General features: G+C 28.1%; 2 protein-coding genes across 4 annotated transcripts in view; one reads left to right on the forward strand and one right to left on the reverse strand.

Moving 5' to 3' along the window:
• Nucleotides 1-10,944: 10,944 nt before the first annotated feature.
• LOC100570440 (GRIP and coiled-coil domain-containing protein PFC0235w) lies at nt 10,945-35,166 on the reverse strand. Of its 3 annotated transcripts, XM_008185407.3 has the most exons (21): nt 34,790-35,166; nt 33,981-34,175; nt 33,614-33,715; nt 33,345-33,449; nt 32,182-32,280; nt 32,013-32,048; nt 31,897-31,932; nt 31,748-31,786; nt 29,114-29,263; nt 27,774-28,046; nt 26,446-26,526; nt 23,411-23,491; nt 22,176-22,256; nt 21,875-21,955; nt 16,241-16,309; nt 14,843-14,926; nt 14,533-14,646; nt 14,163-14,472; nt 13,917-14,092; nt 13,163-13,704; nt 10,945-11,405 (listed from the first exon to the last, which is right to left on the reverse strand). In XM_008185407.3, exons 1-21 carry the CDS (start codon nt 34,807-34,809, stop codon nt 11,389-11,391), a joined length of 2,691 nt encoding a protein of 896 aa, XP_008183629.1. In that variant the 5' UTR covers nt 34,810-35,166; the 3' UTR covers nt 10,945-11,388. The 3 variants fall into 3 exon arrangements, with proteins under 3 accessions (XP_008183629.1, XP_016662883.1, XP_016662904.1); XM_016807394.2 differs by lacking the exon at nt 16,241-16,309; XM_016807415.2 differs by lacking the exons at nt 21,875-21,955; nt 22,176-22,256 and having other exon boundaries at nt 34,790-35,165.
• Nucleotides 35,167-41,488: 6,322 nt separating this feature from the next.
• The window catches only part of LOC100165198 (MAM and LDL-receptor class A domain-containing protein 1), a 23,913-nt gene continuing 1,867 nt past the window's right edge, over nt 41,489-63,534 (forward strand). Inside the window, exons 1-15 of the mRNA XM_001944566.5 lie at nt 41,489-41,788; nt 53,486-53,584; nt 54,882-54,912; nt 54,997-55,152; nt 55,222-55,366; nt 55,612-55,780; nt 55,863-56,039; nt 56,483-56,639; nt 57,169-57,438; nt 57,525-57,695; nt 58,948-59,056; nt 59,208-59,388; nt 59,451-59,463; nt 59,612-59,686; nt 59,766-59,924. Coding sequence (XP_001944601.2) covers nt 53,492-53,584; nt 54,882-54,912; nt 54,997-55,152; nt 55,222-55,366; nt 55,612-55,780; nt 55,863-56,039; nt 56,483-56,639; nt 57,169-57,438; nt 57,525-57,695; nt 58,948-59,056; nt 59,208-59,388; nt 59,451-59,463; nt 59,612-59,686; nt 59,766-59,924 — 1,906 coding nt within the window. The 5' untranslated portion in view covers nt 41,489-41,788; nt 53,486-53,491. The remainder of the gene's footprint in view (nt 41,789-53,485; nt 53,585-54,881; nt 54,913-54,996; nt 55,153-55,221; nt 55,367-55,611; nt 55,781-55,862; nt 56,040-56,482; nt 56,640-57,168; nt 57,439-57,524; nt 57,696-58,947; nt 59,057-59,207; nt 59,389-59,450; nt 59,464-59,611; nt 59,687-59,765; nt 59,925-63,534) is intronic.

The raw sequence follows: 63,534 nt of genomic DNA on the forward strand, positions 1-63,534 counted from the left end.
TTAATTTCGAATTTATTACAGGTACCTATTATAGGTCAATTTTTATTTAATACCAATAGATATAAGTAGGGCTCGGAAGTTGTAGGAAATGCATATTTTTCTGTTTGCTGCTTCCTGGAAAACAAATACTCTACACAACATTTATATTGTATTTTTCAGTAAGCTGTGGACATTTTTAAAAATATTTGGTACTAAAAACAAATTCATAGGTAGTTTTTCCTTAACGCTGAAAGGCTAAAAACGCTCCCCTAAACAATATATTGAGGAACAAATTCACTTTTGCTAGGTTTTTTTCTTGAAACATACGTATTTCAACAAATTAAGAACGAAGGTGAAAAAAATAATTGGCGGGAATCATTATTTTGGAAGTATTATATCCTTGAGTCCTTCCACAGTTGGCGATTTTCCGTTTATATGCATGTGCACAACACTGTACTTTAGGTACTGCCGCGCGCAGGGCTTTAAACAAATTTTGATTTTTTTTAACGTTTCTATGTAGTTAAGCATGCGAAAACGATGGTGAAGTCAGCATTTTGCGGTCAGACTTAGTTATACCTAATAATTTAAATGTATACTATTTTCATATACACCCGGCGGCGGCGTGGTTACTTGTTCGCTGTGGTCACTCGGACAATTAAAATCGAAAAATCCCTCAACTTATTATGTAAAACCACCATGAATGACTTCAAATAGCTAAAACTTCAGAACTAAGTTCAACCGGAAAATTCTGACTTCACTATCGTTTTCATCATGCTTAAATCAAACAAATTGAAAATGTCCGGTGAAATATAAATATACTACTGATTTCACTATCATTTTTAACTTGTTAAAATGCGTAAAAAAAATTCAAAATTCTTTATAGGCCCAGCGACAGTAAAGTACGATGTTGTGCGTATGCATATAAATATGTAAAATCCCCAACTTTGGAAGAATATAACATCCAAAATAATTGTTTCCACAATTTATTTTTGCACCATCGTTCTTAACTCGTCGAAATACGTATATTTCAAAAAAAAAAAAAACGCAGGGCGTAGCAAAAGTGAATTTATAGGTACCATATTAAATAGTGTTGTTTTTAAAGTTGAAATATTAGGCACATTCATTTTGAGGACTAAAAAAAAGTCTTGCCATCAGTATATATGGAGTATACATAATACCTGAATATGAGACCTTAACTTTAGCACCCCCCATAAAAAAATCCTTGATCCGCAACTGTGTACAGTAGGTTAAAAGTGGGTCACTGTTTAATAGATGGTATTAAATTTGAATTCAATGATATTATATCATTGTATAAGAAAAACGATTCTGAGCGGAGACGGTATGTCAGTCTAGGTATAAGACATAATATATATAGTCTATGGTATTAAAAAAAAAAATTGACCTATTTTTATAATAATTTTAAGTTCAAATTTGTTAGGTTAGGTTAGGTTAGAAATTACATATTAAAAATCCTAGAATAACTATTTTAGTTATTTTGTTGTGATTGTATAATATTATTCGTGGGTACTTGAAACTCTAAAGTATACTATTATATATCTATGATAGTACCATGGTTTGTTGTTGATGTATATTGTATAACGCATTATAAGTCCCTAATGGATATTGTGATATGATTAATTTCGAATTTATTACAGGTACCTATTATAGGTCAATTTTTATTTAATACCAATAGATATAAGTAGGGCTCGGAAGTTGTAGGAATTGCATATTTTTCTGTATGATCACAATTTATAGCAGACCTAGCTAGAAATTTGAAGTATACAATTGCGAGTTAAAAAATTGAAAATTGAAAATGCATATTTTGCATATTTTACCAATTTTAGCTAAAAAAGTGCATATTTCATTAATTTTATACGCATATTATGCATATTTTATATTTTTCTAAAAAAATTGACTTTTTTCTTTTTACGCTGTATATTTCAACTAATATTGAATATAAAACTTAAAATTATCAACGAAGGTATTTATTGTCATCGCCATAGTCAATTACGGAGTTAATAACAGTGATATTGTGACACGCATTTAGTCTATCATAATGTATGCCGAAATACTTATTTGTAGGGCTCGGAAGTTGTAGGAATTGCATATTTTTCTGTATGATCTCAATTTATAGCAGACCTAGCTAATTAGATAGAAATAGAAATTTGAAGTAGGTATACAATTGCGAGTTAAAAAAATTGAAAATTGAAAATGCATATATTTCACCAATTTTAGTTAAAAAAGTGCATATTTCATTGATTTTATACCCATATTTTTCGCATATTTAACATTTTTAATGCATATTTTGCAATTTTTGCGTGCATATTTTACATTTTTTAGCTCCTACAACTTCCGAGCCCTAGATATAAGTATGTATATGATACAGGGATATTATATTATTGAATTAAATTTAATACCATCCATTATACAGTGACCCACTTTTTAATATTGGTATACATATTAAATTATTCATTTTGTATCGCATCTAACTATCTAAGGTGATTGTAATGAGCGTTATTTCGATGATAAAAGTTGCTAAAAACGACGCACGGCGTTTGTCACTCAGTTGGCTACATTGTAACATTGTAAGCGATGATATTTTCTGTAATGTATCACAATGTAACAGGGGCGTATGCTATGTTCGTAATGGCTGTCGAGCGAGTAGCTACTAGCTACTGCTGCCGCGCGTCGTTGAAACGGTCGCCGAGCCGCCGCCGAAACTGAAGAAAAGTAACGATTAGACCATGAATTCCTGGTACTCCGAAAACTTATTTTTCGGTTTAGTTCATCTGTTTTAGTCGCGTTTTTATCCGTTCAACCTTGATCACAGACTATATTATTATTATTATTATTGTTGTTGTTGTTCCGTTGAATATGAGCCTGCTGCCGCCGCGTCGTCGTGGCATTTCTAATATACTTTAGACGTATCTGTATTTTTTTCTATTAAAGTTTATGCTTGGTTAAGCAACTTGCAAATATAAATCAAGATTCTTCATATAAGCTGTACTTTCATAGCAATTTAAAAATACAAATATGCACAATATTTTTTATAGACATTTCAAGGACGAGGTTTGACAGAATTGGATATTTAAATGAAAAATAGAAATTTGGAGTGGTTTGAAACTTAGCGCGATTATGTGGTTATATTATTATGTACCTATACACTATAATATTTACTATACAATAGTGACATTTTAGAATTATTACTATTCATCACTGTAACTTACTCTTTTTTATTTAATTAAGTAGGTTAGGTAGATCAGTATGGCAGTACCTATTATGCACTATTATATTATAAATTATATAAATAAAGTTTATAACAATATAATCCTGGGCCCCACTTATATGAGTATTTATCCATAAGAAGTTAGATTAAAATTATTAAATATCTGTTCTTGTATTTGATGAACAATAACCGTGATGATTGCTGAGCATATCAGTCTGCATAAAGGCAACTATATATATTATTATTAATATTATCATTACTATATAATATATTAATATGCCATTGTGACATAGACTTTTTAAATCTGTGATGCGAAAACGGACCAATGAAATGCACGCATAATAAATGCTTCAGTCAGCAGTACTAAGTAGTCAGTATACGCACAAGTGCCCAACCAGTGCCGCAATTAGCGAGGGTGCTGGGGGCGCACCTCACCCCTAAAAGGGCCCCATAGGCGTAAACTGGGGGGGGGGGGCAAGGGGGGCCATTGTCCCCCTAAAATAAATTAGGAGGGGCAGTGCCCCCTCTGACATTTAACATACCTTGTTTTAAAATAAGTACAAAACAGCTGGTTATAGCTACTACTATACAGTTTTTTTTTAAATCTTAATATTCAATTTTAGCTAACATTCACTAAAAACACTATTGGTCAAGAGAGATTAACTAACATAGCTATTTTAAATATAGAAAAGTTGTACCCAATAAATCTTGATAAAATTATTGATAAATTCAATGCAAAATCAACCCTAAAAGGCAGAAGACTACAGTTAATATAAATTTGTTATTATTTTAAGTATAAAGTTAATACTTAATTGTATATAATATCATTAATATCTACTTGCAGTTTTTAGAATTATGATGCATTTTGTTTAGAAGTTATAAAATATTAAAAATTTCAATGTTTTTAATGTATTTAAGTTTGTATATTTATTTCATTACTTAGTAATATTGAGCACCTTATACTAATATACAACTACATTCTACAACAAAAGGTAATGTTAACATATATTTACAAATAAATTATGTAAGGTTAACTATATAGACTAGTTGATATGTAGGTATATATATATATATATAATAAATTAAGGTATATATATATAAAAAAAAATAATATATATATATATTATATATTTGCCCCCCCTAATATATTTCCAAGTTACGCCCATGAAGGGCCCCATCATCATATTTAGGGGACCCTTTTCAGACATAAAGGATTTTAGATTTTAAACTAATATTAACTTTTTTCCAATTTACAACACATGATGAAAATTGAAATTTTTCGATAAATAACTATTGCAGAGAAAATCGGAAAATGGCCTCTCTAAAGTACCATCTTGATCCAATTTGCTAAAAGATAAAGTACTATAATTTGTTAAAATCGAAGCACTCCTTCTGGTAGAAATTTCGTATACAGGATATAAAAAAAAAAATAAATAAACACCATTGTAAAACCAATAGCTTCCTCGCTCCGCTCAGAATATAAAATTTAAACTGAAATTATCCGTAAACAGCTCAAAACGAGTCAAAATATTTTAAAAATTTTATCAATTATAAGAATTGATAAAATCAACATTTAATGAAATTTTCTTGTATCTACAGTTATTCATTTTTAAATTCCAAAAAAATCTTAGATTTAAAAAGACAATTTTTATGAATTTTTAACACAAATTTATCTAAACATTTACGTGATTTTTACGCATGTTGTCAATATTTTAACTTTAAATGTTTATAAAAATAATTGTGAATAAAGATAATATTTTTCATCTGTCTTTGAAACAATATATGTCACAAAGGTATCTACGTCATTTGCTTTAGAGTTACACCAAAACCCAAAATCGATTTGTCGAAAACCGATTTTGAGTAAAAATTCCTCGTGGCCTCTGAGTTTATTGTTTTTAAGGAAATATATAAAACCTAACTTAACTTGCAGTACCTAGCACAATTAATCCAAAAAAGCCTCCTCCTATTTATTATTTAAAACTTGTACCTACTATTATAATTTATAGTATCCTGCTCACGCTATAATAATAGGCAAGCATCTGGGCCCTGAAATGCAAAATTGTGTGCGGTTAAATATATCGATAAATACTTTACGGGGTCCTTACTCCCTACATAGACCAAGCACGCGCCAAGCAAATAAAAAAAAAAACGGCTAAATGGATTTCACACGGCTGTACATTAGATTACAAGTGGGTCAATGAATAATGGATTGTACCTATTAAACTTGTACAAGACCCTAAAAAATTGAAGGAGCCCCGGCCGCGTTCGCGGCCCAGCGGCCATGGCCAGGCCGACACTGATAGTTGTGGATAATCAAGTGAATCAGGTAAACGCAAATACAGTCAACTCGCGATATAACGAATATCGATATAACGAAAATCTTGATATAACGAATAAAACTACCGGTCCCTTGAAAATATCGCGGTATAATATAATTTCGATGTAACAAACTTTCGATTTAACGAATTTTTTTCTCGGTCCCTTGAAATTCGTTATATCGCGAGTTGACTGTACATATTATAGGTCATTTTGTTGGATTTCGTCATTGATTAAAGTATTAACGTACTTATAAGTTATAAGTACTTACAGCAATTAATTTTATAGGTAATCCATAAATTCATTAACGCAAATAGATGGGGGCTTGGGGGGGGACTTGGTCCCCCCACATATCTGCCAAGTCCCGCCAGTTCAAAAGTCAGTAATTAGTACCGAGCATATATAATTTTTAGAAAATATTAAAGGAGGGGCTTTAGTCCCCCCAAAATAATTTGTCTATTTGCACCTATGCATGTATTTATTAAAAAGGTGAGACCTCTTATTAAATTACTATTTTATTTGATATCTTTTAAAAAAAGGTATAATTTTTAATTTTATATGAAAAAAGTAACGGATTTTAACTAAGTTAAGTTACAACTTACATTTATTTTCTAGCCAGTTTGTAACTTTCACAAGGTTTAAAAAAAAGTAACTTTTAACTTCAAACTTGATATTTTAGATTTTGAGTGGAGCCTAAATGTATTGATTTTACAACGAGTGTTGTTTTTTCTGTTATCGCCTTTTGCTTTTTGAGACAGTGTAAATGCTTCGATTTTTTCAGCAGCATCTTTTCTGGTAGGAAGGTGAATCTTTTTGGTATTTTTGGGGATCATAAGTATGAAATTCCCAATAGTTTTCAAAAGCAACAGAAAAAACAATTAAAATATTAAGAAAAACTAAGATATTTACGCAAAAAAAGCTTTTGAAAAAAGTCAATTGTTTTTTATTATAACTCTATGAAAAAATAACCGTAGATGTATGATATTTTCACAGAATGTTATTATTAGCAATTTCTATGCACAATACATTTTTTGAAATATTGCAATATTTTTTCTGAACTATTTTTTGGCATATAAAAATTTTAGTTTTTTTTGTATTATTATTTTAGATTCTGAGTGGAACGATGAATGTATTGATTTTACAATGATGTGTGTTTTATTTTTTATTTTTTTTGTGTCTGTGTACACGATAAGTATAGTCTAAATAATGCTTCGATTTTCAACTTCAGTATCTTGTTCGATTGGAAAGTGAATATCGTATTCCCAGTAATTTTCAAAAGCGCCAAGAAAAACCAAAGAAAAATTAAGGAAAAACGGGAATTTTTACGCAAAATTGAATTTGGTTTTTGGTGTAACTTTAAAAAAAATGACCGTAGATACATGAAATTTTGACTGAATGTTTATATTAGCATTTTCTATACACCATAACATTTTCAAAATATTTTGACTTATTTTGAGCTCTTTACGGACATTGTAGTCAGTTTTCATTTTTTTTTAGTTTTTTTTCTAAAAATATCAATAAAATTTTATTTGTTGATTAAAAAAGCTTGAAAATTTAATAAAAGGCTCCTAGTATATTGTTTCAAAAGCAGATGAAAAATATTAAAAATCCTTAGTCACAGTTTTTTTTATAAGCATTTAAAATTCAAAAATTGACAAAATATGGAAAAATCACGAAAATTAGCAAATTATTTTGAGTTAAGAATTCGTAAAAATTTTTATTTTTAAATCTAAGATTTTAAAATGTAATACAAGATCCCTTATAAGATTATCTACCTTTATCAAACAAAAAATATCTATAAGAAAGTCAAATTAAATTTTTATGATCGTTTGAAATTCATATTTTTACAACATTTGATATTTACTTGATTTCTCATATAAAGATTTTCTTATTTTGTTGTAATTAAAAAACGAATGACTGTACCTAGATACTTGAAAATTTCACTGAATGTTTATATTAGTATTTTCTATATACAATGAAATTCTGAAAATAATATGACACTTTTTGAGCTGTTTACGGACATGGTCAGTTTTCAATTTTTTTAGTTTTTTTTTCTATAAATATCAATAAAGTTGTATCTATTGGGCCAAAAAGTGTAAACAATTAATACAAAGCTCCTGATATATTGTTACAATAGCAGTTGAAAAATATTAAAAATACATAGGCACAATTTTTTTTTATAATCATTTAAAGATCGAATTTTGACAAAATTTATCAAATTTAAAATTTAATAATTATTTCGTAGTTAAAAATTTATAAAATGTTCAATTTTTATATCTAATGATGAAAAATGTAAAACAAGATTCCACCTAAGTAGTTAATTCTGTTACCAAAAAATCTAAAAAATACATAAGCACAATTTATTTTTATAGTCATTTTAAGCTCAAATTTGGACGAAATCACATATTAAAAAACCTGGAATAACTATTTTAGTTATTTTGTTGTGATTGTATATTATTGAAACTTCTAAAGTACCTATACTATTATATATCTATGATAGTACCACGATTTGTTGTTGATGTATAACTCTTTATAAGTACCTAATGGATATTGTGATATGATTAATTTGGAATTTATTATACCTATTATTGGTTAATTTTTTTTTTAATACCATAGATAAGTATATAAGATACCTTATACCTAGACTGACATACCGTCTCCGCTCAGAATCGTTTTTCTTATACAGTAATATTATATCATTGAATTCAAATTTAATACTATCCATTATACAGTGACCCACTTGTAACCTACTGTACAGTAGAGCGACATCCACTTACCCACCTTTTTTTTTTTTATAATAATAATAACAATTTATTTATTGTAACCAAACATACTATATACATTATACATATTAATTAAATAAAAGTTACTAGTTCCCTATAAGCTATAGCTTGTAGTGGGGAACAGTGTTCTACTATTTTACATAATAATAATAATCAGTACATATATTAAATCATATAAGAAATTATAAAATATAAATTAATAAATAAAGATACTATTTAATAATATAATAGTATATGAATAACATAAGTATACTATAGTTGTTTAAATGAAGTAGGTAATATATAAGATAGTAGTAAATTTGTAGAAATATTTCAAACTAAAAAAAAAGTAATTGTTGATAAAAAAAATTTTGCTCGGTCAAAAATCTTGAAAATATATTACAACAGTCCTCAAAAGTTGTTGTTAGGGGAAATTCAAAAAAATGTTGAGCGTAAGATGTGATTAAAACGTCAATACCTATAGTGCAATATTTAAGAAAAATAGTTACCTAGGCACCTAGCACTTTTATAAAGCCACTATTCAGTTTCTACTTTGTGTAATTGTTTTTTATTTTAAAATACACTGTAAGAAATTTAGAACAAGAGTTTTAATATTATAACTAGGGTTCGGATTTGAAGGCAAATGCCGTTTTTTATAATAATAATAGAAAAATAATTTTAAATAAAAATGTGTCCCATTTAATAACTAAAATAATGGATGCACTTTTTGAATTTTTTTACTTATAAATGCCTTTTTTGTGTTTAATATTTGAAGCCCATACCGCCAAACCGCTTATCTAAGTACCATACATAAATACATAGTAGTGAATATTTTAATACAACTAGTTAAATCAATTGAAATCTATATTCAATTTTTTAGTAAATTTTGTAATTGCTTTTTTAACATTTTAAATGCCTTTTTTTATTGATTATATTGCCTTCAAATTCGAACCCTAATAATAATTTATAAGTAAAAAGTATTTATTAATTTTGTGAATAATTATTCATATACTTACTTTTAGTTGACAAATACTAAATTATAATTTATAACACAGTTAGTATTCTCTGAAGTCTGAACGGTATATGGCCTTCGGTAAACAAATTAATAATATATACACAGCTACCTACACAAGTTACACATAGGTACGCAATGTTTTGATTGTTAACTTAACTTGCTCACTATTCAGTCCTTCAATGTTTTCAATTAAATAACGAATAACCATTGAGTATTGACGATAAATATAACACAGTATAAATTATATAAACAAAACAATATTGGTCGATGCTCGGTCGTTGGTCAACTACATGAATTTCGTTATTTCTAATTACAACTCATGATTTCTTATAATAATATTATAGTGGGGTGCGTCGCGTGGGTCAGGGAAAATTATTTTCATTACATGCTGATAAGCTATGTAAAAATATTCGTGCCTCAGGGTTGTGTATTTGTGTGTTATTATCTATTATTGTTAATTAAGTAACCGAATATAAAATTAAAATATAATATATTTTTATTAAAAGTGCACCATAACGAAGAAGCCTCTCACGACAGCGGCCCTGGTGGATTTCTCCCACTCTCCACCTGGACCAGTCTGCCACTGGGTTTAATGAAACTTAATATTATATTTTATACATACAATACAATTTTGAAATGTAATTTTTTTTTGTAAAAATGAATTTAACCTACTGATGTACTAATGCCTAATTGTAAAACAAATTACTTACAGGCCGTCTTGACTCAGAATCGTTTTATTGTATACAATGATTTAATATCATTGAATTCAAATTTAACACCATCCATTAAAGTGAACCACTTGTAACCTACTGTACAGCAGAACAACACCCACTTACCCATTTTTCTATATCAACTTAACAAGTTAAAAAAAAGTTAACTTGCCCAGTCTTGTTGGTACTTATCAACTGGTGTATCAATTATATTATTAATATTATGAGCCCAGCCTACCTATTTAAATATGTATTTAAACTTTGATGACACCTATAACATTTTTTGTGAAAATCTATTTGCACATGATTTACTACAGTTATGTCAGGGGCGAATCTAGGGGGGGGGGGGTTAAGGAGGTCAGCTAACCCACAGTTAATATTTTCTGATCAAATTGGCCTCTTCTCAGATCTTGGTTCCTAAGTGGTCGCACGCTTTGATCCTCAAATAAACACACATACAGTATAAATACATTTTTTTTGTTTTATATACCTAGTACACAAGTATAGATTTCTAATCTAGTTTTAATAAGTGGCCCCTTGAAATGTCCTGGCCCACGGTTTTCTAACTCTTGATCCGCCCCTGTTTATAGTTGAGAAACAACACAATAAATTAACAATTTATATACATTATTAATATAGGACGATAGTCTGTTTCCACTCATAAATCACAATGACATTTTTTTTCCAGACCAATTTCATTGCAATAAAAAAAGTTCTGGTTTCATTTTCTTATTACTGTAGTAAAATTCCAATGGAGTTACTTATTGGTAAATATTGTTCATTAACAATCTGGACAATATATTAAACTTGATTTCTTAACTACTGCCAGAATTCCAATAAATTGTATTTAATTGAGTGTCCAATTAAAATAAAATAAACCTTTTACAAAAAAAAATCAAATATAGTAGGTACATAAAGAAATGATAACAATAATACTTTATGCTATATACTTTGTGTATTTACATCATAACAATATTTTAATTTTTAAAACTACTAATATTCATAAGCTAAGGGTTACAATTAGAAATATTGAACTGAAAAAAAAAAATTTTAACCAATATTTAAAAACAACTCGAGAGAAAATGTAAACATAAATCAGATAAACCGAAAAATAACAACAATTTTGATATCAATAAAAAAAAATATATATATATAATTTTTAAAAATGTAACGAATTAATGATTTACCTTCAGGGAAAACACTAAAAACGATAAATTGTTGAATTGTTTTAAAAGTTTTTTCTCTTATATATATATTGTGAAACAACATATCATACTTTTAATTAATTTAATACTCAGAAGAGTAATATCAGTAAAAATAAATTAATATAACAAAATATTAATTGTTAATAAAATGGATAAAATAATATGTATAAAATGATCAGTTATCCCAATTTTCTGAAACAAAAAATAATAGTGATAAGTTATTTAAAAGTATTAATAAATACAACTGTAAATTTATTTCTTAAAATTTAAATTGGATGATCGATATTTACCATCTAATGAATGCACCAAATAATTAGTAGGTACATCAAATAATATGTTATCTAATCATTCTTTCTGATAGGGAACTAGTACATCTGAATTTCTCTACATTTGTTAGTTAAAAATGTTATATTATAATTATAATGCGGATATGGTCTAAGATGTTGGTAACACTAATTTGTCTACTCAATTACAAAAATGTGCCATTTTACAAATTAAAAATGGTTTCTAGAACTTAAAAATAGGTATTTATTTACTTTCTGTGAATTTTACATTTGCCAGAAATGGTTTTTACTTTTTAGCTCATAATACTTTTTTCTTTGACTACCCTTTTTCTAGCAGAAAAATATTTAACAGCCATGAAGATGATCTTTGAGGGAGGTTTCTGGTATCTAGCAAATTCTATATATATCAGGTTCTGAGCATTTCTATGCAATACCTTACCACAATGGAACTATGTCTTGAAGTAGCAATATAGCTAGGTATCGCGCAGGAAAGTGCGAAACAATCAATTTGTATTAAGCAACCGTGTGTTTCATGCTATACAGATATATTTTGTACTTAGTGAAATATTTGGGAAAAACAAAAAGAATATATGAATATTTGTTAACATTTTAATATTATTATTAAAATAATGCTATGACAAAGTGTACAATTTTATCACAACTACAAAAGTGCGTGCAGACCTTCTTATGATATTATTATCACTCGTTATTGTTTATGTTTAATTAATTAAAAAACATGTAATATTGACAAATAACAAAATGATGTCTAGGTATTATATTATTATCTACAACAACTAGTCAGTTAACAGTTGTGGTTGTTGTGAATCATGATTCATAATTATTAGTGTAATATTAATATTTATCTATAGTCTATTCAAAATGAGATCGGGACACGGCGGCAGCTACTGCGCATGGGCGTGGTTTTGTTCCGTGGCAGCGCTCGACGCGCGTCGCCGTAGTGGGGACGGCGTCTGACCAATGACCATATCGTCCCCGTTCATGGAAAACACACCAAGTCCAAAAACATGAATCAGCTTTTGCAATTTTTTCAAACTTTAAATGTATACCATATGTAACCAAATTTTTTTCTTTCTTTTTTTAATTGAGTTTCCCTTAAGGGAAGTAGCTGTTTATGAGTAGTAGTAAATAATATGACACTGTGAAATTTATAGTTCTTATTATTGTTAAAATACAAATTTCTAAGTCGATTTTTGGACTTAGTGTACTTTGCATGAACGGGGACGATATGTCTGACCGCCGCCCGACGAAAACTGGTCACCGCTGTGTACCGAACTTATTTTGAACAGACTATACTTATAATTATTAATTGTATATCATTTTTACATAATTATCTAATTTATTTGTTTATTTAAATATTTATAATTTTAATACATTTTATGCTTTTGTTACTATAATGCATTAAAAAGACTTAGGTATGCTTCTTAAAAATCTCAAATTTGAATAAAAATACCTAAATAGCATTCATAGAATCAAAAGTTGCATTACTTATAAAAATACATATTATACCCAATTGTGTAATTCTAGCTAACGTGCCAGTACTAATCCCCCTATAACATCTACAAATATAGCCACAAACACAGAAAATATGACCAAATTATATTATAAGCGGCCTAAAACTTAATGTATGGTCAATATTAACATTACCTGTTTTGTAATTATCGACAGATATTTGTTCTTGGTTTAGATATGTAACAGAGTTTACATCTGATATGTTGTTACTGTAATGTTTTTCTGATAAATCATGTCTACTGTTATTACCATGTCTCTTTTTTTCTGGTCTATTTTTAGACTTAGTATTTGTTTTTGAATTTCGTTTTGGATTCGGCTCAATAGCATCGTTAACAATTTTTTTATATTGTTGATAATGATGTGCTTTATGTTGTTCAGTATCACCGCAAATCCAAATTTCAGCATTTTGATTACTAAAAACTGATTTTAGTATAGCCAAACAACGTGATAAAGTGAGTTGATTAGGCTTATAAGTATATGGCTCTTGTTGAACTCCCAAATATCTATAACCAGTTAAATGTGATTTCATCTCTTGAAAAGCTTTTTCAAGACATCTAAAGTACGCTGAATATTGATCAAAAGGTTTAATGAATACACAAAACAATATTTCAGTGTCAATTTTGTACATCAGAAAATCACCATGAGCCATTGGTTTAATATTAATATCTTTTAATAATCTGAAATCATAAATGTTCAAATAGTAATCATTAGCATGAGGGATTATTAAGTTTTGAGGTTAATTTAAATTTAATTTCTTTATAAAACTAACTTTATTGAGCATTCATTACTTTTATAAAATTATATATTTTTAAAGGTTAGAGTGTTAGACTTAAATATATTTTTTTAAAGAATAAAAATATTTAATATTCATTAACAAATTATAAATTACCTCTCTTTAAATGGGTATTTAGTATTGATACGTTCAACAACTTCGTCATACCAATTCTCTGAATACACTGTTTTCATATTTATAAATATTATTATATCGGTTTGTTTCTCCATCTCCCACAATTGTTTAAATGTATAATTTACTTTCGGAGGAATAAAATGTTCTATTTCAAATTTCTATAGATTTAAATATAATTTAAATTAATAAAACAAACAAAATAATAATATAATAATAGTAATAACTTACTGATGAAGCCAGACATATAGTGACTTCAATATCGGATAATGTAAATATTTTTGAAATCACTTCCTTCACATCTACTATATTGAATGAGTCTAATCCATATTTTGGGATTGCCAATTTTGTTAATTTAAGGTCATTCATTTTATTACGTAAATTACACAATGCTATTTCTAAGGTAGATAATAATGGTCTTTGATTCATTTTTCTTTTTATGACTATATAAAATACATGTTGCTCATTATGTATAATATGACCAACGTCGCTCACACGTAACTGTTGATCCATTAATGCACCAATTTTACCAAATTTGTATCTAAAAATTTAACTCATTAATCAAAAATAACATTTAAAAATGTATGTATGTTTATCATACTTAAATTCAGCTGTCATGCCCATAGAACTATGAAAATCTTCACAAACACAATGTGCTAGAGAAAATTTAGAAGGCAAACCAAAGATGTCATCCTTCACTTCAAATATATTTAAGCTAAACAAAAAATATATTCAGAAAATTGCTTAATGATTTTTAAAAAATCTAGTTAATAGTAAACAATGCAATTGCAAAAAAATTATTTTAAAGATTTCAAATTAGAATAAATATAGGTATTTACAACAATTACAGCTGAAAAGGATATTTAGTTCTGCAATCTATTGTTTTAATTATTAACTGTTAGGCTACTTACATCTTCTTTTCAGTCTTCGTAATAGGTTTTTTGTATTCATGACTATTGTTATTTTCCCAGCGTTCAGTATTATTTTTGGTGGTCCTAAAAATGGGTTTATTAAGAAGTCTTATATATTATATTTAAAAGTAAAAATAAGTAAATTATACAAAAAAGTGAATAAACATTTTTTAAGGATTTATGATACAATAAATGCACACAAAATAAAATAATCTTATTGGGGGAAAAAAAATTGGTTTTGAGATACTGTTCTAAATATTAATTAATTTTAATTTATATTTTATTTTACACATTTTCAGTCTTTATAATCAGTTTTGCGTTTCCACAACCATCATTATTATCCCGATGTCAAACTTTATTTTTTGTTATCCTAAAAATTGTTTTATTAAGAATAACGTAAAGAAAAACTTCATTATCAACTAAATATAGATAAAAAAAAACTATCTGAGGCAATAGGGTTAAGAGGTTGTCAGTACAAATTGTTTTCTCTCTCTGACCTAAGAGCAACATAATAACAAATTTAAGTTCAGTAGAACCAGCTCTAGTATAAGACTGAATTAAATCAAATTTAAAGCTAGGTATATTATCTGTGTTCTTATGATACCACTTCAAAATTTAAATATTGAAAAAAAAATCAATGTAAGAATATGGATAATATTCATAAAATTAAGTTTCATAATTGGCCAATTCATTCTAATTCTAAAATTAACATAAGGTAGGTTCTACTGAACTCAAATTTGATTGTTGCAACATAGCAACATGCTCCAGCCGGGAGAGATAAGACAAATAGTGCTAAAATCCTCTTAAATATTTTATTTCAAGACAAACATTATTTTTTTTAAATATATTTTTCTAATGGGATGAACTTGGATCAACTACAACTGTCTATAATTATTAAAAGATATTTAAATGACATTGAATAGTGAATACTCTAAAAATGATACTATTTGAAACAAGTCTTTTTGCTAAATAAGCGTACATTTTAGTTAATACAGTCATGAATATTAATAGATTTGGAAATTATTTATATTTTAAAAGCTCTACTATAAAAATAATAAAGCTTAATTAAAACAATAGTATTTAAAAAAAAAAAGAAGTAAAATATATGTTTTACTAATATTGTAAGTTGAATAATAAAATAAAGTTTTGGATAAAACTAGATTTGAAAAAATAATGAATTTTTCTAGTCAATGATCATCATCCTACATACCTAATATGTACATTGTACATGATGTAAACATTTTTTTATTTTAAACGAAATTAAATAATTATTTTTAAAGTTACAATATGTATCTAAATGTAATGAAGAATTTAATTAATTTAAGCTTAATAGAAAAATTAATTAAGATTTGATAGTTAGATCCTAATTTACTAAATATTTACTATGACGGTACTTGCATATATTCAGTCTTTGAAATCGGTTTTCCATCATAATTATCCTGACATTCACCATTATTTGATGTGATCCTTAAAAATAATTGTTTATTAAGAATATTGTACTTAAAAAAACTTGATGAATTAATAATAGATTTATAAATTATAGACTTTCAGGTCGTCTGATTTATATAGGCTGTATGTATGTACACAATATAAAAAAAATCGGGTAAGTAGGTGTGTGTAGTTCTACTATATAGTAGGTTACAAGTGGATCACTGTAATGGATGGTGTTAAATTGGAAATCAATGATACAATATCATTGTATATGATAAACGATTCTGAGCAAAGACGGTTTTTCAGCCAAAGATATATTTTTATATTATATTTATATTATTATTATCAACACGGTAGCCGGGAAGTTGAATGAATATTATTTGTATATAATAATATATTTTAGAAATTTCAAGCACCCTCTAATAATATTTTTAATTTATAACACAAAACTAAAATCGTTATTCTACGTTTAAATATCTAATTTCATCCAAACTTGAACTTCGAAGTACTTACGTGGAACCTTATTTTAAATTTTTAATCCTGAGGTATAAAATTAGAACTTTTTATACATTTCTAAATGCAAAATAATTTTTTAAGTTTTCAATATGATAAATGTTGTTGAAATTTAACTTCAAATGTTTGTAAAAAAAAAATCTTCGCTTTTATTTTCAAACTGTTATTGTGAATGTGTGAGTAACCTTGTATTACATTTTCAAGCATTTTAACCAAATGAATACAATAAGAAATCAAGTGAATATCCAATGTTGTACAAAATTGAACTTTAAACTCTCATAAAAATTTAATTTGACTTTCCGATAGACATTACTTTTCTTATAAAGCTGGCGGAATGTAGTATTACATTTTTAAACCTTAGATATAAAAAGAAAATTTTTTTATGAATTTACAACTCAAAATAATTTGCAAATTTTTATGTATTTATTTGTCAACATTTAAACTTCGGACGCTCATAAATGTTACACGTCCATTGCTTTAATTATCAAAATTGTTAACTAAGTGCGTCTAAAAGCATTTCTTTCAAAATGTAAATTAACTCAGTGCGCAAAACCACCAGTGCCGTTATATATTACATGTCGCGTTATCGCCGTTAAACAGCGAGACTCGACCTCTGCCCGAGATGAACATGTCACTATCTTCAAACAAAAATATCAACAAAAACAAAAATGCGAATATACAGGTCGGTCGCCTAAATAAGCAACTAAACACAAATAATATTACACTCAATGCCAACAATATGAACGAATCTTCAAATTCTGAGTGGACACATATGCCTAATAAAAGAAATTTATCAGATTCATCCGAACCGCGTTCTCCTGATCACCTTACAAATAAAAACAAAAAATTATTTATAACAAAAAATTGTTACGAACTATTGCAAGTTGAACCTCCCATCACACAAAACTCTACCGATAACATACAAAACCCTACCTCAGAAATTCCAAACCACCACCACCAATTTTTGTGAAAGGCTTACGGAACTTTCCAGATCTATGTGCAGCACTAATTGAAAAAATTGGAGTCGACAATATTTTCTGCAAATCATCGGCAGACAGTCTGAAAATTCAAACCGCCAATCCCGATGCATACAGAACATTGATCCATTTTTTGAGAGATCTAAATGCCCAATTGCACACATACCAACTAAAGGAGGACAAGCCTATTTGTGTCGTCTTGCGAAACCAACATCCTACTACATCCACCAAACTAATAAAAAGTGAACTTGAACTGCGCCTCTTCGAAGTAAGAAAGGTCACAAATGTCCTACATAAGACCGCTAAATCACCATTACATCTGTTCTTTATCAATCTCGAGCCCACCGACGACTCAAATGAAATCTTTAAACTCTCTGATTTTCTCCACACAAAAATCAAAGTTGAAGAGCCCTACAAACCGAAAGTTATAAGCCAATGTCTAAACTGCCAAGACTATGCCAAATGTGTCTTATGTTCCGGCGACCACCCGGCCAACTATAAAGGATGCAGTGTCTATAAAGAATTGCAGCGTCGTAAAACACCAACCACAAAAAGTAACTTCTTGCACGATAATATTAAACACAATGTAAATAATTATAATGTAAAAGCAAACCACCCATTACCAACCTCATCTGGAAATAATTCAGCTGCCCCGCCTAAAACTTATGCTCAGGCCACTTCTAGCCAACCATCACAGTCCTCTCCTCCAATCCCCTCTAGTGATCTAACTGCAACCATATCTTCCTTTGTGGACAAACTAAAGTCACTCATCAATCCGCTGATCGCTCTCCTAACTCAAGTAATTACTTCCCTTCTTAATAAAAAAAATGAATAACTCATACACTAATAATTCTTTATCAATTATATTATTCAACGCAAACGGTCTAAAAAATCACGTCAATCAACTGCAGTGTTCTATTCGACAAACGCATTGACATCGCTCTAATCTCCGAAATCCATTTCACTGAGTATTCTTATATATCTATTCCTGCTTATAGCCTAATCAAATCCAACCATCCAGATGGCACAGCTCATGGCGGAGCAGCCATACTCATTAAATCCAATCTTAAATACTACCAACTGTCAAATACTCTCAAAATCATTTCCAATCATGTTCCATTTCAATTACAATTAATAATATCCCTATTGCTATCGCCGCAATCTATAGTCCATCTAGACATAATTTAACTATTGATAACCTTACCAACTTTTTTGACTCAACGGCCAATAACTTCATTATTGGTGGTGATTATAACGCGAAACACCAAAGTTGGGGTTGCCGAGTCACCAACCCTCGTGGAAACTTGCTCTATAATTTCACCAATACGAAAAAATACAAAATTCTTACACCCCTTGGCCAACCTCAGTTAGGAAAAAACCTGACATTCTGGACATCTTCGTCATAAAAATTCCTAGTAACTTATACTATTCAATTAATAATATTCTGGATCTTAACTCTGACCATTCGTCCGTCATTCTCAACATTGATGCCACACCGCAAACACGCACTATTTGTCCCAAACTTTTTATGGCAGCAACTGACCACCTTAAATTTCATAACATCATAGCCGATGAAATTAACCTAAAAATAAGCTTAAAATCTGCTCAGGAGATTGACGATGCAGTTGACAATTTAACAACCCTTATTCAATCAGCGGCTTCTAAATCAAACAACCTAAACACTACCATGAACTCAGCTCATAAACACCCTTTTGTGTCTGAGCAAGTCCGCTCATTAATAGTCGAAAAGCGCAGAGCAAGAGCACGTTACCAAACCACACGGTTACCCTCACATAGAAGTGCATATAATAAATTAGAAAATTCATAAAAAAAATGTCTAGCTAAAAGCAAAGCTGACATGTACGAACAAAAACTAACCTCACTCTCCTCTGTAGACGGAAGCTTATGGCGCGAAACCAAAAAACTACTTCAATATAAACGCCCCTCAGTCCCACTCAAAAAACCAGATAATTCACTTGCCTTCTCTAACAACGATAAGGCCGAAGTTTTTGAAGCTCATCTTTAAGAAACATTCCAACCACATCATGATATACTTACACCTGAACACATTGATGAGGTAAACACCTACCTAAACTTACCATCTTCAATAAGTCGACCAGAAAAATATTCCACCCCAAATGAAGTTAAACAGACCATCCAAAAATACTCACTAAAAAAATCACCCGGCTTTAATCTGATTACGGCCAAAGTAGTTAGGTGCCTTCCCAAAAAAGCCATAGTACTAATAACATATATTTTTAATGCTATTCTCAGACTGTCATATTTTCCGATGCTATGGAAATTCTCCAAAATTGTTCTGTTCTCTAAGCCTAACAAACCACTCGATATCCCAACCTTATTCAGACCAATAAGTCTCTTGCTTTTCCTATCAAAGGTTTTAGAAAGACTTATTCTAAGACGCATTATTCCACATATTATCACTAACAACATACTTCCGAATACTCAATTCGGGTTCCGCAACTCACATAGCACGATACATCAATTACATCGAGTTGTTGATGTTATTTCTACATCTCTTGAAAAAAAGCTCTATTGCTCTTGCATTTTTCTCGACGTTCCACAAGCCTTTGACCGGGTTTGGCATGAAGGCCTCCAATTCAAACTTAAAAAATTTATTCCCAACCCACTATACCTATTAATCAAATCTTATTTAACTGATAGACATTTCCAAGTCCAATTTAATTCGGAAATCGCACCAATCAATGCGGGTGTACCTCAAGGTGGTATACTTTCCCCTTTTCTGTTTAACATTTACGTGGCTGACCAACCATGCAACAAACCATCGTAGCAGATTATGCCGATGACAAAGTTATCTTATCCATCAATGAGGATCCTTTAACTGCCTCATCAAACCCACAAGTACATCTTAACCACTTGTCTGAGTGGTATACAAAATGGCAAGTGAAAATTAACCAAAACAAATCTATACATACAACATTCACACTCAAACAAGGAATTTGTCCAAACATTACTCTCAATAACGTCCAAATTCCCACATCCGACACAGTTAAATATTCAGGATTATTTCTTGATAAAAGACTTACATGGAAGAAACACCTCCAAACCAAACGACTAACCTTAAACAATCGCATGCGCATGCTCAGACCTTTGATAATTAGAAATAAGAACTCCACTCTAAACACCAAACCAATAATCTACAAAGCTCTACTCAAACCAATCTGGACATATAGACTTCAATCGTGGGGTGCAGCAAAAAAATCTAACAATAATAGAATCCAAACTTTCCAAAACATATCACTCCGACGATTATCCAATGCTCCGCCCTATATTTCTAACCACGCTCTTCATAATGATGTCCATATGAAAACAATAGATGAGGAAGCACGCACTTCCTACAAACGATTTCATAAACGACTTCAAACTCATCCTAACCCTCTCATAAAAGATCTTTCAATCCTTACTCTCCCAGGAATTCCTAACCGCAGATTAAAAAGAAACTGGTGTCGTGGTAACCTTTTACAAAACTTTAACGTCTAACGTCTCATGGTCAAAAAATAAAAAAATCTAACTAATCAATAGCCAAGAGTCACTAATGGGTGGTTGCTTAATTCACAACTTTCATGTCATTTAAATAACTCTCAGCATATAAACTTACTGTGCAAAACTGTATAGATTGTTTATTTCAAATAAAAATATATATATAAAAAAAAAAAAAAACATTCAGTAATAATTTCATGAATTTACAGTAATTTTTTTAAGAGTTACACTAAAAACCATAATCGATTTATTCCTTGGATTTTTTTTTAGTTTTCAGGCGCTTTTGAAAACTACTGGGATTTTTAAACTTTGATCCTCCCGATGCACCAACTAGATTCACTTTCCACCAAAAGAGACACTAAAATTGAAAATCAAAGTATTTTTTCAACTACTTCATCGTAAAATCAATACATTCATCACTACTTTCAAAATCTAAAATAGCTAATTTTCAATTCTTTTTTAAAGTTACAACATGTATACTAATTATGTAATAATTAATTATTTCAAGTATTTAAAGCTTAATAGAAAAACCAACATAGCGTTGATAGTTAGATCCTATTGTTCTAAATATTTAGTATGACGGGTTACTTACATATTTTCAGTCATTGAAGTCGGTTTTCTGTTCTCAATACCATCATCATTTTCCCAGCATCTACCATTATTTGATGTGATCCTTAAAAATATTTTTTTTTATTAAGATTTTACTTAAAAGAACTTGATAAATTAATTGTAGATGGGCTTTCCTAGGGTATGTGGTTTATGAATAGATGGACACAATATAAAAAATATCCATTTTTTTTTCTTATAAATTAAATAATATTAAATCACAAAGATAAATGGAATTTACATATGAGATCCTTATTGTTCTAAATATTTACTATGATGGTACTTACATATTTTCAGACTTTGTATTTGATTCACTATTCGTATAATTATCAAAATCTTTCCAGTGGACATCATTATTTTTTGTGATCCTAAAAATTTTTTTTTATTGAAGATACTGGATAAGTGATATTTAAAATAACATTATTCATATATTTTACATAGAGACTTCCCAAAGGTTTATATAGGTTGTATTCAATATATAAAAAGTTCTTTTTGGATTTTACTGAGCAATGCATGTGTAATGATTTTACAATGATGAATTTTTTTTTTAACGCTTCAATTTTTACCTCAAACTTATCTGGTGGAAAAGTGAATCTAGTTGATGCATTCAAATTATAAGAATAAAATTCCCAGTAATTAACAAAAAAAAAAAAATAAGGATTAACGGGGATTCTACACAAAACCTACCATTTTCTATACACTATAACATATAATATTTTTACTCTTTTTAAACATAGGTATAAGGAAATTTGGATTTTGATAAGTTTTTGTTTTTGAATTATTTTCAATAAAAAATTGTTCTTTAGGTCAAAACTTTGAAAATACAAATACAATACAAAATTCCTTGTAAGTTTTTCTACCTTAAACAAAAAAAAAAAAGGTTAGCAGAAAGTCAAATAAATTTGTTAAGAGCATTTGAAATTCAAATTTTTATGACATTGGATACTTACTTGTAAATTAAGAGTTTCTCATCAAACTGTTATAATAGCAATTCAAAAATATTTAAGGTATATATAAACATTTTAAGTTCAAATTTTGATCAACTTCAAAAAAATTATGAAAATTTGCAAACTATTTTATGGTTGAAAATATATAAAATTGTATACATTGTTGCTCATAAGTAGTTCATACTGTAACCAAAAAGTCTTAAACTATATAAGTATGGTACTTTTTAGTTTTTAATAGTTTAAGTTAAAATTTAGACAAAACAAGATATTTAAACAATGAATAATGAGTTTAGGTATTTTTTGTAATTTAAAAATATTATTATAATAATATAGGGTGACTGTCTTCACTCAGATTTTGCTTTTACACATCCATTACAGTGACTTACACAACAACTGCAATATAGCAGAGCTATACCCACTTGCCCACCCTTTTTATTAATTTAATTATTTAATTTTAAATTATAATATAAATGTATTATGTAGGTATGTAAGAATCTCAATTATACAAATCTAAAGAGATAAAAATATTGTTTTAGAATTCTGTTAATTTGAATATAAGGTATGGCAATACTTACATATTTTCAGTTGTTGTAATTGGTTCTTTATTTTCATAATCATTGTGATTTTTCAAGAGTTCACCATTATTTTCGTTGATTCTAAATAATTGTTTTATTATGAATGAGGTTAAGAATTAGAATATTATTAACTTTTTATGGAGGAACTTTGTAATATTATGACTAATGACTAATTATATGAACTTAATAATTAAACTGACACAAACACTTCATGAAAAATCAATGCCATTTATTCTACGCTTTATGAAATACAAAAAAAAAAAGAAAATCATTTATGTATATTTTTTATGAAATGAACTTAAAGTTGTGTAACTTTTTCATTATCTGACCATCTCATTTCTAAAATAAAATTAAAAATGTTATTACACATAAAAACCTATTACGATAAACTAGTCTGAATTATGAACGGGTTTCTCTTCATTACACATATAATATAAGAATACTAATTTAGACTGTATAGATATGAAATTTTATTAAGGGGATTCGATAACGTGATTTTCTGTTTTCGTCTAAGACACGTGTAACATAGTATTTTAGACGTGTTTTTTGCCAAACATACCAATTGATCTAATGAAGCGATGAAAATTCTGAAAACAGATTTGAATTCGTCATCAAGTTTACTCTGAATCGACTTTTCCACATTTTTGATTTTTTGATTTTAGCCTCTCCAAAAATTGAAATACAAAAATTTTCAAATACTCTTTTTTTCTATGACTTTTTCTAGAATTTAGGAGATAATATCAAAAATGTGGGAAAGTCGATTTCAAGTAGACTTGATGACAAATTCAAATCTGTTTTCAGAATTCTTATCGCTTCATTAGACGAAAACAGAAAATCACGGTATCAAATCCCCTTAAAACAAAAAAAACCCAAAAAACCATATACCATAAACTATATACCATATAAGTTGAAATTGAAGAAACTATCCTAGAGATTAATTGTAAAATAAAATAAGTATTTTATAAAATACTTTTACAGATAAAATATTTTATTTGGCTGATGATTGTATATTTAATTGTATACTTCAGGGTAGAAAGAGAAGACTCAATTATTATTAACTACTAAAATATAACTGCATCAGAGATAAAACATTTTAATTTTAAACAAAACAAATTAAGAAAAAAATATCAAGTAATTAATTTTTATAATTGTAAAATAAATTTCTTAACAATATTTTTCTGTTCATTATTACATTTACTAATCAAGTTTCCTTTGGGTGCCAGGGGCTACAATACTAATTTTGGTATGTAGTAACTTATGAATTACAATCAATTTTCCTTATAATCTGAGCGCCTATAAATATTATTGATAATGAAACTCAATGAAAGGGAATTTGTTAGTTCAATTGAGATGCTAAAAAACAATGGAATAAAGACACAAACATGGCTAACAGAAATATATAGCGACAAATTAAATACATAAAAATATCAGACATTCTTAAAAAGTCAAAAGTAATAGCTTTACTCAAACCAAAAAAGACTGGAATGGAAGCAGGAAATTACCGACCCATAACACTTCTCAGTAATACGTACAAGCTATTGGAGAGATTAGTATTAAACCGAATACAACCAACCATGGATAAATACATATCAATAGAGCAAGTTGAGTTCAGAAACAACCATGGATGTGGAGCAGGTCTTAGCGCTTACCACAATGATCTAGGCTAAATTCCTGAAGACGAGCAGTGTTAATAGATTTATCTGCTGCATAATATAATACTGTCTGAAAAGAAGGGCTCTTGATTAATGGGACTTTCAAATATTGCACCACTAGAAATCACTAGAACTGAATACCATCAACCGACAAACTCAAATATATTTACAAAAACAATTAACAAATTTATCACTTCTTCTTATTTCAACCGACGCCAAGACATTGCAATCACCCGCACCAGAATCGGACACGCCTTACTCACCCACTCATATTTAATTAGCAAAGAACCACAACCAATATGTGACTCATGTAACACTGCATTAACCATCAAACACATAGTGGAAGAGTGCACACAATACTCTTTAACACTTTATAATAAACGTTTAATTATCATAGAACTTTGATCTGGCTGCATAATTGTTCACAGAAGACTAAGACATTCTCAAAGTCAAGGAATCATTGAACACAATTATCAGGATATTGTGAGCATAATACTTCAAGTTTATAGAATAATCAAAAAGGGCACATGTAAAGCTTTCTTTAGCACCAAACAAAAAATTAGTTTGACTTCTCAAATTGTAACATTTGATTTGATTAAGAAACTTTCAACTGGCAACAAAGTACTTTAATTGAAGAAATGTATAAGTAACATAATATAAATATGGAACAATTATGTATAGTTCAATTTGTAATAAATAAATAGTTGTTGAAATCGATTACACAGCAGCAAATTTGTGATTTATTTATAACAGTGAAGAAATCGAAAAAGAGCGTCAAGCACACAAAGGACAAATTAAATTTATAGTTACCAACCAATTCAATTTTCAACATATTATTAAGAATATAAAATATAAATAATTTATTATAGGACAGCAATGCACATATTTCAAAGTGTATTGGAGATAAATTATTAATTAATATTTAATTTATTAATTATTATTTAATGCCTGTTGTTAAAGTTTATTATGTATTTAAATAAACAAATAAATTAAATAACAGTAATTAATAACACTTCAGTTGTATTTCAGAAAGTGAATGGCTGAATAATAAAAATTACATAATGTCAAAATGTTGTCTCCATTTAATAAAAAGTTGTAAATAATAATATAATGATTTTTTTTTTTTAATTTCACAAAGCATAAAAAATGGTGTCCAATTCATGATGTGGCTAACTTTTCAGTTTTCACGAAACAAAGATTTCACTAAGTGAACGTGACATACAGGTTAACAATTAATTAAAATAAATGTAATTTTTTATTAACTAAATAATTTAATTTTAGGTTATAATTCAGTCTATACATAATAAAGAATCAGAATTATTTAAAGTTTAGAAGGAACATACATTTAGTTGTTTGAATATTATTAAATATGATGAAACTTACATTATTTCAGTCTTTGTAATCGGACTTCTGCTTTCATTACCATCATCATTTTCCCGGTGATCAACGTTATTTTTTGTGACCCTTTAAAAAATAGTTTTATTAATTATAAAAATAACAAAAATAAAAACATGATTCATTAAATATAGATGAGATTCTATGCACTTTTATTTTCATGAATAATAATTAACATGTACCATTTTGTTAGAGGTATAATCAGTGGTGCATACTCAGGATTCTTAATGGGGAGGGGGGGATATACAGTAAAACTTCGGTAAGATGGAAACCCTGTTACCACGAACAATTCCTTTAGTCCCGATGCAATTACAACTTAATTAATGTGAACCCTGTATAGTCGGAAACTCTGTAAAGCCGTAACACGTAAAAGTCTTAAAAAACTTACGAAATAAACAAAACACGTTTACGCAGTCTGAGTAGAACTCACTCAATTTTGGTTCTAGAGTAAAAATACCTATTAAAAATTGAATTGTGAAAATATTTCTGAGGGCAAGAATATGCGTTTTTTTCCATTATTTTCAATATAATGTTCATTATATCGTTTGGAAATAGCAAAAATTTCAACATTTTTAAATGACCTGTCTTGCCTTCCTAAATATTGTCATCTTATAATTTTGTAATAGGTGTTTTTATTCAAACACCAAAATTGAGCGAGTTCTACTTAGACTGCGTAAAGACATTTTGTCTAGTATGTGATTCGTGCGTAAGACGGTGACAACACATACGGGTGAGATGTCCTCTTGAGAGGACATCAGGGAACTATTAGTTTACTCTCTCTCGGATCCACGAGCAACATTGCAAATTTACGTTTAGCAGAACCAACCTTGTGTTGTTATGTTTAAAATGAGTGAATTGACTAATATCAAACTTTAAGTAAAGTACATTATCCGTGTCCATACACTGGCTATTTTATGATATTTTTATTTTGATGTAAGTTATGAGCGTGTAAATTATTAAAATTCACAATTGCTTATAAATTGTATAAAAATTAAAATATTATAAAAAAGCAAATGAAGGGGACACAGGTTTGTAGTTAGTACAAAGGCTCGAAGCTTTAAAATAGGTAAATTCACTCTAATATTAAAAGTAATAACACAGGGCTGGTTCTGCTAAATATAAATTTGCTTTGTTGCACGTGAGTCAGGGAGAGAAAACGTATAGTGAGGTGACATCCTCTGAAGTACTTCAAATTATACAAAAACATTTGCTTTTGGGTTGAAATAACTAAAAAATAACCCAATTTTAACAACATTTTAAAAAATAGCATAATATTGTAAATATTATTTAATTATTAATAAAAAAAAAATACCTACAATTTTTGATTCCCATTGATTTTGTATTGATTTTCCATTGGTTCTATATTTTTATGGATATCAAGGTTTTTGCTATCATTCTTATACATTGATGCACTACCAATAGAAGTGTCTTTACTATTGCTATTGTTAGCTACTTCAAAACAATCAGTTTTCTCAGGTTCATTATTTAATGACAGTTTGTTTTCGCTTTTAAAACTATCAGATTTGTTTGTAAAAATGTTATCTTTGTCCTGATAAGGATTTCCATTAGGTGTTTCTTTATTTGACATTCTGTGCAACAAAATTAATATAAATGAAAATTGATACTCAATAAATTATGAATAGGTAGCTAATTAGTTAGTTAAAATAGTATCAAGCATACATAAAAGTAGCAAACAACACCAAAAATGTTTTCTTCAAATTATTATTCAATATTATTTATGTTAGAATTATTAAAAATGATTAGGTCGAAATTCAATGTAAAAAATTTTTATTTAAGTAGATATTACCGTATTTAGAATGGCCCAGTGACATCATTGGGCCGAACTCGAATATAACTACCTAACTTGTATATGCAAAAGTTACTTACATCACACAATGAATTACCTATACTCTGTTCCAAGAGAGAATAATCATTTTCGCACCACGACTGCGGGCTTCAGCGCACCAGACCCCAATTCCTTTTCCAAGTATCCTAAACAATAAAATGTCACCCGAGACTGGACATTTCCAACTCGTGACAAACCGATTACTTTTTTTTTCCAAATTCTCGTAGGAACATTATTTAGCAAACTGATTTAACTTTTTTGGAACAGAGTATACCTAAAAATGTTATTTGTTTGATTTACGTAAAATTGAGTGACTTGTATCAGAATTGCAATATAAATTATAGTTTTTATTAAACATTAAAAATGCTAAGAGAGATAATAGCTGGATACGCCATTTTATGTTACAATAAGTGTTTGGTGCTGGTACAATGTGTGCATAAAAAAAACTAAACAATGTATACAAATTCTGATTCCGCAGTTTGCATAAAAACACATCACAACATGATCATCGCACGTAAAACAAAAATTCAAAAATATACTTTAGATGTAATTAAATCCTTAACTATAAATTATTGTATAAAGCAAGCAACTTTTACACTTAAAAGATAGGAAATTATGGCCCAATGACGTCCGCGTCTTTTTTAATTCCTCATAATTTATTAAATAATTTGAGTGGAAATATAAAACCATTAAAACCTATACCATTTTTCTTACAACTGAAACTACTTCCAAATTAAAAAACTTATTTTTTTTTGTTTCGTGTTCCTTTAACATAAGTAATGCAATAATATTATTAATAAACTCTTTTACTTGTCTTTGTCGTATTTGGTTTTAAACTTGAATCGTTTGTCCATTAATTTGTTTTCATTTATTGTTTTAGTTATTAGTAACATTGCAGTATTTTTGATAGGTTGTCTTTTTTTAACTCTTGCAGATCCAATGTCCTCGGAAGTAGTAATTCTAAAAAATAACAAATACATTTTAAAGAGGAGTTGATTGAATATTTTAATTTCAACAATTACATAACAGAAACGTAAATTGATTAAATATATACCTAGCAAACATATATAATCTACATGATGTCTATGATATGTTTATACATCTATGTATAAGTCGATAACATCCAAGATCTTCTTTTTTTATTAGTTTTACCAACTACTATAGCCATTAGCATTTTGTGGTAGTTACGGTTGGTTTTGAGTAACACGTGAGGATATGAGGAGAGGATACGTCGATAAAAGCCCAAGTGGTCACCCAAACGTGAGCTAGCGACCCTGAACAATGCTTAACCGCAGCACACATTAACAACTGCGGCCAAGCAATGCGCAACACCCGGGGCTTCTATGATCTCTTGTTTATTAACACGTTTAACGCCGCCCGTGATTTCAGAAACGACGGAAAAAACGAAAATTAAAACCACCTATACCTTTTAGATTTAGAGTTCATTGTCAATGGCTTATCTTAATTTCAGTTTATTAAAAAAAAAATCCAATTTAATTATAGCATATATAAACTTTTTGATGCATTAACGTGTCGCCGGCCTATTGGAATAAGCTCTGTTGACACGTCAGCGACATTGAAAGTGTTAATTTTAGACGCGTATAGAATATCTATATTTATATTAAATTTTTGCATCTTTCATTTGTCCTGAAGTTGATAAATATTTATAGATACTACATTTTAATCATTATAAAATAATGTTTCTTTTAGTGTATTTTTCATTATTATTATTTTTGTTATTTGTTATAAACACAGAAGGTACTATTATAAAGTGTTTTATTGTTTGTTAGTTTGTTACCTATGTAAGTATTGTTATGTCTTTAGGGTATAATATAATATTATACAGTGTGTAACAGGAATACCGGACAGATGAAATAACATTTGTTCTAATTAATATTAGTATTATTTATAGTTTAAGGTCACTTGCGCTATATGTGTAAAATAAAATAAATTATTTTTATTTTTTACGAGGGGTAAATACCCGACAGAAAGTTTGAACACCAGATTACTGATTTCAATGATTATACCTATGATTACCCATGATTTACTACAAAGATTACCTATGATTACCCATAAATACCCATGATTACCATCACCTTATGTACACTGATTACCCCCCAAGGTGTTTACCCCTCGATTTTTTAGTACTGAAAATAAAAAAATTTATATTTGATTTAAATATTTTGGAATTCAAAACAGCTAATTTGTAAATCTGATTATAAGAACAATTTTGATGGTAAAAACATTTATCTAAGTTAAGTAGTTTATTTTTTAGAATTTTTTTAAATATCAATATTATTTTGATTAATTAATTAGGAACGTAATAAATATTTTCAAAATATAATTGTTGGGAATTTGCTGATATGAGTATATTTCTTAAATTAGTTACTAATCATATAATTTTAACAATTGTTGTCATACGTTTAAGTAGCATCACTTTTTTTTTTTGTCAGTTATTCCTGTTACACTCTGTAACAAATATACCCAAAAATTATACATTTACTATTTTATTTTGTTTGAAATTGTTTTTGAATCAACCCAGTAGTATTAATTTTTTTTATTTAATTAGTATGTATTTATTTATTTTACTATATAATAATTAATTTCAACTGATGTAGTATAGATTTTGACATTATTTGGTATTGTCATGACTGCAATTGATATTAATACCATCAAGATAATTCATATCTGATTTACAATAAGACATCAGTATCTAGCATCATAATAAATTATAAAAATAGTCACGATACAATTGATAACACGCATATTTTGAGCTGAAACCATTTGTAGTAGACACTTGATACATAATAAATAGACCTTAGATGTTTATGTACATGAAATTATTTGCATATGTAAGGACTAAAAAAAATATGCACTAAAAATAACCAGAATCGTTAAATAAGCACTTATATTCGTAAAAAAAAAAAATGTCACACGGTTGTTACATTATACTCGCATGTTTTTTTGTGCTGTCTTCACACAAATACATAAATAATTTTGCATTCAGAATAACCTTTTTTTAATTATATTTAGTTTTAGAGTAAATTAATCAATCATACAATTCAAAGGTAAGACTAAGGCATCAAGAAAGTTTTTTTGGGATCATTGTTTTGAAGTGATTTATGATCATTTTAAGATAGTATATTTTTCGGAAAATTATAAATCATTACTAATTATTACACAATTAAAATATCTATAAAAATGAAACGTGTAGCCCTGGATAATATTCTTACCTCTAAATTATAATATTACAGTCCATTCTATTATTATACAATGGATTATTCTGAGTGCAACATTTGATATTTAAATGCAAGTTCAGACACAAAGCATAAGTATAACATGTCCTGTTATTGCTGTTTTATATAATTATTTAACTAATTGGATTTAAAAATAAAAATATTTTTTTTTTTTTCAAAAATAATTTATACTTAAATTAATACTCACTCTTCTTTAACTTTTTCTTCGCTGTTTTCAGAATTAGTACTGTAAAAATAATTAAATAATAATTTTAACATTTAATTAATATAAACGTTGACAATACAAAATAATTTTCTAAGAATACTTTAATATTTTAACATAAATTAAATACTCACATTTCTCTCGATTTTCCAGGAATTTGAGACGTAGGTCTATAAAAGAAGAAACAATAAAATCACCGCTTTTATAATATTTTAATAAGACCTAATATAATATTTTAGTAGGTACTTACTTTTGTTCAACTCCATCATAATACTGAGAATCACACCTAAACATATTAAATTATTATTATTCATTGTTGGTATGGAATCTATAAATAAATTATTTTAAGAAAAAATTATACATCAAAATCATCAACTTATTTAAATTATTCTTAAAATATAAGTTTGTTTGAAACTTACTCTTCATTTAATTTGCAATTTACAATATTAGCATTAGCTTCATTTACTATTTTTTGCTCTGCAACTTTATTACAGTCAAAAACGGATTGACCATTACACCTGTATAGAAAAAACATTGAATTATAAAAATATATGAAGGTATGGGAGGAATATTTTATTTTATTTAAGCAGTTTTTTTTTTGCATTTCTGGAAAGGTTTTAAACTAAAAATCAGTCCTTATATTATGCATATTATGTAGTAAAAGCCATGACAAAATAAACAGGCATGTTAGCAAGATAACATAGCATATGAAATTTACCCGGACTAAGAATATAAACACTAAAACTTGAAAGCTATAATCTACATTGTCCAGTTGATTTTGATTTTTCCATGTCTATGGGACATGCATAATATAATTGAAAATGGAACTTTAGCTAGTATGTTTGTTGATTAATCATGGTATAAGCAGCTGCTTAGAGATATATTTTTTTTACTAGTATGTAGGTATATATGTAAAAAAAACACTATGTTATAAAGTTCTTAATTTTTTTTGTGAGTAGTTAACTTACTCATGGTTTAACAATTTATTTTCAGTATCAGACATAACTAATTTTGTAGAATATTTATTTTTTTGATTTTCATGACTAAAATAAAAATGACAATAATGCATTTAGGGATATATAAACATTAAGTAAAGTCAACTGTAATAACTCAAAATACTTGATGGTTCAATTATGTTTTGTTGTTCTTAAAATTGCAGTTGCCTATTGGATTTGAATATTTGTTTAGGAAGTTAAAATATAGTGAGGTACTTACTCTTTATTGATTTTATCTATTAATTCAGTCACCATATCATTCATTATAATATCAACAACTTTATATATTTGATTTGGTTTTTCATTTTTATTGATGTGATTAGAAATAAAATAACTATCACACCTTGCAGTAAGGTTAATATTGAATTATTTTTTAACTCAACTTTAATAAGTTAAAATAGTTGATACCTAATTTTTTATCTTTAATATTGAGTTATCTAGAGACTAGAGTTATCTGTTATATGTATATTTATGCATATATAAGTTTATTGCTAAACCCATTTATTTAATTAAGTTTAACTTTATCCCAATAGGTAATTTCATTTTGTAGGAAATTAATATAATATGACTATGTACAATGTAATTACCCTTCAGTCACATTGTCTATTAATCCATTCGCAATATCACCAATAACTTTATTTTCTCCTTTTTGTTCTTCATTTTTATCCATGTGATTGGAATGCAAATCGCACCTTGGGGGAAAAATAAACATTGAATTATTTTAAAACGCAAACTACAGCGACTGAAAATTCTAGAAAATGTAATAATTTTTTATATAGATTTAAAACAATAATTTGTTATTAGCAATAACTTGTCTAAGAAATTAAAATATAATTAGTTGTTACTTGTTACTTACTCTCTGTCTATTAATTCATTAACCGTATCATTGATAACTTTAAATACTTCTTTTAGTTCTTCATTTTTATTGGTTTGATTAGAAAAAGAATTAGCATCGCACCTTTAAGGAAATAAAAATATGAAGAGAAATATATAATATGTTGGTTTACTTAAATTATGAAACAATTTGTTTAAATCTTATTAAGTAGGTACATAATACTGAATTATATAGGTAGATAACTAAATAAAGCTAATATTAATTAAGTTAAATATAATGAAAAGTAGGTATATTTTAAAGAAAGATAGAAATAAGTAGGTACATATAATTATTCAGAATTTTGAATTTAAACTTTTCTAAAAAATGTATAAATCAAATTTACTAGTACCTTTTTTCAATAGTTTTCTCATGTGAATCTTCTGCCTTTTCAGTTGATTTAAGATAATCAGATAAAACTTCTAAAAATGAACTAATCTGGAACATCACAACTGCCGCAAAATAGCAGAAAATTCTTAGCATGTACTTCATCAAGTTCAAGTAACTATAGATCGATTTCCAACGTTTAACTCCATCCGATAATGTTCTAAATTTATAAAATAAACAATAGGTAAGTATTTTTAATTAAAAATGTAAAATGTATGATTTTTTAAAAACATTTAAAGCCCATGTTATATGTTGGAAATTACCTACACAGAATCTTTATGAAAAATAAAAATGCATAATAAAGCATATTTTAATTATTTTTTCATAAAATACATGTTTTTTTTTAATTTTTAATAGGTAAGTAGAATACTCATATTATAGAGGATATTTTTGGTCGTTTTACAGAATACTTGGCAGCATATTATATTCAGTTATATTTCAATTATTTTTAATCTAAAAATATAGACCCTAGTTTCATTGTAAAAAACAAATTTACACATGGGACACCAGGAGAATATTTATGTAGGTAGTTGGTAAAGGGGGCAGCAGTCCCCCCCCCCCAATAATTTTCTTTGAATACTACTTGTGTACCTGGTACCTACCACATACATATAATTACACATATTTGTACAAGCCTCTCTGAAAGTCTGAATTAATAAAAACCGAAAAAATCGTGATTCCAAACGCCTCGTGCCCGATCACCGCCACCCACCACCCGAGGATAACGGGTCCGTCGGTCAACGGTCGTTACGCGCATTCAAAATAACCACTCACTTGTGCGTAGCATCCGCCATGGCGTTCGTGGATTCTAGTCGCGGGGTCTGTCGCTTCAACGTGGATTGAGATCGCCACTCGGTCGCTTCGACGCTTCCGTTCTGGGGAAAACGTGGCGAGCGCAGAACAGCAATCGGAATGACCAGGAACAGGCACGCGTGGACGACGAACGGACGGTGACGAAAAACGTATAACTGCGGTTTACGACTACACCAGCACAGACGAGGTTAGTACCAAACCATAGTACCAGGCTATAGTGCGCCAACGCGGTATAAAACGAAGAAAGTAGCAAACGGTTCACAACGGTCGTGCGGTCCGGCGGCGTCCGGTACTTCGGCGGTTCGGCGAGTGGCGACAACGAAGTGTGGAAACGAGTAATGACTAATGACTAATGACAGTGATAATTGCGACGTGCGCCCAGTGCAACCACGGCCTTAGACATAATATAATAATATTTTGATCGTTGGTAAATAAAAATATTATTATATTATCCAGCAAAGTCACGTCATAATATATGGTCATATCGATGGCTACACGGCAAAATGTCGTATATCGATATAGAGATATAAATAATAATTTAGAGCTGTCAGCTGAGTGCAGCCAATCTCCGATCTCGGACTTGAATGTTTTGGTGGATATTTTAACTAATGTAGGTACTGGGCGACAACGATTTTTGTAAAAATGTCGATGTTTGAAATTATTATATAATTGAATGTATTGATTATTTATTGTGTTCAATTTTGTTATTGATTTATGACGTAGGTATATCATTTCGTTTGACAAATAATTATTGAGAATGAAAAACCCATGTGACCGTTCACCGTAGCCCGTAGGTATCCGTAGAATAACAAGTACAATTCAAGGAAGCGTGGCACACGACAATGCGACATGTTTCATCTGGTCGTCAGTCGTCCCGGCAAATATCTACAATTTACAAATTGATTGTTTTAGATTTTATTTTAGTCCTTGTTCCTACAAGATAATATTAGCTAAATAATTATTTCACTTTGAACCTTTCAACAGTATAAACGTTCAAGCCGTCAAGTTACCTACCCAATACGTTTATACGATACTACGACGACAGGACGACTTTCGTCACTTTCGGTATCTAAGTATAAAATAATTTAAAATCTAATATTTTATACTCGGACTTATACTTAATACAGTACCTCTTTCTAATAATGATAATATATTACAAAATACAATTATCTTAAATGAAATATAAATACTTGCATAATATGATAGGTACGTGTAAGTGTGTAACGTATTACAATAAAATTGGTTATAAATACTAGTAAAAATAGTAGTATTTACTATTTATTATCAACAGTATTGGTGTAATAATATTAATCTTCTGTGAATTTCTATGAATAATCAATATAATACCTATTATTATAAATTATTATTTATTAATTAATATAATTAATACTTAAAAGTTTTTTATAAGCTCACATTAATATGTTGCCTGAAATTTTTTTTTAATGTCGCCCAGTGATAATTTCTTAAAATATCCACTGGGAAATTTGGATGGATATGTTCAGTGACGACATTCTAAACGTGTCTATTATAGTATACAAATGTATAATATTTTTGTATGATAGTTGAGGAGTAAGTCACTGCAAATTTTAATATACCTACTAATAGATGTATACATAGTATAAAAGTAATTTATTTTACTAGGAAAACGGTAGGTTGAATTAATTTTTGTCAAAAACATTAACATGGCGGAACATTTTTACCAGTTCATAATTAATAATAGTAATACCATATAACAACCTAATACAGTAATACCTAAACTTATCTATGTGACTATGTATTTATATAAAACGATGAAAAACCATATTTTGATTCTAATATAGAATATAATATGACAAAAAAACAATGAAAAACTATATTTTTAACGTACCTTTTTTTTATTAATAGTATAATATTCATTGTTTCTATTGACAGTCTTAAGTCTATATATTTATATATAGGTATTTCATCGAGTTAAGAACAATTAATCTGAACAATGGTGCAATCAGATATTGTTATATTATGTTACTGTAATATTGTGTACCTACTCAAAATAATTTGTTTACGTGTAATTCTCAACCCGCACATATTTTCACATATTTAAGAAATGCATTCGATAGTAAATATATGATTGACCGTGTACATATCGGCGATAGCAGACAGTAAGTACAGTCGGTACATAGATATTTTTAATAGGAGGGGTAATATAAAAAAATTATATCTATATTTTATACATTTCAAAATATTTTTTAAATTGTATTAATTTTTATACATACCTACAACCTATGCGACTATACACAAAGTAACCCCACCCCGTGTTAACGCAAAAACATTTATTATGACTTATTATATCTTGTAAGTTGTAGAACATCTTACACCACTCATTTATTTGAACGCATATTACATTGTACTTATATTATAATCAATGATATTAATCACGAATACATGATACATTAATACAAAAATGAGTAATGCCATTATTGCCATTGATAATACAGAGTAGGTACCTACTATAATACTACTGTAATATGTATTATCAATGGTGATACCTATTATTATTTTAATGAATATTTAATTTATAATAGAAAAATAAAGTTCCATATTATTACATACTTTTTAATATATTGTGTACATTTAAATTAAATAAATTGACTGTATTTACCGTTACCGCTAAACAACTAAACAAAATATGTGGGCCTGTGGCACATATTATTTCGAGCATAAGTTATGTCATTTAATATTTAATGACTTCATGTAATATTCGTTTCGTTGATCACATATTCGTATATTTTGTTTGATTATCTTAATTTTTAATAGTTGGCCATACAATGGGTTAATGTCACAACCAGAACGACTGCACAAGGAGCAGGTTTTTTTTTATAAACAATGGTGTAAAAAAAGTAACAGGTGATAAGTATTCTAGGTCTAAAAAACCTGAGACAACAATTTAAGTCCCCCCCCCAAAAAAAAAAAAAGAAATGTCCGGCTATGGAAATGCCTAATAATTAATACTTTTAATTAATACTAAATAATACTTTTAGAAAACAATATAGTCAACTGTTTGATTAAAATAAATTATTTCAGAACTAGATACATTTTTTTCTTTATTTAAAGATTACCTATTTCCATAAAGTTTAAATATTAAATAGTACTTAGTTAATAGTAGGTGCTTGTGTGGTATTTTTAATACTTTATTCCAAAGGTATTTTTTACAACACAGCATAATATACATAAGTCATAGGAGCCAGTGGCGTAGCGAACTTTAAATCACATGGAAGTAAACAAACTATTTATGACCTACCCCACCTTACTCCAACTGATTTATACGATACTCATATGCTCAAATAGGGGAGTGGGGTAGCACCCAAAATAAAGTTCAAAGACTGACCGTGTATGTGGGATTTATGAGGTTATGACCCACCACTACCCAACAGAAACCAGAAGCAATTGCTTCTGAAAAACACGATTCGCTACGCCACTGATAGGAGCTGTAGCTTATTAAATAAGCTTAATAAATTTGGTCATACACAATTAATACACGATACTCATACCGGTGTTCACGCGGTGGAGTACCCGAGTACCTACGATTCCGTAAATTTGCAGAATCATGAATATTTTAATACTCATTAATACTTATCCAACAGAGGCGTTGTGTCATCCTAGCATACTTGTATAAATAATAAAATTTAATAACTCAAAAAATAATTTACAAAATTCAAAAAATTTCTCTAGGCTATAAATTGCTCAAAATGAGTCAAAATATTTCGAAAATATTTGGAAAATTTTAATATAAATATTTGATAAAAAATTCAATCGGCTAGAGATTAATTTTTGAGTTGCGTCAAAAAAATAAATTCAATTTTTTAAAAAATTGATTTTACGTAAAATTTCCCATTTTTTTTGGTTTTTCTGACACTTTTGAAAGCTACTGTGAATTTTTAATTTTGACCTGCTAAATTTGATTCACATTTCTATCAGAAAAGATACTAATGACGAAAATCGGGAAATTTATATCCCAAATGTTGATGACAGAAAAAAATAGACACATCATTGTAAATATACCGCTACGCTCAGAATATATATAAGTATACAAATATTGTCAATTATAAAAATATAGGTAATTCATTAATTTATGTATTATATAGTATATAGTATATACTCTACAAGAGAGAAGAGTTAAATATGCGGCCCTCGCATCTTCTTTTGTAACCCGTGGATATATAGCAATATTAATAAACATATATTTGAAGAAAAAAATTATACAATTTTCCAACGTGTCACAAGTCACGGATATATTAGTGATAGTATACTGTATACATTATGTTACTTTTCTGTCATATCATCTGATAAACTGAATTGAATAAGAATTGCATATTATTGTAAGTAATGATTAGGTAATGAATAGTATAAAAAAATTGTATCTATAAAATGTTTTTTCAATACATTTTTATTTGTGGCCCCGCGGGCATCATTTTGGGAGGGGCAGGGTGTACATTTGCACCAACTTTATCTAAACGCCTTCTTTGGCCTGCTAACAATAAATATAAGCGCCGATATACCTAAGTTTTTTATATAGGTAATTATTAATTAATATTTTTTCAGTATATAAAAAAATGTGTTGTACTAATATTTAATTTCCAAAAATGTTTGATGTGTTTTGTGGTCCCACAATATTATAATTGATAAAATTATAACACAAATATTGTGGAAAAAAGTACCCATAAAATAAATTGCTGGTCTTATTAAGCTAGCTATGTTATATATTTTGAGTATACGGGGAGAAAAATGTGCAGGTTAGATTCGGTTAGGTATTTTATTATAAAAGTGTTTTATACCCATACATTTATTTACCAAGTGTAAATAACACTGTACACTGGTATCCACAACATAAAATAAATGCATTATAAAAGTACCTACACATAGCTTGTCAAATGTCAAAAATAGTAACAATATTGTGATATTTTCATACTAATATAAGTGACATATTAAATTAATTATACAAATATTTTACAGTTTTTGACCCCGCTTGACCCCCTCCCCCTAAAAAAAAAAGTTTTCTATGTAAAATTATGCCGCTGTGTGGCCCGCATACTGAGCTATTCAATATATCTGGCACAGTTAATACTTTGAGTTTGACATGTCTCCTCTACAATAACAAGGTAATGATTAAATAATTAGCTGATTCACCACCTACCCGCATGATGCAAACGTTATGTTATTAGGTACCTGTTTGTAAACTATTACAATAATAATATTATTGTAATAGTTATATATATATTATATATGTTGTCATGTTGATCATAAATTAGGACTAGAATTTATATGCAATAAGAAATGTAAAATAAACGATGTATGAACAAAAAACTATACAAAAACTAATAGCAAATAATAATTCGTATTGAAAACTTCGCTAGAAAATTCTTCAACAACACGATATAATTTAGCACCATCATTTTCAACTTTAGGCCTTCACATTTTTCGAAATCACTTATATAAATGTTTATATAAAATGTTATTTCTACACGGTAAACACAGATCGTACCAGTGACTACTTATTAGTAAATTAACTCATGAACAATCTAAAGAGCTGGTTAGGTTATAACTATGCCCGTAGGCACTAATAAAAACTAATGTATTTTAAAATTATATATAAATCATTATGTTTGCCATTGATTTGACATTTGAAGCTAGCCGCTAGGTAAGGTACTCGGTACACCTGAACATTACTACATTAGTAACCGTCACGTGATCAAAAACATGACTTTAAAACAAACGTTTTTGCAAAATAACCCTGCGATAAAATTATAGAGCTACAATACGTATAATTGGTGTTGAGGTCGTTACACATTGTTGTACGAACACGCTGCGGCAGAATTAAGGGAAACTATATAGCATATTATAATATGCTTGTGGTGCGTAGCCCGTGTATTGGTGAACGGGGTGCAGGTGGTGTCGCTGTCCTGCCGGCGGTCATTCCTCGGGTCATATCGCACAATTAAATCGGATATTATAATAATAATAAAAATCATGCTGCGTCAGAGCAGCTATTGCATGTTTTTTGCCGTACAATTAAATATCATAGTAATAATTTCTTGCGTATATCGTGAATATTATATAGTAGGTATGGGCAGAAAACAGTTTTTTCATTCATCGTTTATTAAAACTATAGCTACGTTTATTATACATATCCATATCATGATGGACATATATTATGTGACAGGTTTTTAACACATACCTATTATATATTTTGCGGCTTTTATTATGAGGTGCACACAAACAAACGCGCTCGCTGCACGTGTGTACAAACAGGTACCTATAAATAATATATTACGTATAAATATAAGTAAATATAGGTATATTATAAACCTCCGCCGTACTTGCAGCTCCCTCGATTGCTGTACAGGTGACTCGTACCTACACGCCGCGCTGCCGAGGCGGAGGTTCGTTGAACCGAACCCTGCGATTTGCGCGGAAGCGCCATCGCCATAGTAACAGCAAGGTCAACAAACACTGACCCGGCAAGTATGTTACCGTGTATACGCCTACCACTACTTATACCACTACCACTAATACCATTACCACTAGTACCACTACTGCTAATACACTAACACGGCAACGATTTAATATACAATATTATGTAGGTGGGTGGGTGGTATACGAGGTGGGTGTCCGGCGTGAAGAACGCCATCGTCGCGCGCGTGCAGTTGAGTCCATTGCAGAACGCCGACGGTATAGTATATGATATTATTTCAGTCTGCCGCAGTCGCCGTCTGTACGTTTTATATTATTTTGTACTCGGTAATTCCGCCTTTCGTCTTCATTTGAAAACAATAATCTTCGGGTGTCGTTTACTATCGTTGGACCGATACTTCGCGGGGTGTCCTTTTACCACTAAGTCTTAGCTTTTCTCTACCAAAAACCGCGAAGACTACGCCACTCGTTCGCCCGCGGAGACGAAGTATAAGTATCTCAAATCTCAATCAGGTAATATTATAATATGTATATCAATTATGAATTATATTCATTATTATATAATCGGACTGGAGTTTTACTTAAGTCGCGGACGTTCAATGAAAATAAGACGCTATTTAAATACATGGTTATTGTTTTGGAAATTATGTTTTTTATGCACCTACACAATATTTTCACAAATAGTTTGTATAACCTTACATTGATTAAACATAAAGTTGAACTCGAACACCCTAACACCCTAGATATATGAAAGCATGCACGTCGTGCAATTAAATTGTTATTAAGTCGCTTTAAATTTGGAAAAATAAGTGACTCTTTCTAATGCCTTATAGCAGCCACGATACATCGTGCGATCGAGTTGAATTTCATCATTATAACTACACTACTACAGTATAATGGTGTAATTCACTGGTCACGCAATAATTGCAGTTAAAAAGTATAAAATATACACTATATATCTATAGGTTAAATATACTTTAAGTTTATATTTATACTATTCATTTTGCTGGTGGTTTCGATTTTTTGCTTCACATTTTACCAGTTTTAAGTGTTAACACAGTAATAATAATAATAAATAATAACATATTCAATTGAAATATTAGTTAATACAGAAAAATATTAATATTATACATTACTAATTTACCTACTAATTTATAATCGACTAAACTAATTATTAAGTATAGGTAGGTACCTACTTATTACTTATGTATAGTTATACATTTTGTTACTATATTTAATATTACTATTGTTCCAGTTGAACATAACGTTCTTAGACATCTTAAGTAAATACATTGATTTGTCACAATTCGTTGGTGATACGATCAGTGGCGTCATTTCAGTTTTTTCATTGGGGGGAGGGGCTAAATTTTTGACCGGACCATAATAAAACTAAAAAAAAAACCAATCGCTAATAATTACATTATATTACAATTGTATTTTTATCTCAATACAAATAACCTTCTTACATTATTTTATACTTACTAGTTTGTATCATAGGTTACTATCATAGGTTACTATCATAGGTTACTATCATAAATAACCTATTTTTTTGAGAGATAAAAATGACTTAATAATTAATACATATGTAGAGGGATACTTAAATATATTATTACCTATTAGTTACTATATGAAGGCCCAGGGGCGCCATTTGGGGGGGGGGGGCAGGGTGTGCACTCGCACACCCTGTAATTTTGCTGTCCACAATTGGCCTAGGCCTAATTAATACTATGGCCAGATGGCCTTCAGTTTGCCAATCTTTAATTGTGCATGCACCGCAGCTGTTCACTAATAAACATAAATAATATTATAATATTGTGTTCTTTAATTTGATAATTGATAAATTGATATCGGTATCACTTTATCCACTGGCACACACAAATATGTGTAAATGGTAAGTGGCTACTGTCTTACTGATAAACAAAAGACATAATAATAATAATATGCATCTATTCTATCTAAAAATATTTTTACTATACAGTATATACACAGAATGTATGAACGGTAAAATGTAATGTGTTAACTATAAAAATATGTTTTTATTAAGTATGTTTTTGATACTCTAATGAATCTGTAATAAAAAACTGAAAACACTAGAAACGTTTTTTTAACGATTGGCCTGGAGGTGGGAAAAAATTGGCCTCTTTAATTGTTTGCACACCTTAAAAAAAACTGAAATGGCGCCCCTGTGATGGCCCAAAACTAGCCCATACCTGGACCGATAATTACAAGGGGGGCAAGTGCCCACCCTGCCCCTCACCCAAATGACGCCACTGAATACTATATTATGTACTGTAGATTAAAATATTATAATATATATACATTATACATTTTCAGCCTAAAGGTATTCAAGTGTTCAGATTTTCGTACATTATCCATAATATTTTTTTAAATTATGAATCAAAATATATTTTTAGCGTTTTTTTATAGCCGTAGGCTGTTTTTATAATATATTCGTAATTTTGCAGTAAAGAGATAAAAATATTTGGTGGCCTAACCAAATAATTGCACAATAATTTTATATTATAATACGGTATTTCATATAGTATTATACAAGTGTTTGTTTAACAATAAGTTCTAAAAAACCACCTTGTGAAGTAGCCAGTAGGTATTGAAGAATTTTTTTTTTGATAATTACAATTATGGAATTTGTGATAGACTAAGTAGGTAACAACTATTGCCAATAGGCAAAACACGAATACATTTGAATATTCAATGCCACAATAAATTATAATAATTATTTAATCAATTCAGATGCCTATCAAGTATCAATGCTGTAATACATTTTACATTGTACAGTTTAATCAATATAATTGTTATTCTGATGAGCTATGATAAATATTAAGAGTATGTATAGTTGGGTAATAGTTATAAGAAGGTACCTAGTTTTTATTGTTTACCGGTGCACATAATGTAATAGATATGTATTAATGTATTATTATATAATTCTACTAAATTATTATGGTTGGTATTCTATAACCTATACATCTGATTTTGAGTGGACCGAGAATGAACGAGTTAAACAACCGTTTGACATTTACTATTACTGTTCTCCGTAGATTAAAGGTAGCAAGTGTAAACATTTTTAGCAAAAGGTAGGTGGGTAGTACAAAATAAATAGTATAACTTACCCTTTTTTTTATAATATAAATTATGCCTAGTAAAGTAGATATACTAATTATGTTTCTTCATTCAATTTTAAATTATAAAAAATGTTTGGTCATACTTTAAAACGGTTTGAAATAAATATAGAAGATCGCGCTATTTTATTATCTATACCTACCTATACTTTTTCTATCAACACTCAACATTTAAAGGACAAAAGTAATTAAGTATATATAATAATCTGTCAATTAAATTCGATTTTGGCCGTGAGGTAGGTGCCTATCTACTTAAAATTATTAAAAACTTTGAGCTTAGATATTAGATATTTCCGTCATTACTATACTGTACTACTGTAGTATATAACATTGATCTATTCATCTGTATTCAGTATACCTACATTTATACGATATAACAATATACCTACTCAATAATTTAATTTTGTTTCTATACTGTGTTAATTTAAACAAGATGATATATACAGTCTCAAATTGTTAATATAGACAGGTAACTAAATTATGGAGAATTGTCGTTAGATGTTATATAAATATAAGGAATATATTTTTTATACGTATAGAATTAGAATATATAGTATATACGTAGTATATTTAATTAAAATTAAGTATTTAATTTAAACATAAAAACAAACTAAAACTGTATTCTCATATTATGTTATACTGTTTATAACTGTTATTATGCCTGATATTAATCAGAATAATTATTTGAGGGAAGTGATGCATGTGTTAAAACACGTCTATATTATACAAGTATTGAACATAGTAGGTGAAATATTTAAAAAAAATCATTGATGTGGAACTTAATATTTTGAAGTTCAATGGCCTTTTAATGAACTAGTTTTATGCTTTATATATTTAGCATTCATTATAGGATTTTAAATACCTAGGTATTTAAAAATTACGATTGTAAGCACTAGTCGTATATAATGTATCTTTATGTTTTAAAGTTAAACTATTTTTGGATTTTAAATGTTGAATTAAAAATTTTAAAATCATATCAGGGGTACATAAGTACCTACTTACATAACAATATAGCTATGCATTATTAACCTAATATAAAACAATATTTTCTTTGCATGGACTATTTAGAATTTATGGTGGAATTGTGTACATATTTACCTACTTAATTTGTTATTGTAGCTAAGCAGTAAATAATTAGATAACTATATTATTATAATACTCAAAGCATTAATTAAATTAACTATAAGCATGGAATCGCACCTCATTTAATGAGATTATATAAGAATGCTTTATTAATTGATTATCGAAAGAATTTATAAAATTAAATATATTTTGAATTTTGATTTTTTACTATTAAGTCAATAAGAACAACTTTTAGTAGGTATATATTATATATATCTACTAAAATAATTATAGTTAGTATACAGTAAAAGCGGAGAAGCCGTTTAAAGTCCCCATTGACACCTGCAGCTGTAATTTGTAGCATTGAGTATAATATTTTGTACAATATTATATTAGGTAGGTATATTATATTATACTCAATGATTACCGGGTTTAATATCTAAAATTAAAGGTTCTGGCAAAACTCCCATGTTTTAATTGCTAAATTTGATCGGTTGTTATGGTGTTGCGTTCTTATGTAATGACGTTTATTTTTGGTGAACTAGAGAAATTGTTTATCTATATAATAATAACCACGCAATAATATACGAGTCATAATAATATTACCTATTGACTATCGACGGTATATGCGATATGCCGTGTATGACAAGAACAATTAATATCAAAATAAAACAAAATATTAAACAATTATTATACTAGATATCAATTAAAATATTATATCATAATATGGTATGTCTTATTATAATTTATAATACATTATCTAAAACAAATTATTTAAAAGTAAAAGCAAAAAATACAACTCTTAAAAAAAAATATAACAGAAAGCTTTTTTAATCTTTAATAAATAATAATGATATATAATAAAATGCACTTTATTTCTAATAGTATACATAACTGTCATAACTAGAGTTCACATTTTGTGTTTTACCATAATAATATAATAATATAAATAATATAATGTACCTACCTATACAGAACACAGGTTATACAAGCTGTTTCGTAATAACTTTTTTTTAAATTTCTTTTGTTATGACTAGGTATTTTATTCCTGGTCCCTTGAAACTAATAATAAACGATTTCTTCTGACCAATGTAAAAATATTTTATATTTCATAATTTTATCTAACATTCCATATAACCCAGACAGCATTTTGTAACAATAATATTATAATAGTGTTATAATAACGTTATACTAGTATTATTCGTGATTATAATGTTATAATAATATTATTAAGCAAAAAATTGCTGTCTGGGAACTAGATAATAATGTAGAAAATTAACGTTCTCAACATCAAAAAGGTACTTTGTTAATTTTTAAGTCAAGTACCTGCTTACGAGTATTACAAGAACTGTGAATAGTAGTTACTTATACTATTTTTTTCAATGTTTTATGAAATGAAAAGTCATTATTACTACCAACATATTATTAAGGCTAGTATTTATATGAATTGGTATGTTTTTTTCGCTACGTCCTTTCACAAACTTTGTTATTACTTATTAATGTCTACGAACCACATCCAAAGATAATGAATATACCTACATCTGATTCAGTAAAACACGATTTAGCATAGAATACTTTATGCGAAGTTAGATACTACATTGTCTACATTCAAACCAAAATTTATTGTTTAAATTATTATTTTCATGTATTTTCATTAGGTACAGTATTACACCAGTTATTATGATACCAAGCTTAAACGAACCACGAGCTATATGAGCTGTACCCAGCTTTATCGACAATATTGTTATCGATTATTAAATTACCTAGTTCCGCAATAACGAAATAAATATTAATTTTATCTGTGATAATGACCGTTATAAACATAAAATTTTAAACATTTAGCACTATAGACAAATATTTAGAATATTTTAAGTTGTGAAATTATATGTATGTATATTTAATATTTTTCAACTACTATTGTAACAATATATCGGGATTCTTTTATTAATTTTTCACGCTTTTTGGCCCAACAAATAAATACTAGTAAACAGCTCGAAAACAGACAAAATATTTTGAACATTTTATCAAGTATAAGAATTAATAAAATTAATATTAGATATAAATTTCAAATGTCCACGGTTATCCGTTTTTGAAATACAAAATAAAATCACTGCTTGAGAAATCAAGTAAATATCCAATCTTGTAAAAATTTGAACTTCAAACGTTTATCAAAATTTAATTTGAATTTCAGGTATACATTTTTTTTTTGATAAAGGTAGACATACTTTGAGGAATCTTGAATTAAATTTTCAAATCTTAGATTTAAAAAGAACAATTTTTATTAATTTCTTACACAAAATTATTTGCATATTTTCTAGATTTTTCCGTATTTTGTCAAGATGTGAACTTTAAATGCTTATAAAAAAAAATTGAGACTGGATTTTTTATATTTTTCAAATATTATTATACCAATATATTAGGAGCCTTGTATTAAATTTTCAAGCTATTTTACACAACAAATACAATTTTATTGACATTCATAGAAAAAAAAAACTAAACAAATTGCAAACTAAAAATGTCAGTAAACAGATCAAAACAAATCAACCGCTTTTGAAAACTATTGAGAAACCTCCCGAATGCATCAACTAGATTAACTTTTCCAATGGAGAAGATACTGTTGAAGAAAATCGAAACAGTGTTACTGCCCCAAACAGCGACGAGAAACACAAAAAATGACGCGCAGTCCATGTAGGTACACAGGCACAAATAACGTTTGGGGGAGGGGGCTTAACCCCTAAAGCCCCCTTATTTGCGCCTAAGTCCATATATTAATATGTCTATGTCCCAAATACATCGGGGTATTGATAAAGAACTCGTTTATTCCAAGTTTGGCGCACGGCTACTTGCGGAGAAAAATCTTTCCGACATGTCTGTTTTTTAGTCATGAAATTTGTACTAAAATTATAAAATGCTTATAGATAACTTAATGATAATTTGGAAAATATTGGTTGATTAATTGTATGTATAGTGTATACTGTATACTATGTACTTTGTTATATTTAGATTGCATATTTTACTATTTTGTATAAACCCTAGTCCTAATATTATTATGTACCTATTAAACTTTATCATAGTATAATATTATATACAAGCGATTATCCAATGAAATATTTTTCTATATATTTTACTATAGTATAGGTATAAACTATTAAAATCAAGTAAATATCTGATATGCCAAATTTTTGATGCATCAAAATAAACCAAACCTTTTTCATATTCATTTAGTAAACATAAAAATGGTATATTACTTACATTAACTAGGTAGGTAGGTATATATTTATAAAACATAGTTTTAAATACTATAATAATTTTCCAGTGTTATATATGTAGTATGTACAATTGTATTCATAAATAATGGTATGTCTGTATACCTACATATTTTCATTGCACGCAAAGTTAATATTTATAAAATGTCAAGGCAAACCTTTTAACAAAGTAATGATTTTTCATAAAATTATCCGAATATTATATAAAATAAAAAATAGTTTTTATTTAACATTACATAGATACCCTATTATTTCTATTATCTTATTTTTATTTTTTATAATAGTGAATACTGAAATATTATGTACTATATAACTATATAATAGCACCTAATGGCCAATTATAATTTAAATTTTAGAATCACGAATAATATGAATATATTATATGCTTAAAAATTTAAAATATATAATCTTTATTTTTGTGTAATAAATTGATTTACTAATTGAAAATATAAAAGTTGAGTTTTTCTTAGTTAAATATTATTTAAACAAATTAAGATCATGCGTGATAATTTATTAGTACCTATATGCATTTTATTTAAGTACAAAAAATATCTTTGAAATATGGAAAACGTAATAAAAAAATCTCTTAGTATTATTTATTTGTATCTACTTACCTACACGTGGAATTCTCCATTTTTGTTTTCTTTTGATCTATAATCAATTAATATCTACTGCGGGTATTATTTTAATACAAATACTTAAACTTAAATACATCAATTTTACTATCAAAATAAAATACAAATAAAACATTGCAAGTTTATATAGCTAAGAATACCTACTAATGAATAATAAAACTAGTACCTAATTTATCTTTTTTGGATTTTATAGAATTGCGCGTTGCATAACTTTATTGATTAATCATTGACTATATTATATCGATATAAAAAACTTAAAGAACTTTTAAATTACCTAGTCTCATGACCACGAGATATATCGCCGTCAGCCGTGGATATGATTTTTGATAGTCGTTATTAATTTATGAAATTGTTGTATCTGACAACTTTATAATAGGTTACCATTTTACCAATATAATATAATATACTATTCAAGTAATAATTTATAACTTATAAGAGTTGCAGTTAAATTAAATTCGTTGGCCTCGTATTTGATAAATGTGTAGAAATTAGTATGATTATATCACTCTTATAAAGCACATCAAAAAATTACAAGTAAAAAAACGTAATTAATGATACTGCTATGGAAGTAGGTCATAATATGCGATACTTATAAAAATTGTGTTTTTATTTTTAACCAGTTTTTATCGTTTTATCGTAGGTAATCTTCATTAGTGTCGATTATAAAACAATTTAGGGCAACTATGTCACTATGACCTAAAAAATTTAACCCTCATAATAGTATTTAAAATTATAGTACATAAATATTTAATACATACAGTTTACACTAAATAATGAATAACACTACACAAATGATATTTCTAGATTAAATAGAAATAATAAAAACCTATAATAGTTTATTTAATATCGGAAAAATAATTTATAAGCGGGAGACCAAACGAAAAGGAATACGTAGTAAATACTAAATTGTATATTATATTATAATTTTACATAAGTTATGTATTAAATATCTACATCGAAGGATCTTTGTCACCAAATTTCATAAGACAAGAAATAGAAGAGTTTAAGAGGAAGTTAGAAAATAGAAAATTAATAAAACGATAACATCATAATTATGTTTTAATTTAAACGGTTTCGTATAAATTGATAATATTTAAGATTATGGATTATTATTTACCTACCTATACCTAGCTACATAATACCTATAAACAATAAATTTACAAATTTAAAAACATGAGTTAATCTAAAAGTTAAAATAATAATATACAGGTACCAGCTTTTTCAAGTTTTTATGGGGCTTAAAGAAAAAATTATTTTGGCAAAGATGTATTCTTGTATTGAAACTAATATTAAAGTTTTTATATAAACTTGTAATTTGTTATGAATCATATATTTCATCATAAATATATACAATTATGGATTGCATATCGTTAAAATTAGGAAATATTCATAAACATTTTTTTATTGAGTTTTGAACTATATCAAGAATAAGTTAACCATGTTTTATTATTTAAACATATCCATTGTTCACATACCTACGAATAGTTATCAAACGCGCCTATACTACCTACTTATACAGTTAGGTATACAATTAATACTAGTAAAATTAAAATGCAAAAAATATATATTTACACTTAATTGTATTTTCAAGGACTGCACTTCTAGGTTTTATTAAATTAAAAAAGTGTACAAAGCATTATTGTACGTGCAATAAAATTAAACTTGTTTTGCGGTTGCGTCCCGAGTTCACAGAATTTTATTTCACGCTATTGACTTTTAGTTGAAGCGGATTCGGTAATTATAGTCACCGATGAAACCTTGATCTTCACTGAACACTGGACAGTGTGAGTTTAACTAATTACTGGATACGTGTGTTCGTTTTATAGAATAGCTACTAATTTTGATATCGTACTTGTGGAATGCTATAATAATATAATCATGAAAATAAAATTACGGCCTTCAAATTCGACGTTGCAGACTTCGTGAGTGCGTTTTGATAATGGACATTAAACGATTCAAAATTATTCGCAAAAAGGTCGAACCATTCTTTATTGCAAAATATTGTACTCAACAATATAGGTAGGTTGTAGTGGTTGCTTGCAGTGGTACCGATTTTAAAACGATTTAAAACATTACGCGTCTATTATTTTAAAAAATAGTAAAAAAAAGAAAGAGATGTAAACAAAACGTACATAACAACAAAACTATTTAAAGTAAGACCGTGAAATATGTAATACCTACCTATATGTGATCAAACGCACGTAATGTAAATGATTTCACGGTAATCGAAAGCGTCGAGTAACGGTGAAAATTGCATAGATACCTACCAATGATCTAAATATTACCCATACATGTGAAAAGCGTGTCAAAATTATACAGAGAAAAGTGAAAAATATGCCTACAAAAGAGCTATTTTTGAGATATGCTATAATATGATATTTCACCTATAGGTACCTATACAGTAACAAGTAATATATTGTTTGTTTCACTATGGTCTATGACAGTATAGTTAACCCATTGCATAATATTTTTAAATCCAAGTTCGAATGGCAACAATATAAACTAAACAAAAGATATTTCACTTTAACTCCTTGTTAATTGTGTCATATTCATTGCCTTTTGGTCCCTTGAACAAGATTTAGTATCCCATGATTGATTTATTAAATGAATCAATTTTTATTGACACAGCATTATCACAACATAATATTACACAATACATATACCTATAAATATCTATTGTACCTACCTACTTTTCGTGCGTTTTTAAAAATGTAAATGTTATTTTAGCAAAAGGTACCTACTTTATTGTAACTATACCTCTTAATTACAGACAATAAGAAAATTGTGTAACTTGTAAACTTGTAAACATGTAAGTTGTAAACCTAGTAAATTTAAAGATAAATAATAAAGAAGTAGAAAATAGGCAAGTAAGTAATAGATAATAGGTAATAGGTACAACTGTTTTGTTTTACACTAGGAGTCAAGTGTAACTCATTATTGAGAAGGTCACTGTAATAGTGTAATGGATATTATATTAAATTTGAATTCAATGATAAAACATTGCATACGAAAAATGTTTCTGAGCGGAGATGTTCTGTCAGTCTGTATTACTAAGTATATTTTATCATATATTATTTATATTCCTTATTGTATATTTGGAGAGTAAGAGTAATTTATTTTTCTATTATAGTAACTGGTATAAATGTATAAATAAGGCAATAATTAAAAACTAATTTTAATATTTTTAAAATGCCAATGTAAACAGTAAATATAATATGCGTAAAAATGTCAAGCATGAATACAAATATTTTTGAATCACTACGAAATAAATAAATCGTTATTCTTTGTGTTTGGCGCCGATAGAATAAGCACATTGTAAAATAACGTCGGTACTCGGTTGGTTCTACCAACTCGCGTTGCTAAGACGAATAATTACAGATTATATCTCGTGTGATTTTATTAAACGTAGATGTGTACGTAAATATTATTATAATTAAAATTTAATATTCCTTGAATTCGCGGTTTCACACCTGTTCCAACAAACTTATCTAGATTATATTATATATTGTTAGATTCAAAATGAAATCAATAGTTTGTAAAATTACGTTTTTACTAAAACTTTATAAAACGTCATGTTTTGACTACGCGTGTATTGTTAATACATTGAGTTACATAACAATATTATATTATTTTCTGAACTTCCTGATAAGTAGTGACAGTGAGTTAATATAATTTCAGCCAAAAGTAAAATAATTTGAGTACATATACATATTTGAGTATTATTTTCAGTGATTTACCAACATCGCATAAAACGTATAATTTATAGTAGGCATTTTAACTTTAAAGCATTTAATCAATACCTATAATATTATATTAAGATAGTTTTATTATTTACTAAGAATGAATATTTATTTAAAAGTATCTAGGTACACCAAAATTGTTTTATACCCATGATTTTAGGGAAACTTATTAGTTATTACCTATTATAATCTATTAAACTTATTATACATTACATTTATAAGACTATTTATGTAATTCACGACCATGTATGTGTGCGACTTTGCCTATTTTGTATGATTTCAGAAAATTATGTCAAATAATTGAGATTTCATTTAATTTTAAATTTAATAATGGTTACTGATTTGAATGAATTGATTAATTGTATTCCAGGTGAAAATGAAATTATGGCTGATGTTGTCAATAACAAGTTATTCAATTTTAGAATGTTTTCCCGGGGCTATAACAAAATTTTCGAAGTCTGAAGTATCTGTAAGTATTTTTATTTGCCTTGTTCTATTGCAGTCAGCGACAATAAATTATTTATACTAAAATGTATTGTTCTAATGTCACATGACAATTTTTTTTCCTAAAATCAAAAACAAAAGAACGATCATGACATAAGCAGAATAAACCATGTACCTACAGTAAAAATCATTGAAAATTAGTTACACTTTACGGTATACACATATGTTTTATTTTGGACAAACATATTATGGGTACCTATATTTAACAAACTAATAATTTATAGTCAGAACAAATACTAAAATGTTTGATTCGTCATGTTTAATAAAATAAAATAAAGTTCTTACATATTATTGTAATTTGTAGTAGGTATTGTATACATATAATATAACTTTAACTTGCATTATTTCCATTTGTATTTAATTGCATAGGTAAAAATATTAGTATCTATACCTACATTCTAAAAATAAAAAAAAACACAAAATTTCCAGTGATTTTGAATTGATTTAAATTTGTTGTTGAATAAACATATACATAGGGGCAAACAATAATTATTCAATTAGGTAGGTACCTTAGTTTACATAAACTATTATCTAATTATTAAATTATATACACATCATAAATACTAAAATAGGTACCTACTTAAAATAATAAATAATTCGTTAGTAACGTTAAAGTAATTACCAATAATATTGTGCCTATTTAATATTAAGTTTATAATGTGATGTGTCAAAAATCGAATTATTATTTGATATTAATTTATTATATTATATACAGTTATACTGTTATTTTATATTTATTCCACTCTAGAATAATCTAAAAACACTCCATACTAATATAACATTGTATACTTTTTAAATGGCGGGAATCGAAAATATTATGTTGCAGAGTTTATAAACACTTTTAATGAGTGTAAAAGTTTTCCACTGTCATATTATGATATATATAGGTAGGTATACTGCGTGTAAATGTTTTTCAAATAAAAATGTATATTTAAATTAACAGAAATATAAAATGTATTCATGATAGCTACCTGATAAGTTTAAATTTTGACGGAATATTCATAAACATAATAGATTAATTATTGTAATATTTCACAATGGTATTTATTTTAGATCCATTTCAGCAAAACGAATGACATAATTATTTATCAATTATAAAAACCTAATAAGTACTTAGTACTCTCCAAATTACTATTATGTTTACGATATAAATTGTACTTAAATTTATTCTTAAAATATTTATTTACTTTACCATCAGTGATCAGTCTTATGGACCAAGACAAAATATTTCAAATTGTTCATTATGATTTTTTTTTTTATAGATTCGGGGGAAAAGGCAAGGAACTGTAACAGGTAATATTACATTTTTGATTATTTATTTGCGCAAATAATATTAGGTTTACAAATTATTTAATGATTAAGAATCAATACTTTTAGATACCTGCGATTTTGGTGTGGATCCTGGGTTATTAACATGTGATTGGAAAAATCGAAATGGATCTGCTTTAAAATGGGAACTAGGAGCAGGTACACTTTCAAATTGGTTAGGCGGGCCACCATCAGATGCAGGACAAGGAGAAGATGCAGAAAAAGGTTAGTTAACGTATTAATATCGTTATAACTTATAAATTAATATCTACATTATTAAATATTTTGTTCTAGGAGGGTACATTTTTTTCGAAACTTCTTTGTTAGCTGCACCAATAGTGCGAGTTGATGATATTACTATTAGAGAAGGTCAAAATGCATTCATTGAAAGTCCAGTACTTGGGAGTACGGGAGCAGAAGGAAAATGCATTTCTTTTAGGTAAATACCTAATTAAATTGAGTATAATTTGCATAGGCGCAAATAGCGTTTGAGATTTGGGGGGGCTAATAGGGCTAATAGGGCCTTACTTTGATAATATTGAATAAGCTTAAAACAAAATGTAGGAAATGTTTGGGAGGGCTATGGACATTTTTTGGGGGGCTTAGCCCCTAAAGCCCCCCCTATTTGCGCCTATTATAATTTGTATAATTTATGTTTTATTTTATATTAATGTTTTTATTAAGTTTCAATGTTGATGGGTTGAGTGCAGCTGGACTGAGAGTTATTTTACAACCTACAAACAAAGATGGTCGGCCAGATGGATTTTTCAGAGTATTATGGGGTACTAAGGATCCCACTAATAAAGTATGGATGAATTCAGAAGTACTTTATACATATAACAAAGAGCATCAAGTATGATTATTGATTAAACTATAATTTTATACTTTTTTTTTTATAAATATGGCTATAAATATTTTTATGTAATTATATAAAGGTAGTATTCGAAGGGTTAGCAAAAGACTTGCCAGATCCATTTAGGAAATTTCGTGGTTATGTCGCAGTAGACAATATAGCAATAAAACAGGGACTAGATTGTAAAGGTCATTGTACATTTGAAGGCGGTTTCTGTGGCTGGATTAATGACGAGGATGATGATTTCAACTGGTCATTGGTAAACAATTAACTATATTATATTAATTTATTAATAGCTAATAAGTGCAGATAAGATATAATATAAATTAAAATGTAGATTTATATAATTTAAATATAACTTTGGTTAAGTACGGCGGTATAGTTTATTGTTAAATTTATTTTACTAGACTAATTTATTAATTAACGTTAACAATATTTAATTAACTGTTCAAGAAATATTTACTTAATCTATGAAGTATAATATTGAACTAATTGCTAAAAAATTATAAAAATAAACAAACTGTAAAATAATTGTTGTTATGAAATAAATGTAGTTCAATGGTTTTAGCGTTTGATGTAACAACTCTTTAGTTATATCGATATTTTATAGACAATCTGTCACTAGATTTATTTTCTAAGACACTAATAAAAATAAAAACTAACAAGTAATAATACATTACCTATAATATTGTTGTAATTTAGGGAAGAGGAAGTAAAAATCCATCTACCGGGCCAGCAACTGATCGATCAAGTTTTATTTATGGTGGAATGGAAGGAGGCTATGCATTTATTGACTCATCATACCCACGAAGGCCTGGTGATATGGCTCGTATGTCAAGCATGGAGTTTGATCCAACTGGTAAAAAATATGTCGATATACGTACCTAGTGTTTTAATTATTACTAGGGCTCAAATTTTGATGAATTTGCATCTTATTTTTTGATATGCTTGACACGAAGTTTTCCCAATTCCAAGATACGAATGTGTATCAAGTAGACACTATGGTAAAAACGAACTTTTTTGCACTTTTCGAGGTTTTTGGTGCTTAAGTGCATTTTTAAACATTTTATGTCATTTCTAGTAATTTAACGAACAAATATAAATATATAGGTAATATATAAATACACATATTGTACTAAAACAACATAAGGTAATCTGGTTTTTAAATAAAAAGGTTCACAAATTTGAAGAAATCTGGGGTCAATTCCATGGAATTTTTTTACAAATTTTATTAGCGATTTTTCATATAATCGAAATGATGTTGTAAATTGGTTTTTTGAAAAAGCATTTTTCGATTTTTTTAAGGACATTTAAATCCGAGCCCTAGCTATCACTAATTAGTAATTAATAATAATCATTGATATTATAATGTATTGCTTATTTCGTAGGGCCAGATACACCACTCTGCCTCCGATTTTGGACTCATATGTATGGAAATGGAATTGGAACATTGACAATTTCGATAAGTGATACCAGAGAAGGAGAAGATAGAGATATTTGGTCACTTACTGGAGAAGCTGGAAATTCTTGGTACCAAGCTGAGGTACCTGTTTCATCGGCAAACCCGTTTAAAATAATTATAATTGCTAAAATCGGTAAAAATAATCTTGGAGATATTGCTGTAGACGATATTTCTTTGACACCTGGAAGTTGCCCTAGTATGTATATTCATGAAGATTAAATTAAATTAAAAAATATTCTAATATATATACAGCTATTTAATATAATTTTTTTTGTAATGTAGCTGCCCCCCAAATCGCTGCAGCCACATCTGGCGATTGTACATTCGAAGTGGATGAATGTGGATGGAGTAATGTAGTATCCAGAGAGCGTTTAGACGATATTGATTGGGAAAGGACTTCCGGGGCTGCACTGAGAAGTACAGCTCATGATCATACATTGGGCACAGAAAAAGGTAACAAATCATGAATAAAATAAAGTAGTTTTAGCTAAAATAATTTTAAAAACTCCTCAAGACAACCAGATGGATAACTAATAGTTGAGAGCTTAAAAATGTAATTACCTAGTTTTTATTTGTATAAAATGTTTGAATTTAAACATATTTTATGTCCCGAAATAAATTTACATAATTAATAAATTAATCAGAGTTAGTCATTAATTTTCCAGATAAAAATGTGGATGTTGTTTGCACATAGCGTGTCCTAAATATTTAACAGTAGGGACTAGTCAGTATAAGCTTTAGTATTGTGATATAAAGCGTATGATACAGTGGATAGACCAATAGCATAATACGAGTATCAGAGACCGGATAGTAGGTACATCCCAGGTTTAAAAATGTTTATATTTTAAATAATTTAAAACTTAAAATTCAAAATATGGCGTATAATTTTTTGTTTTTGTGATTGACAAATTGACAAATCTAGTCAATTTAATATAATTTTAATAGTTTTTATATAACAATTTATAATTTTGTAATTTTGTCCTGAATGTGGCAATAATGAGCAATGACCAATAATTAATGAATTTAAATAAACTTACCTATATCTAATCACATTTTTTTGTTATTTTTTTTATAACAACAAAATATTATAGCTATGCACAAACTTCCTATGACGAAAAGTTATTTGTAACAATAGCGACTCCCAATTAATATAGGTAGGTAGTTTAGTAGTTGATTTATTGCAAACATAAAATGCTACGATTCTTTTTTTGTAGATTTTCAACAAATCGTAGGTTTAATAATAAGGTTATTATTTATCGAATGGTGTTAGATGATGGTTCACATGTGAATATAACATGCATATAACTAATAACTATTAAGTTTAAAGTTATATAGGTATAAGTAATTTCGTAATTATGCAACAATTAATATAGTGGTAGATAGGTACCGTAGGTACTGTAGACTATCGTACTCGCATGGGAATACTTTAAAAATTAGGGGCTTTGTAAAAACTGTTAAATGTATTTTAATTTTTAGTTGTTCAACCGTACATAATATCAACAATATATTGACACATCTAGAGCTACTTAAGATTCATTAAAAATACGCTGCATAAGGCATTAAGTCGCAAATGGCAAATTTTAAATACCTTATTAAAATCTTGTCGTCCAAAAAAAAATTGACTGTTAAGTTCACCAAAGGACTTTTTATAATTTTTTCGAAATTTTAACTCTATATTATAAATTATAATGTATAATATTTACAGGGTATTTGATGACATTGGCACGTACAGCCCTCCAACGGCCTGGAAGTCGTGCATGGTTTACATCAAGAGATTTCAAAACAACGTCTACTCCTCGTTGTTTGTCATTCTGGTAAATGTTATTAATTAACTGTAAAACTGCATAGTCTGTATAATAACGATTAAACCTGAGTCATAACTATTTTTAAATAGTTAATCTGTTAATTATGTAATTTATTACTTCTCACGTATAGAAATTGATTAGAAATTTAATTTAAAAACAGGTTCGTGATGAATGAACCTTTTATTGACACAACTGGCCCAAGTTTAGGCGCTTTGAGTATTTATCTGCGTAGTAATGATAACACTGGAAGTACCATAATGAAACCGATTTGGCGGCTGTATAACCATCAAGGCCCAGACTGGCAATATGCTCAAGCACTCATTAAGGAACCTAATGATGCCGTAAGTTTATTATGTGCATGAAAATAAAACAAGACAAATATTAATATTTTAATTTCTTTCAGATTTTGATCGAAGGTAAGAATTGATATAAGTACATAATTATGACGTAAAAGTAAGGTTATTTAATATTTATGTATTAAATATATATGATTAAAACTATTTAAAAGTCTAGCGAAATATTACACCTTAAACGATGTGCACAAATATTTACAATGTTTTTAAGGTATATGGGGTTCCAGCAGAGCAAATGGGTTCATCGCATTCGATGACATAACATTTTTTGGCGGTTCTTGTTCGAGTACGAGTATTACCTAATGCGATTGAATGCATTTGTTTGTTTAAATTATTCTAAGAAAATATGTTATCTATTATTGCAGTTATTCCGGCGGGAGCAAAAGTACGTCCGGGTGAATGTAGATTTGAACGTGATATGTGTGATTGGTCAAATGGTACAGACAAATCGCCGGCTTCGTGGAGAATGGCTACGGTGAACAGAAGACCTTCCAATTTACCCGATAAGACTTTTGGTGCTCCAGGTTCGAAAATATATTTTATTGTATGTTGTTGGTACCCATAAGTGGACTCTCGGGGCCTTATGTAGGGGCTGTCCGGCAACCCGGATATATTTGTTTATAGGGGACACGTGGGGGATAAGACGAGGACTAGAGGTAAGAATGTAAGATGGGGGACACCGTAGTAACTATTGAGTTTTAGGAAAATATGTTTGAACAAAAAAATGAGTATGTTGGTCACATTATAATAATATTACAGTCGAACGTGGTTAACTCGAAGTTGAAGGGATTGGGCAGAAAGTTCAAGTTATTTAAGATTTATAGTTAACTAAAGATAATATTATAACTATAGGAAATTCTAGGGATCGGGGAAAAAGTTCGAGGTATCGATATTTTTGAGTTAAAGAAGTTCGAGTTAACCACGTTCGACTGTATTTTATATCAACAAAAAATTCAAGTAATGTGTATCATTCTATGATGTGACAGTGTTGACTGTGTTGAAGTAAACAGCAATAATATGCAATGTAAAATTTTGCGAACATCAAATAATGAATAATTAATTAAATAAATTGTTTATTCTTAATTACTAAATTAGGTACCTACTCCTATATAACTTTTAATGTTTAGTTTTGTTGGGTTTTGATTGATGCTACTTTGTTTATCCTTATTTTAAGAAGAATAGACATCCACGTTAAATTAAAATATAACTATATTTGGCGTAAGAGAGGAAAAATACAATGTAGCAAGATGAACTATTTTAGATTCTGAGTGGAACGATGAATGTATTGATTTTACAATGATGTGTGTTTTTTTTTATTTTTTTTTTATTTTTGTGTCTGTCATCACGTTTTAGGACAGTAAAAGTGCTTGGATTTTCTTCAACAGTACCTTTTCTGATAGGAAAGTGAATCTAGTTGGTACTTTGGGGGGTCAAAAGTAAAATTTTTCCAATAGTTTTCATACGCGCCGTGAAAAACAAAAGAAAAATTAAGGAAAAACGGGAATTTTTACGCAAAATCTGTTTTCGAGAAAATCGATTTTGGTTTTTGGTGTAACTTTAAAACAAATGACCGTAGATATATGAAATTTTGACTGAATGTTTATCTTAGCATTTTCTATACACCATAACATTTTCAAAATATTTTGATTTATTTTGAGCTCTTTACGGACATTTTCATTTTCCATTTTTTTTTTAGTTTTTTTTCTAAAAATATCAATAAAATTTTATTTGTTGGATAAAAAAGCTTGAAAATTTAATAGAAGGCTCCTAGTATATTGTTTTAAAGGCAGATGAAAAATATTAAAATCGTTGGTCACAGTTTTTTTTTTATAAGCATTTAAAGTCAAAAATGACAAATATGGAAAATCACGAAAATTTGCAAATTATTTCGAGTTATAAATTCATAAAAATTTTCTTTTTAAATCTAAGATATGAAAATGTAATACAAGATTCTTATAATATTATCTACCTTTATCAAACAAAAAATATCTATAAGAAACTCAAATTAAATTTTTATGGGCGTTTGAAATTCATATTTTTACAACATTTGATATTCACCCGATTTCTTACGTAACGATTTTCTTATTTTGTTGTAATTAAAAAACGAGTGACTGTAGAAACTTGAAAATTTCACTGAATGTTAATATTAGCATTTTATATATACGATAAAATTTTTAAAATAATTTGACTCTTTTTGAGCTGTTTACGGACATTGTAAGTTTTCAATTTTTTTAGTTTTTTTTTTCTATAAATATCAATAAAGTTTTATCTGTTGGGCCAAAAAGTGTATACATTTAATACAAAGCTCCTGATATATTGTTACAATATCAGTTGAAAAATATTAAAAATACATAGGCACAATTTTTTTTTATAAGCATTTAAAGATCAAATTTGGACAAAATTTATCAAATTTTAATTTGAAAAATTATTTTGTAGTTAAAAATTTATAAAATGTTCAATTTTTGTATCTAAGAATTGAAAATTTAAAACAAGATCCCACGTAAGTAATTAATACTGTTACCAAAAAATCTAAAAAATACATTTACGCAGTTTATTTTTATAGTCATTTTAAGTACAAATTTGGACGAAATTACATATTAAAAACCTAGGATAACTATTTTAGTTATTTTGTTGTGATTGTATAATATTATTCGTGGGTACTTGAAACTTCTAAAGTATACTATTATATATCTATGATAGTACCACGGTTTTTTGTTGATGTATAACGCGTTATAAGTACCTAATAAATATTATGATATGATTAATTTGGAATTTATTATAGGTACCTAATATAATATTATGTCTTATACCTAGACTAACATACCGTCTCCGCTCAGAATCGTTTTTCTTATACAATGATATTATATCATTGAATTCAAATTTAATACCATCCATTATACAGTGACCCACTTGTAACCTACTGTACAGCAGAGCGAAATCCACTTACCCACCTTTTTTTTTTTATTTATTTATTTTTTTTTTGTCATCAACTTTTAGGACAGTAAAAGTGCTTGGATTTTCTTCAACAGTACCTTTTCTGATAGGAAAGTGAATCTAGTTGGTACTTTGGGGGTCAAAAGTAAAATTTTTCCAATAGTTTTCAAAAGCGCCGTGAAAAACAAAAGAAAAATTAAGGAAAAACGGGAATTTTTACGCAAAATCTGTTTTTGAGAAAATTGATTTTGGTTTTTGGTGTAACTTTAAAACGAATGACTGTAGATACATGAAATTTTCACTGGTTATTTATATTTCCATTTTTTATACACGATAACATTTTCAAAATATTTTGATTTATTTTGAACTGTTTAGAGACATTTTCATTTTCCATTTTTTTTTAGTTTTTTTTCTAAAAATATCAATAAAATTTTATTTGTTGGTTAAAAAAGCTTGAAAATTTAATAGAAGTCTCCTATTATATTGTTTCAAAGGCAGATGAAAAATATTAAAAATCGTTAGTCAAAGTTTTTTTTTATAAGCATTTAGGTAAAGTTCAAAAAATGACAAAATATGGAAAAATCACGAAAATTTGCAAATTATTTCGAGTTAGAAATTCATAAAAATTTTTCTTTTTAAATCTAAGATATGAAAATGTAATACAAGATTCCTTATAAGATTTTCTACATTTATCAAAAAAAAAATGTCTATAAGAATGCCAAATTAAATTTGTATGAGCCTTTGAAATTCAAATTTTTACAACATTGGATATTCACTCGATTTCTCATGTGGCGATTTCCTTATTTTGTTGTAATTCAAAAACGAATAACTGTAAATACATGAAAACTTCACTGAATGTTTATATTAGCATTTTCTAAACACCATACAATTTTGAAAATATTTTGACTCTTTTTGAGCTGTTTACAGACATTTTCAGTTTTAAATTTTTTTAGTTTTTTTTTTCTATAAATATCAATAAAGTTTTATCTGTTGGGCCAAAAAGTGTAAAAATTTAATACAAGGCTCTTGATATATTGTTACAATAGCAATTGAAAAATATTAAAAATACATAGGCACAATTTTTTTTTTATAAGCATTTGAAGTTAAATTTTGACAAAATTTAACAAATTTAAAATTGAATAATTATTTTGTAGTTAAAAATTTATAAAACGTTCAACTTTTATATCTAGATTGAAAATT

The sequence above is a fragment of the Acyrthosiphon pisum genome, chromosome X (genome assembly GCF_005508785.2).
Source record: "Acyrthosiphon pisum isolate AL4f chromosome X, pea_aphid_22Mar2018_4r6ur, whole genome shotgun sequence".
In the NCBI taxonomy this organism is placed as follows: domain Eukaryota; kingdom Metazoa; phylum Arthropoda; class Insecta; order Hemiptera; family Aphididae; genus Acyrthosiphon; species Acyrthosiphon pisum.

What these genes read in the sequence shown, in the direction of transcription:
- LOC100570440 (XM_008185407.3), bottom strand. Translation starts at nt 34,809, where the DNA reads ATGGCGGATGCTACGCACAA. An exon ending in GAGAAAACTATTGAAAAAAG is followed by an intron (nt 33,716 to 33,980) that starts GTACTAGTAAAT and finishes ATTTCCTTAAAG; the next exon opens with GTGCGATGCTAATTCTTTTT. An exon ending in AAATACCCATTTAAAGAGAG is followed by an intron (nt 13,705 to 13,916) that starts GTAATTTATAAT and finishes TTATGATTTCAG; the next exon opens with ATTATTAAAAGATATTAATA.